Source organism: Spea bombifrons, chromosome 1 (assembly GCF_027358695.1).
Source record: "Spea bombifrons isolate aSpeBom1 chromosome 1, aSpeBom1.2.pri, whole genome shotgun sequence".
NCBI lineage: Eukaryota > Metazoa > Chordata > Amphibia > Anura > Pelobatidae > Spea > Spea bombifrons.
In genome coordinates, this window is record NC_071087.1 from 48569860 (window position 1) to 48638723 (window position 68864).

Below are 68864 nucleotides of genomic sequence, written 5' to 3' on the forward strand. Positions count from 1 at the left end.
TCCCTGCTGTACAAATTACTTCTGGGTGTGGGTGATGATTCTTTACCAACATATGTGAGCAAGTGGGAGTCAGCGCTTGATGTTCCCTCAGTACAAATTTCTCTCATGCTGGTACCGCATGCCTTCTAGGCTCAATGCAATGTTTCCTGGGTCTTTCGGATCTGTGTTGGAGGTGTGGGCTGTCGGTGGAGACAATTTTTCATATCTGGTGGGAATGTCCTCTTATTGTCCTATTTTGGAGGGCTGTCCATGACACCCTTTGGAACTTCACTGATTCCCCGCCACCTTTCGAGCCCGCGAGTTGTTTGTTACATCATACTTCCCTGCCAATTTCTGTCTATAAAAAATCGGGGGGGGGGTTAGGCACTTATTGAATGAGACTAAAGCTTTGAGTTGGTAGCCAGCTCTGATCATCTTGGTGAACGGCACAGACGGACTTGGTGCTATTGGTCCTGGTTTTTGTCAGATCTTCCCACTCACCCGCTATCGGTCTAATTGGTATTGATAGGCTGATTATTGGTGCTAGACCTCTTCATTGGGAGGCTGCTTACATGTTTGTCACTGCTATATTGTGGATTACCCTGCTGCGTCATGGTCTTGCAATGTACCTTTATGTCCATTAGCTGTCCTTTTTTTTTGTTCTTCCCTTCCACTTGTTCCCCACTGTTTTCTGTGTTTCTATGTTGTTATAAAAAACAATAAAAACTTTGATTTACAAACAAAATCATTATTTTGTATCACAACGTTAACAAAATCACTCCATTTTATCAGGAGGCTTTATATCATGCATGCTTAAAGCAGACATATCAATTAAACAAACCCCTTTAAATGCAGATACCCTAGACCAATCTGCTGCTCTAAGAACATCTCCAAGTCTAACTCCAGAGGAGAATGTCTTAGAGACCATAGCTCCACTGACTGAATGAGATTTAAAATTCAGTGTTAAAATAAGAAATAAAAAGTTGAGATTAAGAAGGGTGGTGCAATGCTGCTGTCCTATCCAAGTAATGTTACAATCATTGAACAACACAAACATAAGGACGATTAGGAAAACTAAAAGTTTTTGTTTTTCTATAAATAAAGAAACTTGACACCGTAGGATCAAAGGATTTTTTTGTGAAAATCAAGCGAATGGACATCTAAAACAGGTTTGCGCAAAATTAGACATAAAAGCATAGTAAGTTTTGCAGATAGTTGCTTTAAAGACAATGAATCATTCATTGGCCATGATAAAATTAATTGAGCAACTTTCCATGTCTGTGGATATTTAGGCATCAGAGGATTCTTAAGTATAATTCCTTTTAAACCCCTGACATATCAATTATTGTTTTCCAACAGAAAAGGAATCCACTAAAACATGCCCTGCAGAAATAACAGAACAATCCAAATAAATGATATTATAAGCCTTTCCACTATCATAGAGAGAAACCAAGAAATTTGTCACTTTCCTGAGATTTGCCTGAACCAGATCTCGTTCCAAGAAACAGTTAGACCATACCTTCCAGGCTGCTCCATTAGCAATGCTGGCACATGTTGCTCAGATATATGGTAATATATAACATAGTTGATGTAGAAAGTCCTCCTGCAAGGATTCCTGAAATCAGCCATGTGTCGGGATCCTCATCCGAGCCCCCGACAGAGTTACTCACCTGAGTACCCGCTAACCGTGGGTACCGGGTCCAGGGCCTCTTCTCCTGCTCCTTCCTCGGTCCCTTCCCGCATGGCTGCTTCTGCGCACGTGCTCCCACTCCACTTTATCCGTCCCTAAATGTAGACAGGGAGGAATGCGCACTGATGACGTCAAGCACAGGGGCGGATGTCCACTAGCGGCAAGTTTAAAAACCGGCACTGAGCATTACTCAGTGCTCAGTTATTGTGCCTTATTGAACTCTTCTCTACCTTGTGCTGCTTGTTTATTCTTGCTGCTGACCCCGGATTCCCTTTGGATTTGCTGTCTTCTCCTATCCTGACCTTGGCTAATGTTTACTGGACTACGCTGTTTTCCGTGACCCTGACCCTGGTTAACGTTTATTGGACTTCGCTGTATTTGGTGAGCCTGACCCTGACTACGCTTCCTGAACTAAGGTTATCCTGCATACTGGACTCCTTCATCTCCCAAACCTAACACCATGCCAGCAGAAAATGGGACTCGTCCAGGATTATCACATGTCTTTCTCCCAGAGGATTAAGAAGAATGTACTGGAACTATGGGATTATTTGAGGAAAGTCTGTGTTTAAATGGGATACCACAGTTGAGAATGGGATGATGGGAATCACTGTGACTCTCTGAGTTCTGACCATGGAAGTAACTCTGGAAATCATGGAGAATGACAGGAAGGCATAGTTTATTCCCTGTAACCATTCTTGGAGAAAAACATCCACTGTTAGAACTTCTGGATCTGGCCTCTATCTGAAGAACCTCAGTAACTGGAAATTCACCTGGGTCCAGTGAAACGGACCACAAATTGAAGATATTTGCTTAAAGACTGTCTTGTGGAGCTTCCAATCGCTGAAACCTTTTCGGTGTCTGGAGTTCTAATCCGCAATTGTATTTGAGAGGCCAAGCATATATTCTGTTTGGATCATAATGCCTCGATCCAAGCAGAAATGCCTGAAATTTTTCACTAAATCCGTTAATGGCTTTGATTTTGTGCCATCCAAACAATTTATGTATTGAACTGTTGATGGATTAGCAAAATGCAAATTCTGTCTTTGGAGAAAGATTTTAGTGTCAAATATCCCACCAGTAGCTCTAGACAATTGATGTGAAGATCTAATTCTTGAAAGGATCATTTTTTGCCCTTCCCTTGTGTACCTCATCACTCTCCCCAACGCTTGGCATTGTACTTGGTGATGTAAGGCTTGCATGCATGCTGCTCGGCCATGGAAACCTATTCCATGAAGATCCCGTTGCACAATTTTTGTGCTGATATTCCTGCCAGTGGAAGTTTGAACATTGGTGACTTTTATGCACCATGCACCTCAGCACACTTTGACCCCATTCTGTGACTTTACGTGGTCTTCCGCTTCTTGGCTGAGTTGTTTCTGTTCCTAAATGCTTCCACTTTCCAGTAATACCACTTACGAACTGACTTATTGTAAAGGTGGCATCCTATCACAGTACCAGGCTTGAATTCACTGAGCTCTTCAGTACGACCAATTTTATTCACAAATGTTTGTAAATGCAGACTGCATGGCTAGGTGATACATTTTATACACTTGTGGCTGGGTCTGACTGAGACACCTGAATTCAATAATTAAGAGGTATGTCCCAATCCTTTTGTCTATATATTTTTTATCTGACCCCTATCTATTTAATTACCCCCCTTTTTTTCCAATTTCTCTTCTTTCTCATTATTGCTGCCCTCTCTCACTGTATCTTTTCCTTTCTATTCATCTGTTTCTTTAAGCCTCTGTTTCAGTGCTCCCTTGCTGTGCGCGTGGCTTCAGTGTTGAGCATGAGGAGATGATGTCATATCACAAAGCACAGTGCTAGGGAGAGCTGAAGCAGAGGTCTGAAGGGACAGCCCTCATGGTCCATTATTCTTGGGACTTTTAGAAAGAGTTTCTTGATCTCCCCAACCGCCAGATACTAAGCCAGATACTCGCACCCGGCTTAGTGTGGCCCTGCAGGCACCCGCAAACGGTGATTCTAAGGGACATGTCCCGACATCACACAGACGTCCACCGGCTGCTAGCACCGCGGGGGATCTGGATCCTAACCCTACTAGGACGATAGGGCGATACGAATTGCGCATCCCTGCGATAAACCCTGATTATAGTCCGCAAATATAGAAATATCAGTTGGCCACCTCTTACTCACCTTTTCATAGAATCACCTTTAAATCATTTTAAAATTGAAAATGCTATGGTGAAGCTCTAATAGTAATATGGATCAATAATTTCAATGCACTACTAGATATGCTTTTAGAGATCTACTGAAATGAATACACAAAGTTTTAACACTGAATATTTGGGCTCCTTTAAAGTTATGGATGTTAGTTTCAGAAAAGGAGAATAAAAGAACAAATATTAGCACAGATAAAGAACATAATATCTTACGATGAAATATGATGATACATAATAGTGTATGCATTACAGAAAATGTAGCTTTTTCTGAAGATAATATTGTGAGATATTTCTCTATATAGTGAAGTCGTGTGTAGAATTTATACAGTAAACAGTAAATGCTGGAGTGTAGAGATTTCTAAAAAAAAAATGTAACAAGTTAAAAAACAAGGCATAAAACCAATCAACCATTGAAATTCTAATATCCTCATACAGGCCTACAACATTTTAATTTCATCATAATTCTGGAGAAAGTATAGCCCTCAGAGACCTCTTGCATTCTGATTCTTTTAATAATTACTGTTGCCTTTGTGGAAAGATATTTGAAGACAAAATATACATTTTAAATGAAATACAATTATATGTATACTTTATTATGAAGCTGATATACAGAAAACATTACTCTTTTTCCACTGAAAGAACCCAGCAGGATCACATTTTAGAAATATGTTATACAAGTAGAGCCTTCATTACAGTGTGCTTTCTATCATCTTTATACCATTAGTTAACCTTTCCGCCTTAAAAGTACTGGAAATCAATATATAAATACACAGAGTAGGGGCAAAACTTACCTCTTAGCAATTTGAAAGATCAGGGGATTTATAGTGTCTCTATGTAAAATAGGAGATGTGGATATTTAGAAGAAGCAGTAAGAAGTGAAGGAAGAGAGAAAAATAGGTCTGAAAAGGGAGGAAGTAACTAGTATAGAAGAGAAGAATTGAACTGAAGTGAAGGATGAATGAATAAAGGACGCACAATCTGTTGTGTTAATACTTCTAGATGGTAAGCTTGTTTGAGCAGGGCCCTTCTCTTCACTTGTTATGTCCTGACTACCCATTGTACAGTGCTACAGAATATGATGGTGCTATATATCATCTCTCTTTTGCTTTCTTTTTTCAAGAACTCTGAATAACCAGGAAAATTATGATTTCACTGTATATTGGATTTTCTCTTTAGTTTGTCAGATTTTCTAAAATGTACTGAAACAAAGACATGGAAACACTGAATGTGATGGCAGATAAGCATTTGGTCCATCTAGTCTTCCCAAGACACATAGTTCACTTATACAACATTTGTTTTCTGATGTATTATTATGTCCATTTGTAGTCACCATGTTGTGGGGGGTCATCTAATTTAACGGTGTATTTATACTTGAGAGCCAACAGGGACCTTGATCACAAAACCTTCAAACAGCATTAACAAGAAACCAGTGCAGAATAGACTAGTACACATGGGTCAAACGTAAACATTTTTCCATTCATTTTTGATCCATTCGTTTTTGGACAACTGATTTTTTTCCCTTTCAGTTGTACGAAATTTGGAGTGCTTTTCCCATTCAGAAAGAAGTTAGTTGTCACTCACCCTCATTCACTCACGCTCACATTAATGGCCACACTGTATAAATTTCTCCATTACTTATCACCACTTCAATTCAGCTGACTCTTTTCTGCATTATGTAACAGAATTAGACCCTGAAATTCTTCCACACACAATTGACATAATTTTGTTTTGTGTGAAAAGCTTTTTACGCTTGGGGCTGAGGTTAAATTTAAAAGTACAGTAGTAGAGAGAAAAACATGCTTGAAGCAGGTGATGGAAATTAAAGGGAAATTTATTTACATGTGTGTTCACACAGTGTTTCATGTAAAATCTCCCTTTATTACTGCATCAAATGAAATGTTCTTATATTAATAGCCTGCCCTTTTGCTAAATGCTTTTTCTATAAGCTATACAAATACCATTACTAGATATGACATTCTTAATCAAATGCATCAATAAATAATGATGAAGGCAGTTGTAAAAGGCAGCTGTTCAGCTGCGTTAGTTAGCATCAAAGATTAGCTCAGTCATCTTTAGAAGCCGTTGTCATGGCAACATGAATACGCTGAGAAGAATGTATTGGTCTATGTGCCCAGATATTTACAAATAGCTTTCCTTCTACTTCCTTCTATAACAGCTTTTTTTCTTGGTGTTTTTTGCTCTGCTCTATTTCTTTCTCTAGTCTCACCACACACAATACTATCCGACAGCCACTCACCGTGTACAAAACATTTAGCGTGTATTCTTAGTCATAGTGGGCAGGCGTACAGTGGAGGTCTAATAAAAGGGCAGTTTAAACATTTTCCAATTACAATTTCCATAGATAAATTAATGTAATAAAGAACTAGTTTACTTTGTACTATGGCTTCTTTATCATTATTTATTGAGGTTGCTTTCAGCACTATAACCCATAACCCTGCCTCTACCCCAGAAAACTCTGAAAGCTGGGTTCTGTGAAAGTAAATCAATGCACATATGTGTCAGTACACTGCACATTTATGTCAGTACTTGACCATCACATCTATATGAGTTTTTTGAGCATCCCATTTGAAATCTATGGGCATAAGTATGGAGTTGGCCACCCTATGAAAGGGCTTTCCACAAGATTTTGAAGTGCTTATACGGGAATTTGTGCCCATTCAGCCAAAAGAGCTTATGTAAGACGCTGATATTGCTGGAGAAAGCCTGGCTTGCAATAAACATTCCAATTCATCCCAAAGGTGTACTGTGGGTTTAAGTTCAGGGCCCTGTGTAGGCCACTGAGGTTCCTTCACATGAAACCCCTTAAACCATGTCTTTGTTGACCTTGCTTTGTGCACAGGGGTACAGTCATGCTGGACCTTCCCCAAACTGCTGCCACTAAGTTGAAAGTATACTATTGTCTAAAATGTCTTCCTAAGCTGTAGCATTAACATCAGCATTCACTGTAACTAAGGGGTTGTGTTTGGGTATGTTACAGTGTTTGTGTATGTATTAGATTTGTGCATTTGTATTCGGGAGACCATGAAAACGAACATGAATGTTGCATTTTCATTGTTCAAACCAAATATAGGCGGGTAAATGTACAAGAAGCACAATACAAAGAATCTTCGTGTTCGCCTTTGTAAATATCTCCTAGCTATTCTCCCTAGTCCCTTCCCCCCATATAAGTCACTGCCTCTAGCCTTACTTAAGTCTTCATAGCATAGCAGGGGTCAACAGGAATCCGTAGGATGGTGCCAGGAGTTAAAGGTCCGTAAGAGTGACTCTATTGGTTGCCAGTAAGGGCCTCTTATGAAGAGCAGCTTAGTCTCCCCAGGCCAAGCTGCTCTGAGGTGTACCTCAGCAATTGTCTGAGACAACCACTCTGAGCCTGGGGGGAACGGGGACTTTAGTCTCCCTGGCAAAGGGCAGGGCAAGGTACACCTCGGAGTAACTTGGCCTGAGGAGACCAATGGCTTCGGCGTCAAGGAGTTAAAGGTCTGTAAGAGTGACCCATCATTGGTTGATGCCAGAGGAGCCCCCTGCCAGCGACCAATAGAGTCGCCCTTACGAACCTTTAAAATCCTGGTGCCAAAGCTGCTGCTAAGTCTTACAGTGTTAACCCGGTATTAACCCCTGCTAGAAAACCATCAGAAAATAAAGAGAAAAATTAACACGTATATGAATATTCCCCTAAAACAAACACAGAAACGGACGAATATTCTTGGAATACAAAGGTTTTTATTTTTCCCAAAGACGAAGACTTGGCCGGCATCCAAGTCTAGAATGTATCAAGGTATGTTAGTGTGTGTGTCTATTAGTTAGAATCTGTTTGTGTTTGAGTATGTTAGTATGTATGTATGAATGTCATCAAGCATCATCAAATTAAATAGCATTTCATTTAGCCTGACTTAACATGTTGACGATACGGCTTGATTCTATTATTATATGTTTGATTTTAGGTGTTGAGATCTGGTTAAGAATATTATATACTCCCTTTGATGATTCAGCCTCTAAGAAGAGATTTAGAGGTGGTGAAAATATTGATATTCTCAGCAAAAGGGACAATGTACTTTATGCTCTGTTGATCTCAGAGCAGTTTTATTTGTAAGTGTATCTGGAATAAATATCATATTACTATTTGTATACTGTGCTTTGCAATGTTTTTTTTTTCTCTTTCCCTCATATGCAAACATCTTGGTGTCTGATTTCCTGTTTTGCAAATCCTTTCTTGGAACTCACTATATTTCCCAAATTCTTGGAATGTATGTATGATATCTATGGTTTGTTACCAAATAGAATGCCTAGATCACAATCATTTTGCAATTTTATGCAATGTATGTGATTCTTATAGACTATATGCTTAATCTGTCTAGATTGTGTTGAGTATGTGGTGACAACGGATGAATTTTTTTATGCCCCTCTTGTGCTTCTTCTTACAGTACAATGATTTCTCAAGAAATCCTCTCTCTGGCCAGAATTCTCCACGTGTCCTAATGTCCAAGGTGATGTCATCCAACCACTTCAGACAGGTAGCCTTACCAGCAATAATCTGCCTGGCCATTGTAAACTGGATACATGACAAGCCATCAATCAACCCCTTTGGGTGAAACGACTGGGCCTGCAGAAAATAAACTCTATCTGTAGGTTTATGATTCAAATCAAAATCAAATCAGCCACAACTGTAGCTCATCTTATCATCCAGAAGCACTCCAGATGGCCTGCATAATGCAGTGGATAGCAGAGAGAAGATGGCCAAAAAGGGAAAGAAGAAAAGAACAGAAGAAGGCAAGACAAGAAGCAGAGCTGCAGAAAAAGAGGTGAGGAAACAGAAGTGGTTGGAGGAGAAGGTAGGGAGACATTGACACAGATCAAGCTGTGTTTTGACAGCTGGCTTCCTGATGAACAATCACTTGTAACGGCACCCGGCGCGAGCAACTTCTTATTTCAAGAAGGTCACTGGTGTACAGGGTATCCCCTGCAGTGTCTGTCTATCTGATTGCCTACCTTACTGGCCGATCACATGCATTGCAATCAGCAATGCAGATCAATGGAGACTTGCTTGCTGATCACAGTGTGGGAAAAGAATAAGAAACAAGAAAAGTAAACAAAAATAACATAAGTCAAAAAATAAACAATACAGTTAGTTAAGTGATTGTGGCATTACTGTCATACATAGGCTGTATGAGAGACCCCTTCAGGGATTTCTCTCCATATTGCACTAACAGTGCAAAAAATGAAATAAATAAAAACACATATAATAATAATAAAAGGAAAGGCTCCTACATCTCATTGCCCTAACACAACATGTGAAAAGTATAACCCCTGCCCCAATTCACTACACCCAAACCTCTTAAGTCTATGTTAAGGATAGATGTGGCCCTCAAGAAACATTTTTGTTCCATATTTCTATGGTTTTGTAACAAATATAAGTCAATTATTAATCTCCAAGGGCAACAGCTGGCTCCCAATACAGTGGGATTCCTCTTGAGTAAACCAAGTTTCAAGGAATTACACTAGGGGCAAAACCCAAATGTCCAGGAACTCCCAATACATCAAAGAGCTATCTCTCTACCAGGTGGGAACAATAAACAGGAGATACAATCTACAATCTCCTACAACAAAAGGACTGCAGGAGATAGTATCTGGGCTGGAGACAAGCATGTGTTTCTCCTACAACAAAAGGATTGCAGGAGACAATATCAACATTCCAGACCCACCCTGAATTTGTCCTGAGGACCATCAACTTCACTGTGGGGGCAATCTAACTTCTTGGACAAGAGCGATCTCTACAGGCAGCTGGTGCAGGTACAAGATTGTGCCTTCCTAAGGATGATTGGACAAAAACTCAGAAGATGATTGGCTGGGACTGTTTGGGCATGGTGGCTATAACGGTGTTGTGTGAGCAACAGAGAGAAACAAAAAAGGAAAGAAAGAAGGATAACATCAAGGTGACAGGGATACCCTATCCTTACATGCACACATAGAGTCACTAGCATAGTGTAGTTAGAGTCATAGAGCCTTGTATTGCAGACGCTTCTCTGTATACTCATATATATATGTATTTGATATTTTAATAAACCAATTGTCTTAAGCCACTGGTGTAAGTGGAGTTTCATACGACGAGGAATCTGTAGTAGTTAAAGGAAAGCCAGACGGGTAAAGGTTATATATCCCAGGATTTAAAGGGGCTTTCCTACAGGTTTTGAATGAAAGCCCATTTTTTTCTGAAACAAGGTACACAGAAAAGGGGGAATTTTAATTAAAGCCACATATTAAAAATGTCAGAAAACATTGTTGGGGTACTATAAAAACCCAGTACTGAAGGGGTTAAAGAAGGTAAGTGGCCCTCCTAACCTAGTATATAGTGCAAGCTTTGAGATTAATCTAGAAAGTTTTTTCTAATGAATCACTGACTAACATGTTGGACCAAAATTCCATACAGCTTCCTTTGTTTGATATTATTTAAAAGATGTTAAATAATAGTAATAATAATAATTATTAAATTATAGAATACTTTCTTATGCCTAGATGCGGTTAAAGAAAATAAACAGGAAGCAATCATATAGTTCCTGAAGTTACGAGGAAATAAATTCACACGTAAACAATCCAGCAGCTGCAAAGACAATGGGACACAAAATGTTTATTTTTGCAGGACTCATAAAACTATGAAGTTTAAAACTTGGCCAACAAATCATGTTCATGTTTCTGGAAATAAACGCAAAGAAAACTTCTCTGTGCAAAGCAGAACAATTAGCTTAACAGAAATTTTAAATAAAACAAAGATTAGAAATGAGTACCTGGGAACTCTCCGAGTTTGACCCGGAGATTGCCGGATGAAGCAACGGTTCTTCGGTCCTGGGAGCGGGGTCTTGACACACCCCGTTCCCCGCCCATTTTCCTTTTAAATGGGGGTGTTTCATGCATTGATTTTGTGTGTGTGTGTGTGTGGGGGGGTGTTACATACAGGATCCACCCCAGATACCACATACTCTAGGTACGCCCCTGAACATACAGTAGATTTCACCAACCTTTAGCACTCTTTCAGCAGTGCTGTTCTGAACATGAAAACGAACACGAAGAGTGCGTTTTCGTTGTTCGTCCCGAAGAAACGAAGAAGCGAAGGTAGTGGCGGTAAAATGTACACAAAAATGAAGATTTTAAAAGTCTGTACGAGCGACCCTATTGGTCGCCAGCAGGGGCTCGTCTGGCATCAAACAATTGGTTGATGCCAGAGGAGGACCCTGCAGGCGACCAATAGGCTCACTTGCACGGCCTTTCTAACTCCTGATGGCGAACCTACAGATTTCTGCTCCCATTAACCCCTGCACTGCTGCATAGATAACGGGAGTGGAAATCCGTAGGTTCGCCTTCAGGGGTTAACTTGGCCGACTGAGACCACTGGACTCCCTGCTCCAACAGTTAAAAGTCTGTACCTTTAACTGTTGTAGCAGGGAGACCAGTGGTCTCTGCCGGCCAAGTTGCTGGACCAGGATTTTAAAAGTCTGTACGAGCGACTCTATTGGTGAATTTCATTGGTTGATGGCAGAGGAGGCCCCTGCAGGTGACCAATAGAGTTGCTCGTACAGACTTTTAAAATCGAGTCAACCTCTTCTACCAAAACCGAAAAAAAATGGCAAAAAGTAAAGAAAAAAAACGAACACGAAGAATGCACATGAATATTCGCCTGAACCGAACACAGGAACAGGCGACTATTTGCGGAATATGAAACCCCCCCCACGAAGACGAACGCGAAGATGAACACGAAGAGTTGGCGGGCGCCCCAAGTCTAGTAGAGGCTATTAAGGATTCTGGGTCTTATATACACCTCCGCTCCACAATTCTCCTATACGCTTCATCACAGTATAAAGTAAAAACTAACCTGTTAATATAAAACCTTTACTTTTAAAGCCTTGAATGGAAAATGTGAAAATACCATAGTCCATCATATTGATATTGTTTGCAATAGGATAAAGGTCTAGTGGCAAGAAAAAGTAAGTGAACCCTTTGCAAATATTAGCCTGTATGTATAAATTTGTCTTTAAATATTATCTTCATCTTACTTACAAAATATTAAACAAAACAGTCTGTATTGTTCTTGTCCATTTTGAATACATCATTCAAACATTCACAAATGAAAGGGCAGTGCAGTCCTACTGATTCAGCTTCTTGGTAAGCAATGTAGCCATGAGATATTAAATGGGGCACTTCCACATAGTGGCTAAGCAATATATGGCCATATAGTGTGATGGAATACCCCATATTTATGGCTTAGATAGGATTTAAGTGCTACTTGCTGGGTATGCGTTGAATTATTGGTATGTATAAATGAATTGAAAAATAGAATTGAAAAATAGAAAGCAAAAAATTATATCCCCCTTCTATCTCTCCTCTCTCTCCCCTATTTATTATCTTTCCCCTATATCTTTACCTAGTCAACTTTTCAGGAGTTATCCTATACCATCCACCCCTCCCCGTTCTTATTATCTCTCCCCCTTTTCCCCATTTTTCATTATTTCCGCTTCTTTATCTCCCCTTTCACTCTGGTCCAAATTATTGTTATTACTGATCCTACATCTTTGCATTTATATCTCAATTTTCTTACTATCTATTCTATCTCTCACCTTTTCCCCAATCTCTTGCCTTGGTCCTCTTGCCCGCTGCTGGAGAAACAGGGTCGCTTAGGGACAAGAACTGAGCTGACAAAAACAGTTTTTAGAGATTAACCCCTTAAAAAAGAACAATATAAAATATTGCTGGAGTTCTTTGTGGGAGTGATTGTTACCAGAGATGCCATCAATATGACCTTAACAGCTCAGAGGTTGGGCACGCTGGTTTGGAAGAGCCTAACTCACCACCATGAAGGCACTGGATCACCTTTATGTTAGCAAAAAATACAAGAAGCCCTAAGAAGCATATAAATTCACATGTCAGGGTGATATGCATACAGAACAAAGCAAAGAATCAATGCGCACCCAGCAAATACTATTTAAAAGCACCTATCTAAGGTATAAATATTAGGGATTCCATCATATTATATCACCATTTATTGTTTAACCCTCGTGTACTTTAAAGTATCCCAATGTTAAAGGTATCCTACCTAATACTAACATGACTGTATTGCTTACTATGAGAGGCATCATACTGAGCTCCTGGATATGACACCATATCCCATCACTCCACTTCTTAGAGTAGCGCAGCACCTTTTAATGCAGGCCATGGAGGCTGTGCTGAGTTGGCACAGCCGCCATAATATCAATAGACTACCGGGGGCCTAATTGCCCAAGATGGTGATCTGCTTCCCGATTACGGAGCAAGGGGACTGCTGCCCCCTAGTCCTGCCACCCTAGGCCTAATTGGCCTAGGCCAGGATTAGTCGATGAAAAGCGCTTTCTAGCAAACATACACAGATTACGCTATCTTAATGATCAGAGCATTTTCATTTCCACAAGTTATTTTTCAGATGAATAGAGATGGCAGTCTTTTGCAATTCATAAGGATTCTGTTCACCCTGTTTTACTCTATTAAAAATTGTGTAATATTTCATTAATTACTAATTAATTCATTACATTATTGTCAAAAGCTAATTTGTACAGAATGATCATGTATAGCTAAAAGCCGTATATGCAGGGAACATTTAATTCATCTCTTTCTTTGGCTTTAATATTTCTAGCAAAAAGTGAGGTCAATATTTATGTATATTAATAACATACAGCTATTTAAAGCTAAAACAACACCTGCTTCCTGACATAATAGACTTTTCAAATGCAAATTATAAAACAACAGAAACAAAACATCCTAATATACTGAATTAAAATAATTATTAGGCTTCCAAATAAAGTGCTGCATTTAAGAAAATGAAATCATTTCATGAAGCACTTTTGAGTCTGTTTTGATTCTCAGCATATTAGCTCACCCTAGATTTCTGCAGAGCCAAGTCTGTAGTATTATATAAACTGCCAACATGTTGCCTAATTACAGAAACATATTCCTGCAGTGAAAAAAATACTTTGAAAATGTATAAATACCTCATTACATATCTGGACAAAATGATTGCAATTTTATGATATTGAAAAATGGATCTATTCGCACCATCATTATTCTTTAACAAGAGCCAAATTAACACCAGAAAACATATAGGGTTTGTAAGCATTTTTACACTTTATAATGACCTGACCCTGATAGTCTTCAAATATTAACCTATTAATCCATTTAAAACATTGTATTGTACTAACTCACTAATGGTGGCAACCACATGTTTCTTATAGTAGTCCTTATAAAAACCATTACCTACCTTGGTAAAGATAAGGATTTTAGATGTGATATATCAATAAGAAAAACACAAATTGAGATGCTCACAATTTAATTAAATCAGAGTAAAGAATAAATGAGTTATCTGCAAAGTATGTACCTCAACAATTGTCCCAATTACCATTAGACCCTGACATTGGGGGTCAAACACTGAGAATACCCAGGTATACGTAAAAAATACCCAGTATAAAATGTTTTGTCCTATAAACATGGCAGGGAAGGGTTGGAACCAATGTTCCATCTAATTTTTCTTAGTTGGCGTGCGCAGAAAATTTCTCTTGTGCAAAAATTTTCACAGAGCAAAAATTTTGTGCGCACAATATCCGCGCCGTTTCAAAAAAATAATTTTTTTATTTTTTTGGGAAAAACTGTTGTGCGCACAATTTTTGGACGTGTGCGCTCACTAAAAAAGCTATGTGCGCGCGCACAAGCGCACAGCTTAGAGGGAACACTGGTTGGAACCTACTGCTTAAGGGTCAAGTACCTTACAGAACACACCATGACATCCTTATCTTGTCAGCTATTGCTGCTACTATATCAAACCTGTCCTGTTTTATGAATTTTTCCACTGGCTCAGGGTGAGGGCAGGCTCGTCTCTCCCTGCATATATGGAAATATATATCATTATATATATCATGATTTGGTAAGGTGGCTATTCTCCATGCATATACTGTAAAGGTTGTATCCTGACATGTAAACATCTTAAATGAGGTGGAGAATATAGTCACGTAAATAATTAATCAATATAGTTAAACATTTGAGTCTAAGGGGTTTAACAATCTGTTTAAAGAGATTTAATAATGAGAAACACTTGGACGGCACATCTTCATACGAAGAGATCCTAAAATCTTGCCTATAAGATGGTTTCACATTTTTCTGAACGCATACCTACTTTCCGTAATCTCATTTTTGGTGGACAACATTTAAATTTGGTAGATAATATTGGGCTTTTGCATTACTGAGCTCTGTTTCTACCAGCCCTCATATGGTTAATAAAAAAATGTTTTTATACACCAAAACACATCCGAATGCCAAATGAAAAGAACTTCCTGCTAAGAGTTGAAACAATACATCCCTCATGTCCTGAACTCCCAGCGGGAGCTTATGTATTTCCTCCAGTTCTTTATCAGTCCTAAAATAAGCAGACAGGGGCAGTACCAGCACACACCTTTTCCAGATGATAATTCAGTCATGCCCTGCAGGAAAGAAATGCACTAATGGACAATGTAAAGGTACATCTCAGAGAAACATGAAGCCCTTAGGAGCTGCCGTCCTTTTGCTAGCTGTTGTGAACCAGGCTTGGGGTAATTATACATTTCATTTGATCTTCATTTTAATTAGCCATTACTTTTCCATGTTCCCGCTATGATATTTTGATGGAAGTGTTGTGGCCTATCACCACTGATAAACCAGTTATAGTAAACCCGTGTCTAGCTGTGCAATTACAGACCATGTGGCTTTAAACAGATTTTAATTTTCAAGAGCTCCAAGATTTAAACATACAGCATGCCTACTTATATTGTTATTTATTATGCTTAGGTATGTATTGTTGTGATTCCTCTAATTTAGCTACTAGTTGTTGAAAACGGAATGTTGCATTACATGTAAATATTTGTAACTTTTGCATATTTCTTGTACTCTTCGTGACCAAAGCTGTTTTGCGGTGCTTGTGTTTAGCTGTAATTTTCTTCTTTCCCATTTAGTGTGCCCTCACAAGTTATATACTGTTTTTTGTTTTCAGAACAAGAAGGGTTGTTTTAGGATATCATTTTTTTATCATATCGTCTTATTTCCTATACCCCGGAGCAGTCACAGTGCACCCTGGGATGGGTTTTCGGTGTCACAGAATGCCTCAATATCGAGGCATTTCAGCGACACCCTTTTTAAGTTGAGGAGGCGATCGTTGATCCTTATATAAAGAGGTCTATAAAAACCCAGAAAGGAGATCTAGGTACAAATGTTTTAAAAAAAAAATCATAAAAAGTGAAAAAATAAGAAAATGTAAAAAGTATTAAAAAGTGCCCAAAGACTTTTTAGCCCTCCCGCTAAAATATAAAACAAAACTTTCACTATCCCCAAACACAAAAGTTTGAAAACAAATTAAACATACTGTACTATGTGCCAAAGCAGTTTTAATATATTTCCAACAAAAAATGTTATGTACGGTGGGTATCACTGTACTGAATGTTTCTGTAAATTGGATTTTTCTTTCTGTAGTGGCACCTAACGTGGAAGAAGTCAATCCAGAACGAAGTGGTTGAAGGATATTTAATTTGATCGCTATCAGATAAAGAAAATTTTAAAAGATATATCCAAGTTATCAAATACCATTTTATGTAGCTTCTATAGCTTATAACCACAAACAATAATAAAGGTTTATTTTACTAAAAGGTAGTAGATAAACAGCCTCCCATCAGAAGTGGTAGAGACTAATACAGTGAGGGAATTTAAACATGGGATGGGCATAGAACTATCCTGATTTAAAGACAAGACCTCAATTGGCCTATTTAGAACTTGGCCTAGGCCAGAATGTGCCAGTGCTTATGTCACTGTCCCTGTGTGTCATACTATTTCTGTAATCAGAATATTATTGATTCGAAAGTAGATTTGCAATGGTAAAAATCCATATATGTATTAACCCTAAATGTAACTCCTTTGTGATTAGACTGTTTCATTATTTCGGTGGTATTTGTGTTTAGCTGTAATTTTCTGCTTTCTCAATTTTGTACCCACACAAATTATATATAGTTTTTTTCAGGGTGAGAAGGGGTTTCTTTAGATTCTACTATTGTGATCATATCATATATAATTTATTATAAAACAAATCAAATAATAAAATATGATGGAAAAATGGAACCCCCTCACCTTTTCTGACATTTATTTAAAACATATTTTACTCATCTACAAAAACTAATGAAACAACCTGTTAAATCGTTTCTAATGTTTGTCCTGAGTACAGTTTTGCTATTTTATAAGGGCGCAAATGCATTTAAAATGCACCCTTACATTCTACACGATTTTTTCTTATTTTTGTACCTTGGAGGCAAGAAATGTTTTTTGCATTTTTTTTTACTGGATTGTTCTCCTTATGATGTCATGGTGACATCACTGGAGTCTTTATTGTTTTAAATTTTATTTTATTCTTTAACTATTTAAAAAGTTACAAGAATTTTATATTTTTTAATGTATTATATTTACAGTAGGCATGTGCAAAAGGGCCAAAAATGAAAATTCACAGGCAATGAAATTCAGGAATGAAATTTGTTACCCAGTGCCCACATTCACACTCTCATTATCTGCTGACCACTTCTGCATCTTCTCTCTGTTCTCTTCTCTTCTATCGTCAATCTTTTAGCTTCATCCACATTTCTGTGGACGTAATGCAGTGGGAACTTCCGCCAAAATGATGTCGCTTGAGGTAACAATCGGGGGAGAGGATGTTACTGAAAGTGTTGTCATTTTGCCCTCACTTGAACTTGAGGCAAAATGGTGGTGCATCCAGTAAAGTCCCCTTCCCAATCCTCTAATCAGGGTAGAGGACATTACAGTAAGCACTAGCATTTTGGTGTAAGTTCCCGCTGGCTAATGTCTGTGGAGATGTAGGCAAAGATAAAAGATGGAAGATAGCTGATTGAAGATAGAAGAGAAGACCGAATAAGAGAAGGAAGAAGATAAAAGATAGAAGAAGTAGATGTGGAAGAGGAATGCGGAAACGGGAGTTAATTTGCAATTCACACAAATCCGAATGTACAAGTCTAATTTACAGGGATCCATTGCCCCGCGTTGCTGATCACAGGAACTGTCATCAGCCTGCAGGGGGAGCTCAGAGGTCTCAGGAGGATCTGGACAGACCCTCTTGGAACCTTTTACTTTTATAGACCATGTTTGAAAGGCATACGGAAAGAGGTCATGCCTCAATATCATTTTACCAGAAGCTGTGACCGTAGCAGATACACTTTAAATATGATATATGGCACAGATATTTCATACAGCTCTGGAGTGATTTCATTTCCTAGAGGACCATGTTAATTCCTAATCTTACTGATAAGCACTCTCTACCCTGATGGACACTGTGATAGAGTCATAAGCATGGAGAAGACACTTTGTTGGAGCGTGATAGTTTTAGCAGTTTAACCCCTTAAGGACAATGGGCGGTCCCTAAACCCATTGAAAACCATGCATTTTGAGCCCGTACATGTACGGGCTTTGTCATTAAGGGGTTAAGATAGATGATATTAACTTTTCTTAAAGCCTTTAACATGCTTTTTCTACAATATTTCTTAACAATTACTTAGGTGACCATTGGGTAATTTATGTTACTGCCCAACTATTTCCATATTAGAAAAAAGGAAATTCCCTGGATACATCTGAAAGAACTGATATTCTAATGTGACTTGCATGTCTGTATTTGTCTGAGAGTTTGTATAGCCTGTGGGAACAGGATCGAGAGCAACAGGTGTCTAGTATAAGGGTTCTTTCCATTCCAAAAAAATAAAATATGACAATTCCAAAAAGGGAAACTGGAACAGACAGATCTCCCATAGTACAAAGGCACAGAACTAATTTTTAGACTGAGTGATTTATTAATACAAGGAAAAATGCTCCTGGCCTATTGTTTCTCAACCCCATGGGAACTTGAGTAGGATATAAGTGCATAAATTGCCAGAATAAACAAACACGATGTGAGCTAAACAATATGACTGTGTCTGTAACTCAGTGCAAAACACTCATTACATGCCTTAGTCTTTTTCTGATATGGGCTTATCTACAGTAACAATATTATTACTTATCTAGCGCTAGTTAGAGGGACCTGGTGATTTTGTCATGTAGGTTCCCCATCCCAAGCTCCTTGGCTTGCAGGGGATGAGTTCAGCCAAATGTATATCCTAATTAACTCACCGCTTCAATGTTGGCTTGCGTGAGATTTTCAGGGCACATATCTAAAATTCATAAAAAAGCTTTCATGCCAGCGTCTGGCTGCTTCTAGCAGTCAAAACTGGTACTAATCCAAGCGGCAGGTAAGTGTTTTTTTATTTTTAAAGAATGCCTAATATAATATGCATTCATTATTGTGATGGCTGTTTAAAACAGAGCAGACTAACATGAGCGCATTCTTTGACCATGTAAAACACCACGCCTTTCACTCATGATTTAATTTTTTAAAAAGCAGTGATGGGCAAGACCTCACAGTTTGAAAAGGCCTGATGACTGTCAGCACCAAACACTCACTCTTCTGATCCAGTGGTGCTGCAGCTTGCGGCGCACGGCAGGATATGCATGTGTCAGCGCATATGCAGTGGTTGGCCGGACCAATGGCAACCACTGGCCTAAAAAGGCCAGACCCGGCCCCTTAAACACAGTCCAGCCCAGCTTAATGTGAAATCTGAGATTGGGGAATTTTCCAATGTCCAATGTTCCATTGTCTAGTAATTTCAAATTTAAACAGCAGTTAGACAGGCAATCAGACAGATTTATTATAACAAAATATATATTTCTCTAAAATGTTCTCCAAATTAATCACATTTAGCATTTAATATGACAAAATCCCAACGGGTATGGGTTCCTGAAAACACCTAGTAAGGTTCTATAGATTTTTTAATTATAACTGCTGACTAATTAATTTGTATTTTAATTAACACTATCATTAAAGTCTGAAATTTAATGGTGCTCAAGATTTCTAATCATCCTTAGAAATAGAACCGGCTGAATGGCAGCAAAATGTAAACATTTTCAGGGCTTTAACTACGCAGCCACCCTAAATTATAAATCAAACATCCTGAAACAGGATAATGTTATATAAACAGAAATAGGAACTATGTCATTTGAAAAGCAACTGAAGATAACATACATTTCCACTAGTTATTTTTGCATTTATTTGCAAATATTTATATAGTAGCTGTTTTTTTATATTATTTCATTTTTTATAGTGTTATGTATATCCATATTCTATATTAGTTAAGCAGAATACTGTGTTTTGTGAATAGCAGAATTTTGTGTAATGTAATCTATGTAGATTTTGTTACATTTAAAGTTTTTCTGCTACCTATAAAACATGGAATATTCGGATAAGATTAAGCAAAATGTTCATAATCTTGAGCAAACTTTGTTTTAAAGTACATCAGCTAGATATCATGTGTCCCATCAAAATAAGTGATAAAGGTCAAATAAAAATGCCTGATAGGGCTAATAATAGACTGTGTGTAGGGCATGGCTCCCATCTCCAACTCTGAAAACAGACAAATAAATCACAACATACAGTTGTTCATTTCCATGAACAAATTAACTAGTTATAGAAATATTTGGTAGTGGACTCTCTCCTGAAAACAGACATATCTGGTTACCGTGGTTATAATACATGATAATTATATAATAAAAATCACAATTTTAAGTAAAAAAAATAACTTCTGTTGTTCAAGTAATTATTATTTTAAACGGAGCTACAAGAAAAAGATGTTTGATTTCCTTAAAGCAGAAGAATGTAATATTATTCCAGAAGGAATATCCCTATACATTAAATATACATTAATGTGGGCGGCAGAATAGCTATTCAGCTCTTGTCTTCATATGTGACAATATAATCTTTTTTTCCAGAATTTTATGAATTTAATTAATATTATATTAAGCATTACAGAATAGCTCATGTTGCTACCGGAATCTGATTTGCACATACATATTTATATTTTCTGTTTAATACTGTATGAGAACAGTTGTCACATTTTGTTTTTTACTTTTCATGTGAACTAAAGGATAATAGAATTCCCATTCCTACTTTCTGTTGTTTAAAAAATAATCTGTATATGGAAGCATATTTGTTGATATTTCTACTCTGTCAAATGTATACTTTTTAATGAGATTGGTTTATTTATAATAAAATAAGTATTTGCAATATTATACATCGCACTTTTTCCCACTTGTATTGTCAATGAGATTTTGACCAAATATGTACAAATTAAACTGAAAGGGATTTCACTAATTAATGGTGTACATGAAGCAGGAAACTAAATATACAGTCACAAAAAATAGGAGCATTGATGAATTAAAAGGCAGATTACTGATCACCTCAAGCGGCTATAAATATAGGAGATAATAATGTGAACAATAATATATTTGTGGCATCTTGGGGAAGAAATTGACATTTTTTTTACATGAATTAAGTGTCTGAATTGTTTTTTAAATAAACCACTGTATATGTAATAATTTCCAGCTTGCATTCTATGTAGTACACATTAGGTGTGGCAGTCAAATGCTGTGTTTCCTCTACAGTATTCCATATTGTTTAGTACTTGTTGCTTCCTGCTCACACTACTAAAACACTTGGAAAAATTGAATGACTTCTGGAACAATTTAGGTTTAGGAAAGGAAAAAAAACGTATCATTAATGACTTTAAGGATTCCAGACAAAATAGTTTATACGATATTCAACATGTAAAGACTGTAACAGTTATATTTTTATATATCTGATTTATTTTAAAAATGATCATGGTTTCATTATAATGGTAAAAACAAAATAAACCAGTTTTACAAGTACACAAAACATTTGGTGACTCGCTAGAATGTGCCAGATCACTATATATATATATATATATATATATATATATATATAATTCATTAATATAAAAATGATTTGCGCTGGTATAAGTATGGAATTTGGCAAGCATAAATGTGTTAGAATAAGCTTCTTACACAACCCATCCTTTAACATAAAAGAAAATTACTGTTCTAAAGGGAAACTAAAAGACATACACAGTGGATATAGAAATTATAGAATGCAAATTGAGAAACCTTGTGAAAAAAAGCATTGCCTATTTTTATTATTAAATAACTAGTTATTATGTTTACCCTTAAAAATAGATTTTATGTATTAATTTGCAATGCAAAAAGGAATGTAGCATTCAGGTAGAAAGAAGGCTTTGTTATTTTTCCAATTTTGTTTCTCACAATGTAGCATAGATATGTTTTATAGTGCTGTATGTAGATGAATAAAAATACCACTAGGAAAATAGAAAAATACAAGTCTACTAAAAATTGTCTTTCGAGTCTTCTTATTTATTATCTTGTTTTAATAATAAAAATAACAACAGATAGATACGCATTTCATCTAAACAGATGAATGTATTAAATATAATTTAAATGTTTTCATAGCATTATTTTGTACTAATACATTTTGATGATAGAATTCCCTTTGGATTTAGGCCAGACAATGTGGCATATTTAAGGATATTTTCTTAAACTAGACATCATAACTTTAGAATGTACATAGGTAAGCCAGTATATGATTCATTTTTGTCATAAGTTAAAATACATTTAAGGCAAGTTTCTTTTAAAGTTGAATTCTAAAGTTGATAAGATGACAGTGTTTTGTATGTCGCTGTCATTTCTGTTAGAGAGGATCTGATTTCCCCAATTAGCCTTATTGCATCTGGCTACCAAGAGTGCATAAATGTCCATCAGGGTGATGTGTTATGTGTGGCAGTAAAGAATAGATTAGTCAGTGTTGCTATGCCCTAAGATTAAATTAAATGTGAAAATTGTGTTCTATATGGATTGATTATCCATTAGGTATGAGGGGTCGTTAGGGACATCATTATTTTTTGTTGTATATATATTACCGTATATAGTTAAACATATATATCATATCCAGAAAGACATATACCCTCCTAGAGCTTATTCTTAACTTGCTGGTAGACCTCTTTTATTGAACTAGGTAAGTCTGCTACTCAGCAAACACCTGAACATCTGAAGCATAAACATTGGGGATTCTGTCACGCCATAGGGCCAAATATTGCTTAGGCAATACGTGAAAGTAACCCAATTTCGGCAAGTCCTATATAATTTTTCATGCATACGTTGCTTACCAAGGAGCTGAATCAGTGGGATTGCACTGCTTTTTAACGCACAGAGACTCTTAAGCCATGTAAAGCTCTCTCTGGACACCATAAATGAGGCACCTGTGTGGCATCCTTAACCCTAAGGATTGTTCAGAGCCAGCAAATATGCACAAAATCTATATACAGAAAGTAAAGCACACAACATAAAAATCCCTCACATTCAGATTGCTGGCTGCTGCTGCTGAAATAATAATGACCAATAAGTACACAAAACAGAGCAAGAAACCAGCGCATACCCAGGAAATAGCATTAGTGTATTACGGAATCCCCGGTATTCATGCCTCAGGTCAGACAGGTGTTTCTGAATGGTATTTGCTGGGTATCCGCTGATTTCTTGCACAAAAAAATCTCTAACAGCCTTTATTAGCACAAATATAGATCACACGCCAGATACTTTATATCTGGTATAGGTTTTACTTTTCCAATTTACAAATCTAAGAGAAGTATGTTAACATCACAGTTTAGACAGTATAGATTACAATTTGTATAATTTTTGGCCATGTTCACAGAAGTTTTGGACTCCTCTTTTGTTTCTCAAGCTCCCTATTTTCCTTTAGTACCTTCCGCTCCCGCTATTCTACATACAATGATTGGGTTATGTGCAACAAACCTAGAGGGTAATTTGCATGCTTTTTGGAAAAATAACTTCTTAATTAAATTATTAATTTCTTACAGGTAATGGCACCACAACTACAACTCTCACTACATCCAACGTTACTCATCTTACATCACTGCAAGGTAAAAAAAATACATCATATTATTGTTTCAAAGCAAAACGTTCTCAAAATATGTTTGAAAAAAATAACTGTAAAGAGAGAAACATAAAGGCTAAGACCTAAACTATTTTATTCATACAACAGAGCAGCTCAAAGCAATCTCTGCTTAACCACTTTTCATCAATCTCTGAAAAACTACTTTATTTCAGTTGCCTAAAATATAAATGTACCGGTATATGTTTAGGTTCTCTATTAACGATTCTTGCCACTGTTGCGTGAAGTAGCTAATTACTAGACTTGTGCATTCGTCTTCAGGCGAACATGAAAACGAACACGAAGAGTGCGTTTTCGTGTTCGTTCCGAAGACACGCCAAAGAGAAGACAGCGGCGGTAAAACGTAGGCGAAGACGAAGACACACACCAGAAAGATCTTCGTGATCGTCTTCGTCTACCATTCTCCCCCCCCCCTTCTAATTTACCTTGTCTTCGCGCCATCGCGGCAGTTCACGGAAGTGGAAATCCGCAGGTTCGCCGTCACGGGTTACAGGGCAGTGCGAATGAGCCTATTGGTCGCCTACAGGGTGACCCTGCAGGTGACCAATAGGCTCACTCGCACGGCCTTTGTAAGTTGTAACCCCTGACAGCGAACCTATGGATTTCCGCTCCCGTTAACCCCTTCGATGCTGCGTTAACGGGAGCGGAAATCTGTAGGTTAAAGGGCTGTGCAAGCGACCAATAGGCTCACTCGGACTGCACCTTAACCCTTTAAAACAAAGTTAACCCCTAATAAAAGTTAACCCCAATGCTGCAACTTACCCGGCAGATCCCACTGGTCTCCCTGTTCTATCAGTTAAATGTCCGTACAAGCGACTTTATTGGTCGCTAGTACGGACATTTAACTAATTGAACAGGGAGGGAGACCAGTGGGATGTGCCGGGTAAGTTGCAGCATTGAGGTTTTAAAAGTCTGTACGAGCGACCAACAGAGCAACTATTGGTCACCGGCAGGGGCCTCCTCTGCCATCAACCAATGAAGTGCACCTGCAGACGAGCCCCTTGCTGGTGACCAATAGAGTCGCTTGTACAGACCCTGGCCTATGGTGGCAGGTCCAGGGGGCAGCAGTACGCCTGGAACAAAACTGGGGGGCAGATCATCCTCTCTAGCGGTCAAGCTCCCTGTTGCTTAATGGGCTGGTTACAGGGGAGATCTTTGCTCTCACTTAACACAGCATCCATAGACTTCACTCAGATGTGCTGTGTGTCTTAAAGAAGCTGTTCTTCTTTTATTGCACCTTGAATGCCGACCACAGTGGAAAGGGCAACTGGGTATGCTGCTGTAGGTTGTGCCTAGGGCAACCTCAAAGGTAAACACATAGCTCATTTTTTATAATTGTATTAAACTATTTGGTAACCTATTTAGTTCCTTCTTGTTTTCTGAAAGTCAATGACAGGTACAACCATGACCAGAAAGGTCTCCCCTAATTGTCAGTATTCAAAAAGTTCTAGTTCATCTGCTTCCTATGTGTTATTTATACCTGTGGTTATTTTATCATCCAAGGGCAAAGACCACTGTTAGCATTTTCTTCCAAGACAATTAAAATATTGATAGTTTTTCACTTGGGAAATTAGTATGTTTCATATTTTTTCTGTTGACATTTATTGTCTAAAATTAAATCCGTAGAAGCATTTTCCTTAACATTAACCTTACTTAGCAAATCATTTAGTATCCAAAGGCTTATTAGCAAACTCTGATTATGTATTTGGAAGCTTTAAATAAATGAGAAAGAGAAACCAAGATTTACTGTTTACATCATATCTGAAAAACCCTTAGAGCAAGGATTGCTATTTAGTTTGTGAGTGAATTTCTAACCATATACATCTAAGTGCAATATTACATATACAGAGCACTATGCTATATGTGATTTTTTCTCTTCCATATATTCACTATATACAGTATGAAGATTTATGATGCATGACAACATAATTATTCGAGTACACATTTTATGTAATTTATCACTGTGTATAATAGACATGGCATGATTTCAGAATTTATTTCCATTAGGTATCAATCTAGATGTGCCTAGGGGCCCTAGAACACAAACATGATATTTAGCAATCAAAATGAAAATACCTAAGCATAAACACATTTTGGGTTAGATGCATAGATATCGTGTTCAGACTAATTATAAGCTGCAGTACATAGTCTGTGTTTTCAAGGGATTCAACTGCTTTTACAACCTAAATTAAGCAATTAGCAATAAATGTTTCTAGCAGATATGATGCTAGTTTTCTAACTGCACAGCAAATGATCACACTACGATAACCCAATACTTATCTAATTAATGAAACAACCTATTTCTCAAGATTAAACACCTGTTTACTATCGCACAAATCATATTATCATATGCCATAGAGGCCAATTTTTTCTATTGCCATATATTTAGGATTATAAACTAGTAGATTCTGGCCATCCAAAACCAACACATGAAAACTGAACTAATTAAAAGAAGCTGTTTGCTACAACATATCATGAAGTTATTGAATTAAGTTTGTAATCAAGATTGTAAGCTTGCGAGCCGGGCTCTCTCCACCTAATGTATCGGTTTGTCTTAGTCTGTCAATTCTCGTCTTGTCATACCCCTTGAATATATGTATTGTATTAAGCGCTGCGTAAACTGTTGGCGCTATATACATATAAATAAAAGATAATAATAATAATATTATTGGTGCCTTTGTGCAACTAAAGTACAGGGAGATGCTTCCTACTCCTCTTTGGTACTTTCACGTCAATAAAAAGATGAGTATCACAATTTAGTGAATAGAAAAAACCTTTCCTCTACAACATCACAGGATATACACCACATACACCAGTCTGCTGGTGATATGTGGGGACAGATTTTATGTGGCTAAGGTTTATCTTTGACCTCTTTTTTTCTACTATAGGTACCACTGTTACAGTTATACCAACAATCAACAGATCAACGACCTCTAGCACATCGTTAAAAGGTAAAGGCAAAAAGAAAATTATGGTCCACAATTAAACCATAACCAAAATGTGATATAATAATCCCCTTAAGCTTAAAACTGCTAAACTAGAGTACATAAAAAATGTTTTTAAAAAATCCAAAGAAATGTAAAAATCTAATGGTAAGTCATCTATTGGGAAATACTGATTGAGATTCCAAGACAAGCTTCCTGAGTTAGGAAATAAAATGACAGGTTGTTAAGTATAGACCACAAGATACAAAAAAATGTTCTAGCACCCTATAAAAAAACAAAGATTTAAATGTGGGGTTATGCATAAATAGTTTAAAAAGTGGTCTTACTTCCAGAGAAACCAATAGCAATCAATGAAAAGCAAGAAAGATTCTCAACGGGCAAGGGCTCTTATTGCTTCTACTAAGTTTTATTACCCAGAATTTCAGGGTATCAAATCATACAAATATCACAGGTAACAATGTTGAATAGGTAGATAAGATCTTCTTTTTTCTATAAAATGAAAACGCTATAAAAGAAGAATCAGGAAGCATTGGCTATATTTAATTATATTAATTGTAACAATTTATTGTAAATGTGTATGGGCCATATCACTCCATTGCTGATTCTTAAAACCCAGGTAAGATTAGGCTTAGCCGTATCTCTTAGATCTTCCACTTATTCAATATAAGGAAAAAACCCTATTGTTTTTTGGTACACTTAAAAGTATGTGTTTTTTATCCATTGTCATACACTTTTTTCAGTCCATTTGTACCTTTCTTGTACCTAATATATTTACCTCCTCTCTCCAGTTGATTTGGACTCTTTTCTCACAAACCCAGCCCTGGTCTTTAACGTCACTCTCATTTGCCCCTTATTTCCACTCTCTGTCCTCTAGTATTTCACTTTCATATTTTTTCCTACTCTTTAATGTCACTACCTTTTTCCCTTAGTTTACATAATTCTTTTTTCCTATTGCGTCCATCTCTTGCTGGTTGATTTGCATTACGTATTAACAGATTACGGCTCATCTGGTACCATAAAAATGCATGCTGTGGGAAGCATTACTGGATTTTGAAGTAAGCCTATTAGTTCAACATTTGAAATAGAAGCATACAGTGATATTGTTTTAAATCACTATTTTTTAAACAGATGAGCTGAAACAAATGTTAGAAGAAAATAACCCAATAAGTCATTTAAGTAATGATATTCTTTTTCGAAGGCACACAATATGTAGCCTAAGCCTACTGCATTGTCCTTACACTCCAGATCAATATGACCTTAAAAGAATAGCATAAGCCTGTAGGAAATAAACCTGATTTTTAAATTGCGTATACATACAATGTCTAATAGATAGCATTCATTTTAACACAAATTAACTATTTATGCGAAACATAGGATTAATTTAAACTAAACCCAGGTTAAATAATACACCAGATTAATTTATAGTAATTAATTATAATAATTACTATAAATCTTTATATAATTTAACAAGCATAGAACTAGATCAACCTCAGGATTATTTTCTCAATAAAAGATTTCCTAAAATCTCAGAAAAACAATTAAAAATTATTAATAGATCTATTGATATAGTAGAGGTTAAAAAGGTGATATCGGAATTACAATCTAATAAGGCGCCCGGACCAGATGGGTTCAGCAACAAATTTTATAAAATCTATAAGGATCTCTTGGCAGATAAACTCGCTAAAACTTTTAATGAAGCAATTGATAAGGGGAGTTTTCCTTCGGATATGTTGAGGACTAATATAATTCCAATTCTTAAACCTAATAAAGATCCGGAGATCCTATCCAACTATAGGCCAATTTCGTTACTAAACGGGGATATTAAAATATATGCGGCTATAATAGCAAGAAGGCTAAAAGCAGTAATAGGAGACCTAATTGAGAGAGATCAAACAGGCTTTATCCCTGGTAGATCATCTAAATATAATATTAGGAGAGTTATTGATGTTATAGATATTTCTCAGCGGTTGAATACCCCCCTTCTGACCCTGTCATTAGACGCCGAGAAGGCTTTTGACAGGGTCAGATGGGATTTCCTAGGGCATACACTGCAGGCATTTGGAATTACAGGCAATATATATCGAGCAATTATGGCCCTATATACTTGCCCTTTAGCTAGGACAATTGGCCCAGGAATAGATGCGGAATGGTTCGAAATTAAGAATGGCACGAGACAGGGATGTCCCCTTTCCCCATTGCTTTATATATTGACGGTTGAGCCCCTCGCGTATGACATCAGAGAAAATCAGGATATACATGGCTTCAGAATAAAAACACTGGAAACTAAAATTAGCCTCTATGCTGATGACATCTTGGTGATTTTAGAAGAACCTAGAAAATCATTACCGGAATTAATGAGAGTAATCGACGCTTATTCAAAACATTCAGATTATAAATTGAATGTTAATAAAACCACTCTGCTTGCGTGTAATATGAACCAGAAGGATATAAGTTCTTTGAAGGCTAATTTTGATTTCATTTGGGCTGAGGATAGTATGGAATATCTGGGTATCAAGATTACGAAGGACCCGAAAAAAGTAATGGAGAAAAACTTTTTGCCCCTTTTGAAAGCTACAAATAAATTATTAAACGATTGGAAAAAAAAAAGAAATCTCTTGGACTGGTAGGATCAACACTATAAGATCATATATACTGCCTAAATGGACCTATCTGCTTCAAATGCTACCGCTAAAGGCCCCTAAAGCTTGGTTAGGATTGATACAGATGGCGTTTAATAAGTTTATATGGCAGGGCAAAAAGCCTAGATTGGGTCTGACATTGTTATCGAGGAAGGTAAACAATGGGGGCCTTGGATTACCAAACATCATAGACTATTATGAGGCCTGTATGGCTGCACATCTGATGCTAACTCAGATTAATGAAGCGAAAATGGAAGTATGGTTTCAAATTGAGGCAATAGCAACAGGTTTGGAAGGCTTATCTGTTCTCCCGTGGATGACAATAGCCCTAGATAGAGTTGGCCAGGGGAAATTGGGATCTTTGGTTGTGAAAGATATTTTAGATTCATGGAAAAACACTATGAAGAAATTAGCCCTGTCAAATTGTGTGGTAGATTTCCTCCCATTGGAAGTACTTGAGATCAGTATAGAGGATATCCGACTACAAACATGGAAACGGGTAGGAATTTTGACTATTCAGGATATTTGCTCTGATAAGGGAATTAAATCTTTTTCTCAGATTCAGGAGGAATTTCTACTTCCTTCTAAGGAAGTATTTTCCTATCTTAGAATTAAAGGATTCCTTTCGAAATATGATATATTAAATACGGGAGAAAAATGGTCCCTCCTAAACTCTCTGCATAATATGACACAGACTAAGGGAATGATTACTAAATGCCTAACTCTCATTAAATCGAGATGTAAACATATGCCTGTAAAAGCAATCAAGACGTGGGAGAGGGAATTGAATCGATCTATCTCTTGGGATATTTGGATATCTACAATACAAGCAGTTAATAATGAGATCCATTGCTTAAATTTGAGAGAGAATTTTTTCAAGATGTGTTATAGATGGTACCTTGTTCCCACAAGGTTGGTAAAAATGTATGCACACAGTGAGGTAAATTGTTGGAGATGTGGAAACGAAATTGGAAGTTTCTTACATATCTGGTGGACCTGCCAATATTTATCTAACCTTTGGAGAAAGGTATCCCAACAGATAAAGCAAATTACAAATGTTTCCTTACCTTATACACCAGATTGTTTCTTATTACATCTAGATTGGCCAAAAATGCCTAACTTTCATAGAAGCTTGATAACCCATATTTTTGCTTCTACTAAGCTATTGATACCAAAGAATTGGAAAAGTAAAAAACTGCCTAATTGGGAGGAGATAAAATCTAGTACAATCTACCATTGTAAAATGGAACTGGGCATCATTAAATTAAACGGATTTAACGTAATCAAAATTAGGAAATGGGAAAAAATTTTAAATCTATTGGAAATTGGAGTCTAATTGGCTCTGGATTTTCCTTCCTTTGATCCTTCCTTTGATGCATCTCAAAATGTTTTTTTTTTTTTTTCTTTTTTTTTTTTCTCTTGTATTTTTTTTTTTTTGTATTGTTTAATGTTGTTCGGCGAATATTTATTATACTCTAGAGAGATGTATTACATTTCTGGACCGGTATATATGTCTTCTCTTCTTGTATTTTTGTGTATGTCTTAGTAATGCTTATGTATAGCTATGTTATATAGGCATTTCTTTGTGATGTTATAAAAGAATAAAAATATATATATAAAAAAAAAAAATAATACACCAGATTACCTACACATCAGGTTTAAATATTACATTTTTTTGCAGCAAATATTCATGATCCATTGTTAATAGCTGTATTTAACTAAATAAATGTGTTACAGATTCTAATTTGTATTTTTCGAATACATTCTTTAGAAGTGCCAGAAGTGCGTTAAATAAATTATTCCCAAGGGGGAAAAAAATATTAAATGATTTCTTTAATGTTTCAAAATCTTTAATTCTTGGCTAAATTTAATGTAGGCGATGTCTAAAATGCAAGTCTGTCACAGTAGTGTTTTTAAGTACCGCAGCAGCAACAGCAGCATTGAAAGGTTGTTGCCATGACTACCAAAAGACCATGTGAAATCTGTAACTCTGCACTTGGCTTCATTACAGAATAAAGTTGCCATGTCTGACAATAGATCTGAGTAACTTGGTAATGTAAAAGTGTAACAGAAATAGGACCTCAGATATATGCCATAAAAATTCATTTGTACTCATTTAAAAGGGTTATAAAAACTGTCGGTTCATAGACTTTTACATTTGCAGTTACAAATGCAGTGTAAAAGATATACATTTAAATCAACAAAATTAATTTTGGGAAATAAATCAATGCTGAATTTTCATTAAGATCTAGAAATGTCAGTTTCAACCTGAGCTCTATCAATATCTATCTATCAATATCTATCTATCTATCTATCTATCTATCTATCTATCTATCTATCTGCCCATTTTGTATCTATATCTAGATAAAAATTCAAGAAAATACCCTAGGAAGGCTGTAAAAGAAAACGTATATCCTTATTGTTGGCTTATTGTCCATTTAATATTTGGTACATGTGTGTAAGCCTTAATTTTCATGATTGCCTTGTGTTTTAAGTGCCATTTATCAAAAATCTACCACAAAGGAAGAAACATCAACTTTAGTGTTTGTTACCTTACATACTTTTGTGTCCACGCATTGAAACCTAGATTTCAGAGACTTCTAAATTGAACTAGTAAATACAATTTAAAAGAAACAAAAAGATAAAACTGTAATACACTTGTATTACTGTAATGCACTTGCAGCTGTCTGCTTGGAGAAGTCTATATATGCCTTTAATTATACATAATCATCTTTGGCAGCATCATGTTACTTTCTGAAGTTATCCAACACAATAGTTTGTGTTACAGTTCTAATTTCTGTATATTATGTTTTTAGAGCCATTTGTATGTGTTCTAGCTCTGTTATCTTAGCCCAATCTACTAGACAAACACCTGGACTGCTTGAACTCCCTTGTGGTACAGAATGACTCAGCCCTAATCACTCAGCTGGCACACTCATTGGCATACCTGGGAACTTTTGAGCTTCGGCTACCCGGATCCTTCCCTTGCGGGATGCAGCCAGGCAGGGGCATAACTAGAAACCTCAGGGCCCCGGTGCGAGAATCTGTTAAGGGAATCCAACCCAACCAACCCCCAACCCATCTATCTCTTTCTCACGATCTACCCTCTCCCTCCCTACCCCCCTCTCACGATCTACCCTCTCCCTCACTACCCCCCTTCTTACGATCTACCCACTCCCTCCCTACCCCCTTCTTCTCACGATCTACCCACTCCCTCCCTACCCCCCTTCTCACGATCTACCCACTCCCTCCCTACCCCCCTTCTCACGATCTACCCACTCCCTCCCTACCCCCCTTCTCACGATCTACCCACTCCCTCCCTACCCCCCCTTCTCACGATCTACCCACTTTGTAGGTCACTTACCGTCGCCGCTGCTGCTGCCGCCGCCTGCCTTAGCGCTGCCCAGAGTGCTGTGTTGGGAGCGTGAGGCGTTTGTCTCAGGTGCCGGCGCTTCCCGCTGAGCGCCGGCACCTGAGACAAACGCCTCACGCTCCCAACACTGCACTCTTGGCAGCGCTGAGGCAGGCGGCGGCGGCGACGGCAGCAGCAGCAGCGGCATCCTGGATTTCTGTCAGTCAGGGGGGCCCAAGAGTTGCCGAGCGGTCGTTTTCAGCAACCGCTTGGCACCCCTTGGGCCCCCGACTGGCAGAACTCGAGGGCCCGGTCGCAGTTGCGACCCCGGTAGTTCCGCCACTGCAGCCAGGACTGTCCACTGATGTCATGGGGTGGTCCCGTGTCATCAGTGGGAGTTCCCACTGATGTCAGTGGGAGGTCCCCTGACATCAGTGGGATGTCCCGCCGACATCAGCTGACGTCGGTGTCAGGATTACACCCTACCAGCCCGGACCATGCAATATTTATTTTGCTGTCATGTTTGTCTGTACACACTAGTGGCCGCTCTTCCCACTCTGGAGCACCCGTTATTGATTACTTGGGACACCTGAGCCTGATGACCTTCAGTCAGGGCCTTTGCATTAATGTGTTTGGACTGCTTTGCTCTGGCCCTGTACCTGACCCTGTATTGTTCCTGCCGTCTGCCCTGCCAGTGGGCTTCCTGCCAAGAGACTTACCACCTGTACTTATTGTTCCTGCCAACTTCTTCAATACAGTCCACTGCAAAGTATTCTGCCTGTGGTGTGTTTCTTTGCGCCTGTCTGTATCCATAGCCATAGCCATAGCCATAATGCATCGTGGGGGACAGAACCCCTTGTATCCCCTGCGACTGGGCTCCTACCCGACCTGCTTAGCCAGTTCATGACTGGGGTGTTCCCCATGACGTCGATGGGAGTTCCAGCTGACGTCGGTGGTGTTCCGGCTGACGGCAGCGGGAAACACCCCCATTTAAAGGGGAAATGGGCGGGGAGTGGGGCATGTCAAGACCCCGCTCCCGCGATCCGGAGGAAGCTGTGCTTTGCCCGGCAATCTCTGGGTCAAACCCGGAGAGATCCCAGGTATGCTCATTGGACAAGCAAGACATATTTCGCATTGCCATAAAGAATCAACTGAATGTGACCTTTGCACACGGAAAGCCACCCTAAATATCATATGAATAAAAACAGTGGTAGCCCATGGTCTGTAGAAAAAGGAAGTATATCGTAACAAAATTAAAAAAGCCATGTTTTCTTCAATGCTACATTTCTCTATACAGCACACCAAAGGTGTTAGATGGGGTTGAGGTCAGGGCTGTGGGCGGCCAGTCAAGTTCTTCCATACCACCCTCATCCAACCATTGTCTTTATAGACCTTGATTTGTGTACTGGGGCACAGTCATGCTGGAATAGAAAAGGGCCTTCCCCAAACTGTTCCCATAAAGTTGGAAGCATAGCATTGTCCAAATGTCTTGGTATGTACCCTTCTGCATACTAAGACATTTTGGACTATACTATGCTTCAAACAAATGTTTTATTTTAATCAAAACATGGGGAAACATTTTAATACATGTATACATTTTTATATATATTATTTTATGTGTAAAACAAACTAGTTCAGCAAAAACTAGTAAAGCTGTAACACCTACTCCTCTTGCTTCTGGAAACCCTGCCCCTGTATGATACAGAACACTGTCCAATTCTATTAGGTATGTGTATTTATACAATATATAGTTCAACAGGGACTGCTCATTACAGCCATGCCCTAATGTGCCTTACATAGGCAGTGGGAAGCTACTTCTTAACAGTACCATATTTGTGCCCAAACAGCTTGTTTCTGCCATCTCTGTTTCTAAACAGCTTCCCAGTGCCATCTTTCCTTCCCTCACTTACCCCATTACCACAACTTTCTCTCTGACTGTGAGCAGCATTGTATTTAACCACTCTGTCACTTATCCTTACGTGATCCCGCTACGTTGGGCGCAGTCAGTCCCAGGTGCCACTCATCGGGGGGTGCCCCATTAGCTTACAGTTGTGGGCTGCCCCCAGGCCTGTCAAAAATTGTTCATGATGGGCTGGTCCGAAGTGAAACGGAAGTGCACCAAGTGGTAAGATGTGATTGCTGAAATACTATGTTAGGACATTTATTTACAAGAAGGTTCATACATGTACCTTCACTGAAACCCTTCTTCCCTTTTTAAAGACATACAACAGTTATTTTGCAGAAATTGTTTCCAATAAAAAGATCTACAAATGCTTCCAAACTTCTTCCACTAGAGTTTTGATGTTCTTTTATGTCAAAAAGTGTGTACACTTTACAACTGTGCTTCCATGGTTTCTCCTTAATGCAACTTTGAGAATATGACAAACTGCGTAGCTGCTTGATGAAAAGCCTACTAGGATATGGATAATGAAAACAGTGATTGAGGTGCCAGGAGGAATATATGATAATATTTCTTTAATGAACCCTTAAGACTTTACTAAGGGTTATTCTATCTAAGATTTAATGTAATCTTTACCCTGCTATATACTCAGTTTTACATATTGTTCCATATGCTTCCATGATTTTTCATATAATTGTTAAATATCAAAAAGTTATGTTAGTTCAGAGATGTTAATGCCAGAAAGTATATTCTACTATTGTGTAGGATACACTCATATATAATGCATGTATCTATTATATAGACACAAAACTTGAGATTTTTTGCTTAAAAAAAGTGTTCCTATAATGTGTATACAGTGGCAAGTAAAAAGCCCTTTGGGGTTACCTGGTTTTCTGCATTAAATGTCAATACAATGTGATCTACAGCTAAGTCACAAGCATAGACAAAGACTTAATAACACATAAACAATGATAATCTTTCACATCTTTATGTGAAAGATTGTCCAAATGTCTTGGTATGTACCCTTCCGCATACTAAGACATTTTGGACTATACTATGCTTCAAACTTTGCAAATGTTTTATTTTAATCAAAACATGGGGAAACATTTTAATACATATATATTTGTAGATATTATTTTATGTGTAAAGATATTATTTTATCTTTGGAAAAAGTAAGTGAACCCTTGAATTTAATAACTGATTGAACCTTCTTTGGCAATAACAACCTTAAAACAAGCGCCTCCGGCACGAAGTTCAAGAGAATTTTTGCTTAAGCTCAGCTGTAGTCTTAGGATGTCTGGTGTGAACAGTTCTCTTGAGGTCATTCCATAGCATCTCTAAGGGGTCCTTACTGAGCCACTACAAAAGACAGATTTTTCTGTAGTAGATTTACTGTATGATATCTTGATAAACTTGAGAATTCATTGTCCCCTCAATGATGGCAAGCTGTCCAGACCCTGAGGAAGCAAAATCAGCCTTACATTTTGATGCTTCCTTCACTCTACTTCACTGTATTCAATGTATTTTTGTGCCTAGACTGTGATTCTTTGGTATAATTAGTGCATGTAACCACCATTTTATGAGTGTCTATCTTGTGGTATGTTGTGCACTCATACCTACATGGGTTTTGTGTGCAATTTACATGTGCAATCAAAATATTTTTTATATATTGTATCATTATATTGTGTGACGAGAGGCATGGTTAGCATATATTATAAACATGTATGAAGGTAGTGTGTACCGTGCTCTAACACCCAACCACCAATATAACCCCCAAAACAGACCACAGCTCACTTTATTAAAAACACCATATCTTAACTGTGTTGGCCTAAAAATGATTACATAACTTCCACATAAATACATAGATATACAATAAACAACCTGCATGTAGTAACAAATAAATAACAAATAAACAAATACATACAAATTCATTAAACTCATCAACATGTCCAACACAGTAACAGAACTTAACCCCGTCCTTCTCGGGCCACTCACCAACAAACAGTCCAAAGCACAGGTACTCGCCTTCCCCCCTTGTCCAAACAACGACGACAGCTAACTTCCACTATCCCAAACCAATGCTAACCACCAGCCGAACATAACCTTGGTGGGCACGTCCATAAACACATCGGATTTCAGGGGAGGATTGAGCGCAACTCACCTTCCTTCTTAGAGAGGCATCCATATAACCACTTAAGGGTTTTAAAGCTGCTTGAGAAAGTGGTCCCTTTGCATTGTACAATGTTACTAGTGACTCAATATCAGACCTTATTAAATACCTGTTATTCTGACTCCGATTGTTGTGATAGTGATCTATCCCTTGTAAGACCTCTATGCCTGGCCTTAATAAGCAGATATAACCACTGCGGACAATCCTTATCAGATAGCTGAACTCACCAATACCAGTTTTCATCCAAGACCTGGTTTATTCTGTACAACAAACAACGGAATACAGCAGAATGAATGGATCAATGTATTATGTGGTCAAAAGATGATGCTTTTCTAGCTTAGCATGCAGAATACATGTGTCCCTGTTACATGTGGCAGATACAAGCAGCCATGATACAGGAAGTGCATCACTAGAGAGCAGGGGTGTGGTTTACATACAAAGGAAATGTGTGATAAGTGCATTACCAAAATAAGCAAATAAGTAACCATAGAGAAATCCACAGTAAATGGATTAAAGAATAAACTATGTAATTCCCATTTACAATAATGAGAATGTTAACTGTGTAACAGCATACCTGTTATATGTAAAGAATTAGCAAATTAAAACCCTTACTATTACTAAAAGCACACTTTAAATCAAATATTTTTTTAAATATAGTAGATTCCTCAGTTTCATGAAAATATATAATAGTGTATAGGTATACATAATATATATTGAATATATCAATAGCAGTATTAACAGCTCTAAATGTTTATTAATAATGTATGTTTTTTATTTACAGAAATTACATCTCGTCCTTCTCGTGGGACAACAACCCTTACCCAAACATTTTCCACAACTGAAGGTATGGATAATCTGTATTTTCTTTCTTTAATGCTTTCAAATAATTATGGAATGTAACTATTGAATAGCTTAACTTGTCAGGGCCCTGACATATCAGCGGATGATGTCCAGAACAAAACAAAGTGATATCCTGCAGTCACCCTGCAGCAGGCATGAAACATAGCACAACAGAGAAATGAGCAGGATGCTGCAGGCTGGGAGTAGGGAAGCTTAGCAGAGTAACAGTAGAACATGGAGGACAGAACAAGGAATAGGGAGGCAAGCAAGAAACATAACCAGACAAGACGTACATGGTACATTAAATCTATACACAGAACAGAGAAGGGTATACCTTTAGACTGCAGACTGAGACAAACATAACAAATGGGTGGAGCACACCTTATAAAGGAAACAGGAGCTGAAGCTAAGAGCAGGACTGGAATCAAAGAAACAGAAGTACAGGACAGAGCATAAGGAAATCCAGGAATGGATTACAGCAAAGGGGGAACAGTAGCGAGACATGGAAACTGTAGCGAGACAGGGGAACTCTAGCGAGACAGGGAAAACCAGAGATATGCAGCTCTGCAGCCTGGATGGGGCATGATATATATATATATATATGTCATGAGAGTGTTTTATATATATATAAAGTGTTTTCACTTTCCTATTAAAACGTGTCTGTCACATCATTAAATGTCTTTATTTTAGCTATCTAATAAACCATTTTCATCTGAAAGAAGTCAAAGGTGACACCGTTTAGTGGGCCGACATATATTGTCACATAAATTTTCAGGACCTCATAGGTCTCTTTCTCAGATGCAATGGCAGAATTTAAATCTACCTGCTACAGTCAGTTTTTTTATCTATTGCAACAAGGATTAAAAATAATGGAGTTTACTTTTAATATTGAAGGCAATATCTAGACATTGTAAAAGTTGTAATCTTATATGGCATACTTCTATTGGATGGACAGCATAAAGCTATATTACTCTATACTCACAGTAATAACATGGTTGTCAATCTTCTCTAACCTAAAAAATGCAATTTTGTTTGTTTCAGGCGGTAATCACCCAACAAATTTTACCAATCTCAATGTAACAGCGACAAGTTTTGTCACTCAACCTACTGGTGAGACACATCATTTTGTGTTTATAAATTTTAATTCCCAATATATAAATTCCATGTGAAGACTGATGCCTTGTCTTAACATTAATATAATTGTCAAATAAAAAAGTAAGAAACATAAAAAACAAGTTGTGATGAAAAGAGTATTAAAAGATGGAACATTTGGAAAAGTTTTATTGAAATGTGTCACCGAACCTAGCCAATAAACATCTTGGATAAGATCTGAAAACTCTTTTTTTTAAATTGTAAGGTTTTCTATGGTCACATAAATCATAAGGTATTACACGGTATATACAAAAAATACAAATAAAATTCCCCTTAGCAATTAGTTATACATCATTTGTTATATACATTTAATTAACAAATTGATTCTATTGAGTGGGTATTATTTATTATTGTGTTAATTTTTTAATAAAGATTTACATATTCACGTGGAGGTCTGTCCATATACACCAATCAGCCATAACATTATGACCACTGACAGGTGAAGTGAATAAAACTGATTTATCTTGTTATCATGGCACCTGTCACTGGGTGGGGTACTCAAAGTTAATGTGTTAGACGCAGGAAAAATGGGCAAGCATAAGCATCTGACTTTAAGAAGGGTCAAATTGTGATGGCTAGACGACTTGGTCAGAGCATCTATAAAACTGCAGCTCTTGTGGGGTGTTCCCGGTCTGCAGTGGTCAGTACCTATCAAAAGTGGCCCAAGGAAGGAAAAGCAGTGAACAGGGTCATGGGCAGCCAAGGCACAGCCTGAAAGAAAGGTGTCAGATCACACAGTGCATCACAGTTTGTTGCGTATGGGGTTGCATAGCCGCAGACCAGTCAGGGTGCCCATGCTGACCCCAGGCCACTGCCGAAAGTGCCTATAATGGCATGTGAGCATAAGAACTAGACCACCGAGCAATGGAAGAAGGTGGCCTGGTCTGATGAGTCACATATTCTTTTACATCACGTGGATAATCGGGTGCGTCGCTTACCTAGAGTACCAGGGCGCTATGGGAAGAAGGCAAGCCGGCAAGGGCAGTGTGATGCTTTGGGCAATGTTCTGCTGGGAAACCTTGGGCCCTGCCATTCATGTGGATCTTATTTTGACGCGTACCACCTACCTAAGAATTGTTGCAGACCATGTACACCCTTTCATTTCCTGATGGCATTGGCTTCTTTCTGCAGGATAATACGCCCTGCCATAAAGCAATAATGGTTTAGGAATGCTTTGAGGAACGCAACAATGAGTTCAAGGTGTTGACCTTGAACTCATTGTTGACCCAAGTGTTGACCCAAATTTCCTAGATCTCAATACAATCGAGCATCTGTCGGATGTGTTCATGGAGGCCCCACCTCGCAACCTACAGGATCTGCTGCTAACTTTTTGTGCCAGATTCCACAGCACACCTTCAGAGGTCTAGTGGAGTCCATGCCTCGACTGGTCAGGGTTGTTTTAACGGCAAAAGGGAGACCTACACAGTATTAGGCGGGTGGTCATAATGTTATGGCTGATCGGTGTATATTTCATTACTTCAATTTGTTGCATAATTGATTTTGATGGAAAGGGGATTCATATATTATTTCATACACATTTCTATACTTTACATAGAAATATACAAAAGTTGAAAAAGCTCTATCCTTCCCTGATGCATTTATGATATATTTTAAGATGCTCTACAATTTGTTTTATTTGTAAATTATTTTTGTTTGAGTTAGAATCTTACCTTTAATGTAGGCAAACACATCATAAAAGTCTTCCTGTTTTATTGTAGCATTATTTAAAATATTTTAGCAGAAAATGTGAAATATGACATCTGTACTCACACAAATTAAAAATTTGCAAGAAAATACAAAATTGAAGCCCTTGTAAATGTTCAAGCACACGAGCCATTGCAAATGTCATCTTTCTTGCTCAGATTTTATACCTGAAACATTTATGTAACTGTTGCTTTATCTTACTGTATTTTACTTGAACATCTGCAATATTTCACTTCTCAAAATAACAAACCTCAACTTTCTTTTTAGGCAACAAAACTCTTCCAACAACTGTCAACACTACAGTGTCAATCTCAACAGATGCAACCAGACATGTTTCATCAACCTTATCTTCTGGTAGTTTTTCTAAGACACAGTCTGCAGGTAAAAAACCAACACCGTCTATCTATGTTGATAGTTAAAAGGTAAAACTAGATTCATCTAAACACATTTAACATAAACATATAAATCCTTTTATTAAAAGAAGAGATTTAATATATGTAACTATTTTATTGTTAGTGTAGTTTGTGTACTTCATATGCATATAATGTAATAATTTCTACTACTATTAACAATAATGATAACAATTAGGGGACATTAGAGAAAAATAAATATAAGAATCTCCAATTTACATTAGTGCCAGAATTACAAGGATTATTTTTAAAAAACCTTTACTGTGTCAGTAAGAAGATTGGCATGAACCTCCGACAAGTGAATCATTGTAAATTGGATAAATTGGAGCAAGTTGCTGTCAAACATCCCAGAAATGTAATTAAACAATTTAGTCACCTTTGACTTGTATGTATTTTGGTTTGTATCAAGGGGATCTGGACACATTTTTATGGCAAGTGTAGATTAATTTAATCTAATTGTTTGATAACATTTATCCTAAATGGTTGCAAAAAGGTTAGCCTTGATCTGTTTTGAAGACAGATCAAGGTTTTTTTAAAGTTGAAACTAGCATGCATTGTGAGGTTTTACTAAGATACATGCGCTATGTGTGTATATATGATTGAACACTTAGCACATGCTAGTTGATTATGTACCCTATACGTCAAATTGCTGATTACTTTGTTACATTTAGTGCTCATTCTTTTCCTGCAATAGTTGAGAAACTAGACAGTCCAATTTTAATGAACAATATGAGAAATAAAAGAGCAACAATTCTTATATAGATATATAGATAATGTATATTGAACATTTCTAAATGAAAGGAACAGATTATTGATGCCACCCAAATACAATGTCCAAAATGCAAAAACACACCAAAAAAGCAGCCAAAAAATCCAGTCTCTGGCAAGCACTATTTTGGCTTACAAAATAAATATTTTCACTTCAATAATGACAAGATTTAAAAAAAAAAAAATTGAATAGCATTTCAAGTTTATCTCAGTAAGAAGATTGTCAGTGGAACCCCTTTTTCCAAGGAATATATTTGCTGCCCAGAAATTAGTGGTCCTGAGACAAATGAAATAATTTTCCTTGTGGTGGTCAGTGGTCAGGGGCGTACCTAGAGTAATTGGCACCTGGGGCGGATCCTGTATGTGGCAACACCCCCCCCCCACAAACACTTCAAAACTGCATAGCTTCTATCATTTTATACTGGTGCAGACATTGAAGGTGGTACAGCATTACCGTTATCATTATATACTGAGGCAGACATTGATGGTGTTACAGCATAACACCTACCACTATATACTGAGGCAGACATTGACGGTGGTACAGCATTACACCTATCACTATATACTGAGGCAGATATTGATGGGGGTACAGCATGACACCTATCACTATATACTGAGGCCGACATTGACGGGGGTACAGCATAACACCTAACACTATATACTCAGGCAGACATTGACGGTGGTACAGCGTAATCCCTATCACTATACATTGAGCCAGAAACTGATAATAGTGCAGCATAACTCCTATCACTATATACTAACCCAAACATTGATGTGGTGTAGGCCTACCACTTCATTGTCTGGGTTAGGGACGCACCGAAACGAAAATTCTGGACTGAAACCGAAAATCCAGCATGTACCTGTTCGAAACCAAATATGAGCCCCCACCATAAAAAAAATCTCACACTTTTATTTAAAGTAAGTAACACAGAAAAATAGGACAAAAAATTCAATAACAATATTAATATATTTTATATATATATATATATATATATGATTGTTAACATCAATCACATTCCTATCATGCCCAGGCATACCCAGAATCCAGCATGTACTAGCTGACTTGGCATGATAGGAGTGTGATTGCTGTTGGCAATTTTATATTATATATATATATATATATATATATATATATATATATATATATAAATATTGTTATTATTATTGTTCACATGTGAACTCAGCACTGGAGGCATAGAATCAGACATACAAATCCTATATTTGCAGATATACAATAATAATGTATGGAAACACAGCAAGAGATAAAACTACGGGCATAGATGATAGGTTGCACAACCCAAAGCCAGCTCTGGCGTCCACACTGCCCACATAGAACCTGACCAGCTGCCAGATTACACATAGGATTTACCATCTTTGTCCCCAAACGGCCCAACATGAGTCAACTTTGTCCCCAAACAGCCCGGCCTGTGCCATCTTTGTCCCATAAACACCCTGCCTGTGTCATCTTGGTCCCCAAGGCTCAAACATCCTGCTTGTGCCATCTTTGCCTTTCCACAAATCAATTATACATCTATCATACACACAAACACTTTAACGGTCACTCACTAATTCACACTTTCATTCACATAATTAATTCACACAATCATTTATTCTCTCTCATTCATACAAATTTACACATTCATTAATGCATTCTCACAAACTCATTATTTATCTCCCTCATTCAGACAATTCATCCACACATTGATTCTCTCCATCATTCTCACTATCTACCTTTCCCCCTTTTCTACCCCTTCTCACTAACTACCCCACCTCTTCCTCCCTTCTCACTATCTACCCCTTCTCTTCTCACTATCTACCACCCTCTCTTCTCACTATCTACCCCCCCTTCTCACTATCTATCCCCTCCCTCCTCACTATCTACCCCCCTCCCTCCCTCCTCACTATCTACCCCCCTCCTTCCTCACTATCTACCCCCTCCCTCCTCACTATCTACCCCCTCCTTCCTCACTATCTACCCCCCTCCTTCCTCACTATCTACCCCCCTCTCCCCCTCCCTCCTCACTATCTACCCCCCCTCTCCCCCCTCCCTCCTCACTATCTACCCCCCTCTCCCCCCTCCCTCCTCACTATCTACCCGGATATGGATCCATGGTGTTCTTCAGCCTAATCCAGTAAAAGCACTCCAGCCTTATTCACACGCCAAATTGTCATTTTCGGCCTCCTTCTGGTTGCCTTTACTGAAAACCAAAAAGCTTACTTAAGTATGCTTTTTGCTCAGTAGCTATTGCACTCAATTGGAGTTTCCACTGAAACCAAAGAGAATATTGGTTGCTGAACCCTGGTATTTATATGACTGGTTGCTACAACTCCCATTGATTTAAATGAGAGCCCAGCTCCCATTGGACTTCAATGAGAGTGCTACAGAGCATGTGATTACACTTTCTGGTTTTAGTAGAGACAGACAGGGACATTAGTCAGCATGGCAATTTGTAGCACAAAAAGTGAAGAAATGACATATTTCCATTGACAAAGCAAAACAGTTTCAAGTGACTGCTTGTGCACATGGTTTGCAAGTCTATTACCCAACCTCAAAGACTCCTGTATGTTGTATTAATTTAAAGAACACTTTATTCCCTATACTCCTAAATTTCAATTCCAATTCCAATCTGCAGAAACATTGAGTATACAACAATCACTTTACTTAATAACCTAGTAGATTTTTCATCTGCTAAACCTAGGCACAGAAAATCATAGTAACAAAAAACGTATTAAACTGAATCTCTGTTTGACATCCATTCGTTAGAAGCCCTTTGTTTAACAAAAAAGCCAAAGCCTCCCTCCTCACTATCTACCCCCTCCCTCCTTCCTATCTACCCCCTCCCTCTCTTCTTCCCTCCTCAATCCCTCCTCACTATCTACCCCCTCCCTCCTTCCCTCCCCCTCTCCCCCTCCTATCTTCCCCCTCTCCCCCTCCCTCCTATCTACCCCCTCTCCCTCCTATCTACCCCCCTCTCCCCTTCCCTCCTATCTACCCCCTCTCCCCCTTTGTAGTTAAAGGTTTTGGACTTATAATCCAGAAGTCCTGCGGTGGGAGCACGACGCCTCCGTCTTCCTGCTCTGCCGCTGCTTCCTGCTCTGGCGCTGCGCTGCTTCACTGCTGAGCGCCGAAATATGACGTCATATTTCGGCGCTCAGCATGACATGCCGGCACCACAACGGCGTTAGAGGCCTCGCGAAGGTGTCTGAGGGGCATTGAGAGGTTGCCGGCAATCCGGGACATGTGGTCACCCTAGCTCGTGGCACCCCCTTGACGAGCGGGATCTAGGGCGGACCGTCCCCCGCTAGGTACGCTACTGGGAGTGGTGACACCAAAATAGAGCGTTATGGTCACAACCATAAGCGCTCTGTTTTGAGAGGGGTCAACAAGGCCTGTAGTGAAAAGAATACCATCCCCACTGGCATCCCCACATGGTGGTGGCTCACTGATGGTTTTTTTTGGGGGGGGTGAGCTCAAAGGCTCAGGGACTCTGAAAACTGATGTCAAGATGAATGCAGCATGTTATCAGAAAGTACTGGCATACAATTTTTCTGCAGAGAAGCTGTGTATGGGATGCTCTTGGACTTTCCAAAACGACAATGACCGTAAGCACAAGGCCAAGTTGACCCTCCAGTGGTTACAGCAGAAAAAGGTGAAGGTTCTGGAGTGGCCATCACAGTCTCCTGACCATAATATCATCAAGCCACCAAAGACACTGCAGGACCTGGAGGCGTCGATCGCGCAGACCTTCCCCGACTTTCAGAGAGAACTCTGATCTCTGACAGGCGGGGAAGGTCTGCGCGATGGACGCAGAAACTCTCGCTGCTAACCGCACCTCCTTCCGGCTGCAGCGGAAGTTGTCTTTGCGAATCGTGTAGACGTCTATACATTGCTCCGGCTACATAACCGGGGAGTCAGAAGCACCAGTAAGTTTGGGGGGTGCTAAATGGGGGCCATAAGACAGGAGGATCCAGGTCCCATGCAGCGCTGCAGGGGATCTGGATCTTAGCATTTGCTCTGAAAAAAACCTCATCTTATAATCGAGCAAATACGGTATGTATTGTTAGGTTAACCAGTGTTTATTGAGCATGTTGGGCTAAACTGTGTGAAAGATGCACTTTTGGGTTGTCTTTGTTGCTGGTCATTTGGCAGAGCGTACCTACTTGCCTGGCATAGATAATCATATCTGGAAACTTCCCAGCACTGCCTGGGGCTCCCTATCTATTGTGTTTCTGCAATCAGGGGACAAGGTTAGTCATGCATATGGGCAAGGTTTAATTATTAGGGATTTCATCACACTATGTGGTCATATTTTGCATAGCTCACCACTATGTCAAAGTACCCCAACTTTAGTAAGTGTTATATAACATGGCTATATTGGGGAACATTAATGTAGTGGCAGGCTTAGCAATATATGGCGATATAGTGTCACGGAATCCTAAATAATTGTGCCTCATAGATGCTTTTATATAATATTTGCTGATTGTGCCCAAAATATGACTTCTAATTATTAGCCTAATTGGACGCAATTGCAAAAAACAAGACGTCTCCAAAATATATCCATTTAACAAACATGAATGTTTCATTATTTCCTGTTCACTGAAGACATGGCTTGTTAACAACTGGCTGATAAATAGCTTTTACACACATTACTCATCAAAAAGCAATTAAGCTATTCAGAGCAGCTCATTTCTTTTTAGATAATACCAGTAAGTAGTAAAGCCTCCCATGTTATTGATAGGGACTCTTTTCAGCACAAGTAATGATATTTTATTGTCACATAATAATAATATATAAGTCCTTAAAACTATCTATATTTTCATTTAATTAAGTGAACCAACTAATTAGGAATTTAGGAATAAAATAACATTGACCTGTACCGTAACATTGTTATCTAGCAACTACTACTCTAACCTAATGTAGAAAACACAACTTTTTACAGAGAGCCTTTCACATGATCTTTCTTCTGCCAGCTAACATTCGTTGTACAAGTCGGTAACTTTTTTATTAAAAGGGCTCCAAAAACTAAAAGACAATCCAAGACTGGCGCTGAATGTTTGTGAGGACAAAAGTTGTAGCACATAAAATGGACTTGTAAGTGTGTCTACAACTCTGCCTACTCTTCCCTATGCCCATTTCACTCCCCACTTACTAAAGTTGGCCTGTGACTAGCCCCACCAGTATATGCAGCAAGACTTATCCCTTCATAAAGCAATTCACCAGAAAAGGGAGAGGTCCATGTAGCCTAACCTGGGATGTTTTGAGGTGTGCTAATTTATATAAATATAATCTATAGCAAACAGGTTACAATCCCTATATAGTTTGGATAGGGTAATACCAAGTGTAAATCACGACTTATGTTTTCCAGATAATATGCCCCTTTATGGGCTGTGTGCTGTCATGGCATTTCAATAGGAATCTTCAGCATGCTGTGAGGCAGTCATATATACACTCACTGGCCACTTCATTAGGTACGACCCATTTGAAAGCATCTTTAAACGGTTTTCTTTTCTCTTTTTATTATTATATTTTAATATTGTAGATTCAGTAAAGCAAAACATACTGGAGATGTGCAAATAAAACTCAAAACGGACCACCAACCCCAAAATGTACAATAAGGCTGCAAATAAATAAATAAACTCTACAAGAAGTACCAACGTATATTTCAATAACATATGAAATAACTGTGCTAGATCAATTGAAGGCGCTGCACTTGTAAGGAATCCACAAAACGAGACTGATTTGCTTTTCTGTAAATTATCTCTTAAGTGAATAAACCCCAGTGTCTCTTGGACTCAGATTACAGATTCATTGTTATAGTTTTTGAAATTAAACATATTCCCGTAACATTTTTTTATTTAATTTGCCAATTACAGGAAATGTTGACAATGTTTTTGTGGAAACTGAATCAGAATTTTGCTTTCTGAACCAAAGGAACTTTTTCTCTGTGAATTGCATGATGATCTACGGTGTGGTTTAGCTGGTAACCCAGATGGTCTGTGCTTCCAAAGCACCTTGATCTCTTTGGATGCTGCATTTTTCAGAGAGAAAAGATGTAGGGTATAACACCAAAGCCTATTTTTCCAGTATTTTGTACTACCTAATGTAGGGGTATTCCAGAGGTTGCAGAGCTGCTAAGCACAAAATTAAATGAGAATTGAGAAATTCCCAGATGCAACTGCAACGTGTGAACTTCTATAGTTGTTCTGCTTTCTAGAGCATTGTACTGATATCTGCTGTTAATGCTATATATCTACAAAATGATATATTCTTGTAAAAAAAAAGTCTAATCATCTTTACCAACAATAAAAGAACAAAAATATATTTAATTCCTGTATCAAAATGTATTCACACATCGTCAGTGAATTAGCTTTAGTTAAAAAGATTGTTTTTCTTTTTAACGCCTACTCTTTAACAGTCAAATGCTGCTTTTCTAGTTCAAAAATAAAATTGTTGTGCTATGCCCAAGGTTATTGGGAAAAATAGCTGTCCCAACTGCACAGATTGTACACAATGTTTTTATAATTGCATCACACTTGATGAAATTGTTTCTCCTTTTTCATGTCAAAAGATAATGATGTCTATTTAGAAAGGGTGTTTATGTATTTTTATAAAGTTGCAGATCTCTTTACAAAGCAGAATTGTGTTTAATTGCTACTTCTAGCCTAACATAGTTACTACTGAGTCATCGTTATTTTATGCCAGTTTTTTTTTTCATGGGAGCATAAAAACAGTCAAATATATGAACATTTGGTCAATTAATTTTGCTTTTGTCTTTATTGCGTGATTTTCACAAAACCTAACATACTATATCAAGCAATTTGGAGAAATGTAGTTGTTTATTCAGAATATTTAAATTTAGGCATTTAAAGACATTCAAGGAGATCAATAACATTTCTCTTATATTCTGGAGTAGAGACCGTGCTAAATGATCAACCAGGCTTTTTATGTGTCTAAGTCTGGACATTTATCAGCAGCTATCTAATGAGAAAATTTCTAGCCCAGCAAAGTAATTATTGCAGAAGAAATGCACACAATGGCAATAAATGTGACTATGTCACTCTGAAATGTCCATCTGTCTGAAAATCTTTTTTTCAAGGTCTAGGATTTCTCCCACCTCAAAATGGATATATTTTAGCACAGTTTACTTTCATCATGTCCTGAAAAAGCTAAGAAAAATCTTAAAACTTTTTTACAGTAACCTATGGGGGGGGGTATAATAATTTAATAAATTTTTTTGCCTTTTCAAAAAATATAAGAAACCTAATGTGTTCCTCTTAGTAGTTACACAGAATATGCAGAATATGGAAATGTTTCCATTTTAGTCTATCCTAATTTTGTTATCAAGTTCTTCCCAAGCCAAGCCCCATTTGCCTTTTCCTTCATGTAATGCGTCATGCCACACTGTTTATCAGCATACCTGGTAACACTCCGGGTTTGACCCGGAGATTGCCAGGTGAGCACTGCTTCTCCGGTTCTCCTGGTCAAGACCCGAATCCTCCGGGTCGCGGGAGCTAATTAGCGACAGAGAACAGGCCTCCACCAATCTGGCTAAAGAGTGCTGTCCTAGGTGCCTGTCCCCTGTTCCGAATCGGAGGTTCCTCAGAAGACTTCAGCTGTGTTCCCAGCCACAGCACCTTGTCAAGAGACTTTCCAACTTGTGTGTTAGCTACAGCCTGGATCCTATTCGTGCCTTGTTCTGCTGTATAAACAAGTCATGTTTGTATTACCTGTTTAGCCAGCAAACTCCAATATAGTCTGTTTCCTAAATATGCAGCCTTTTGTGTGTGTTTTCTCTTACCCTGTCTGAACCTTTCTGTCCGATACCATGCAACGTGGGGTACAGACAGAACCCCAGGTATCCTATGCAATTGGGCTCCTACCCAAGTCCTGACATGATGTTTGTAGGCCCTGGTTTCCTCTTTGGACAGGACATCTTTAGATTTAAGAAAATAACCAGACCTTGTCATTGTTTTTTTTTTAAGAGGGTTCGTTCAGTCTATCCAGAGCTTTCCATCCAAAATCAAATGATCTGGGTCTTTTTTGATGTGTAAGACTTGACAAAAAGCAGTCCAGAATTTTGATCTGTGTGCCTCTGTCAGATACTATGGTCTCAAGTAATCCGTGTAATCTGAAAACATGTTGAATAAACAAGGAGGCTCTGGTGGAGGCTGCGGGTAGTTTTTCAGTTGGTATGAAATAAGCAATTTTGGTGAGGCAATCAACTACCACCATAGTTGTATACTGCTTGAGAGGAGGTAGATCAACAATGAAATGCATGGATCAGGCTGACCATGGTCAAGAAGGGATCGAAACCTGGTGGTTCAACTCTAGGTACCTTAGAGCAAGCACATATGGAACAGACCTTTCTATAATGTTCTATGTCAAATAGCAGAGAGTGCCACCAGAATGTTCTTGAAATTATATCAACAGTCTTTTTATATCCACAGCGCCTTACTAGAGTCGTGGGGATCTTGTATTATCTTCTGATGGACGGCAAGAGGAGCGTATATTTTATCCTTACATAGAAGCATTCCATCATGTGGTACCAAAGAAATGGAGGGAGGCTAAGCCTCTTGTTTAGTCTGGTGTTTTAGGTTACTTGAAAATTCAGCAGCAGTGGCTATGTTAGGTAAAAGGATATGAGAGGAACTGGGTAATTCGGAAATGGCATCTTCATGGATGAGATATAATTTTTGTTACCTGGCATATGGAAGCAACAAAAAAAGCCCATCTGGCTTGTCAGGGGCTAAGGTGTTTAGCAGACTGAAGGTATTCCAGGTTCTGATGATCAGTATATATATAATTTTAGGGTATTTAGCTCCCTCTATGAGATGTTGCCACTCCTCCATAGTCTGTTTTATTGTCAGTTATTCTTTTTCACTAACATTGACATTTCTTTCTGATGGTGTTAGTCTTTTAAAGTAAAACACCACAGGATGGAGTTGTTTAATCCCTGCTCTTTGCTGCTGTGTTGTCTACCTCAACTACATAATGTTTTTCAGAATCCAGTAGGGTGAGAATGGGAGCCATAGTAAAGAGGAGTTTGTCAAAAGGCATGTTGGGCTTCTATCAACCACTTTCTGTCTGTCTGGTTATACAGGTTAGAGGCAGGATGGAAAAGTCTCCTATGATTTTTTTGTTTTGTTTGTGGATGGCAGCAACTTTATAGGGGTCCATTTGTAGACTGTGAGATGTTATGATGTATCCTAGGAAGTCGATTGAATCAATGTCAAATACACACTTTTCCAGTTTTGCGTATAGTCAATGCTGGGGTGCAGGTTGCCGGGCCTAGATTTGATTATAGACTTGGATCTGCCCGGCTTGCAGATCCTGGATGGATTAATTAAGGGCCGTTGTGTGAGTGCGGCAAGGATGACGAGTAGCCCTCCAGGCTCCATGTAGTGGCTTAGGCATTTTGTAATGGCGGAGTCTCTTACCTCATGTGATAATGTCCAGAAGCAGGAGAGGTAGCCGCACACAAGAGCAAACAAAAACACTGTTCCAAGCAGTTGGATATAGAAATTGTGGAGGCAGTGAATTAGTTTGGTAGTAAAGACGCAGTGCAAAAGGGAGAGCCAAAAGATTTATCCAAATCGTAGCAAAGGTAAGGACTGGCGGCTGTGGTTCTAGGTTGAGGAAACAGGCTGGAGGTCAAAGCACAAATACTGTATAATATCAACAGCAAACAGGAGCTTCAGGAAACAGGTACATTGAAGGTAGCTTAATAACAAAGCAAGGAAAGGAATAAGGTGTGACTATAATATAGGCATCATGGCAGGTATTGCATACCTGAAGATGATCTCTTTAATTGATTATTTGCTGCATAGCTACGGTGTCTCCGTAGCAAAGCTAATGCCCTGTATAGCAGCCAGGGCAAGATCTCCAAAGAACATTCTTAATAACTTAATCTATTGCTTAGCATATTAATTTTTACAATATTAAAATAAACTAAATTACCACTTTATTATGATGTTTTATATTTGTTTCCTTAGTGACCCGGCCTTCAAGCACAGACTTAGCGACACAAAGCACAATTGAGTCAGAGCGTGGTGATAGTGGGAAAACAGGTAAGACAATCACAAACTCAAATTTTGGTCACCATTTTGTTACAGATTTACAAAATACTCTTAATAAGGTGTTGTCATTGCATGGCTTTTTACTATTTGGTCATCTTTTCTTTAGAAACTATTTTCTATTTGGACAAAGTCTGTACTGTAAAAAAAACATTCCTTAAACCTTTTGAGGGCGTCAATCTACTATTCCATGTACTATCGATTAAATGTTCCTGCTAATCAATTTGTGGGACAGAAGATGTGTGCCTTTATTGCGTTTCTTCTGCTAGTCTAGAAAAAAAAAGCGATAACACCATACAAATCTTTACTGAGAAAATATGTGACTGTAAGAATGTAGTTTGGATACCCACATAATATAAGCTCCCATGTCTTTGTTTTAGACCCTTCATTTAATCCTGAAAAAGAACTCAAACCAGAGGAATCGCCAACTTTAAATCGCAAGGGTAAGTAAAGTCAATTTCAGGGGTGTAACTAGAAACAACAGTTACACCTGAGGCCCCCAACTTCACCAATAAACATGTCCGACAGTGCCACATTTGCCCCAAACAACTTGTGAGTTCCTTTGCCCCAAACAACTGATTTGTGCCTTCATTGCCCTCAAATAGCTAGTCTTTGCCATCATTGCCTTCAAACAGCTTATCTGTGCCATCATTGCCCCCAAACAATTGTCTGTGCCTTCTTTGCCCCTTGCCGCCTTCCAACATACACTTTGGCACACATATGTAAACACACTTTTCATACACTTACTCATACTCACTAACACACGGGTACATATTCATTCTAACATGGACTCAATCTCACCCCACTTACACATACATGTTCACACACACACAATTACACATCCATGCTCATATACATAAATATATATACAAACATACATACAAACGCAGTTTGTTGTGTATGGGGCTGCATAGCCGCAGATCAGTCAGGGTGCCCATGCTGCCCCATGCCCTTCTGAAAAACACAGTGTACATTTCCTCCTGGTAGCAAATTAGGAAGCGGTTTTAAGGCAGTACAATTTATCTTTTGTCTGCAGGACTATTGATAGGAGTGGGATGTGTTGTGGCTGTAATCATTTTTGTCGTCTTGATATTTCTTTACAAGATATGTCAGAAAAAGCCCCAAGGTAAGAAGATTTTTTTCTGTGATTTAAAAAACTAATTACTGTAAATTAATGCATAGTGTTGTCCCTATAAATAATTATTAGAGAGCAAAAGTCATCAGCTTTCGTTGCTGGGGTATCTGTTTAGATCACAGGGCTTGTTGAGATATCAGGAGTTTGATAGGAAGATTCAGCCGAAAATGTCAGGAATAGAAGGTCAGAATTAAAAAACTATGGAGTAAAGAAGTAGAAGCGGGAAATGAAGATGAAAGAGTTGTTTGACATGATAAGTATGATGAGTGATGAACATCAACTTAACAACGGTGCCCAGATCCTGGTACACATTGGCATCACAGAGAAATGGAGAAGGGGCATACCCTAGATTTAAGTACTTCAGTACTAAACAAAACCACACACTAGAACAGATTTAAACAGTTCCAGGCTCCCTCCCTCTAGTCCAGAAGACATTGTCTTGTGGACCATGCACTTACCCACCAGGGCACTAAGGACAAATAGGGGGAGGAGACTATGTGGCAGGAGGTCAAGAATAGTTTCAGGTTTAGAACCTGTGTAGCTTTGAAAGTTCTAATTGTGTACAAAAGGCATGTGCATTTAACATGGAAATAAGAGTTGGAGTCATAAATTAGGTGATAATAGAAACTATTGAGTAATTATGCCAAAAATATAAAAATACTATTTTTGGAGACTAGACTACTCCTTTAATATTATCACCCAGACACTTTTTATTTTTACAATGCTAATGTCTGATGATGTATCTTGTTTTAGAGCCAGAGAACACTGGGGCTAAAGTGTAAGTATACATTATTTTTCTTTAAAATATATATATATATATATATATATATATATATGTATATATATATAAACAGAACTTAAAGAATCAAAGAAACACTATTTTAAAGATGAGAAATAGCTTCCCAAATAATATATATATATATATATATATATATATATAAAAATAATAATAATAATAAAAAAATATATATATATATATACACACACATATATATATAATATATATATTTATAAGTGAAAATGTGTTTTTGTACTTTACCATTTAACTGTCATATAAGATACAAGTAATTTTTTACAGCTTAATCACAAATTCTTACCTTAGAGCAACATTAATTAGAAATGCATTGTTTGTCTTGAGAATCGTTTATTCTGCAATAATCCCTTTCTCTTTAATACAACAGAGCTACCCAAAATAAGGAGAGTGTTAAACTACTTTCTGTTAAAACATCAGCTGCTGATTCTGGTAAGTATTTGCCATATAAAAGCAGTTTGTCGTACCACATTAGTATCACAGCAGCTTGTGATATATCAATAGAATTTACACGAGATGCTGAATTTGGCTTGACACGGCTTTTCCTGGTGAGGTTGTGTAATGGAAAGGAACGTGAGTAAGGCAGTGTAAGGAAGGGGATCTGATAGCATTATACAAATACAAACAGGGACAATACCCACTGCTTTCTTGTGACCTGTTTATTAATAGGACTGTGAAGGAGAGATCATCCATTCAGACTTGAAGAAATTATTTTTTACTTAAAGCAGTAAAAAGAGTTCTCTACAATAAGAACAATAAAGATATGGTATTCACTACCTAAATTCAATATATACAGTATCTCACAAAAGTGAGTACACCCCCTCACATTTTTGTAAATATTTTATTATATCTTTTCATGTGACAACACTGAAGAAATGACACTCTGCTACAATGTAAAGTAGTGAATGTACAGCCTGTATTTACTGGGCATTTCCCCAGTATGCCCAGTCTGTGCAGTATACAGAGACATTACAACTGATTAGCAAAGGATACTAATTCTTAGACCATCTGCACTAGGACAATGATATTCATTGTTTTCTAGAGCTTCCTATATAAAATTGTTGGATAACTGGCATCACATGCTGATTTCATGTCATTCACGGTTGTTTAGAAAAGGTATGGCCATAACCTTCAATTAAAACATGACTTTTATTGTGCCAGTAAGACAGGCACGCTTCGACACAAAAGCACCTTTATCACGCCTCTTATCTTATGCAATGACAGCCAAGGATTTTCCCTTGTGGCCTTGATGCATTATTTTGCTTAAATTGAAATTAAAAATACAAAGATATTATAGCTTATATAACAGGACAAAGCCTTAAAGGGACACTTCAGCCACCATATGTACTTTAATACATATGATACAGTAGCTGAGAAGCCTCTTTAAATGTATGTGGTATCCCCTTTGCAAATGCACAGGGAGGATTCTGCAGAATCCTGTCATATGCATTTGCCCCTTTTCCCCAGCTCGCTGTTTGCGTACTGTTGTAGCCAGTCACTTCTTGTGCTGCCTTGGTGAAAATGCCCCTATTCATGTGGAGAAAGCACTCAGATTTCTTTTAGTAATGACCAAAATAGCAGCTTCTATGAAACCTGTCAAACTTATCTTCTATTTTTTTTTTTTTTTTTTATAGATTTGAAAGGAACAAATTCACCTCATCACACAGACTATATCGTTGAATTCTGAAAAACAAACCTCCAGATATTAAGACCTTCTCAACAGGGGTTGACGTTTATCTGCAACTCATACCTCACCTCATTCAGCCCCAAATATTGTCCTCTATTCTGCCTAGTTTGATTGGACTTGAGGATCCGTGTCGAAATGATACCTGGATTCCCTACATTCCATGTCCAATACACCTCTCTATGTGTCTGCCAAAAGCATCACAGTGAAAATATAGAAACCCTGATCGACTCTCTTAGTTGCAGTTTCCAATAAACATTTCATCTTCATGTTTTATTACCCTCCATTTTATTATATTTCAACAACATATTAAGGCTAGCTATACAACATAATTGGGGATACGTATATGCCTTTTTAATAAGTTTTTTATAGTTGTAAATCACTTAGTACTAAATTCAGCCCAAAGCATTTTAATAGAGTTGGATGATACTGGATAAAATACATTACCAAAATGAAAAATACTCAGAGTGCTACATCCTAGGAGTGCAGTTGTCGAGGAAGAAGCAGAAAATAAATGGATTGTTATTGTCTTCCAATTAATTAACAGATTTTTTATTGTTAAAGTAGATGGGGATGGTGGGGAATTGTAGCTGAGATGGGATAGATTAACACTAAAGCAAAAATATAATCTTAAAAGCAGATTTTACAAGAAGAATTATCATTTTTTGCAATCCAGGGGATAAATCTGCAAACTTCCTGGATCTTTAGGTATGTGCTTTAAAGCAATAATGTCTAACTTAAGTAGTTTACCAACAGAACCCCATAAGCGAACACTTTATTGCGTTTAAGCTGAAACACCCTGGCCAAACTTCGGACATCTTCAATCCTTTATAAATAAAATAAAAATGACGTTGTTGGTGGGATGTAAAAGAGCAACATCTTGAGTAATCCTGTAAGGGTCCTGCAAAAAAGGCTGGCCTCATGTGGCTAGCCCAACCCCCCATTAATTTATCCTCCCCCCCAGGTCTCATATGGAAAGAAACATAGGGGTCTTGGGACCAAGTGCCTATGTAAGCTGATGGGACAACCTTGTGTTTGCCATGCGTTTAATTATGAATATCATGTCACTGCACATTGCATTTCTAGTGTAATCCGTTGTAGTTTATCATAATGCTTTGTCCAATAGAATATACTTAATTCATAGCTATTTGCCCACTGTTAAACCATGTGGTTGGAAACACAATACTGTCGTCTCCTGTATAAAGACTCATTAAACCTAACGGTATGATATTAAGTTTGCTTTATTAATAAATGAAATTTTTTTTACATTGGATTGTGTCCACTATTTTTCTACTGCAGTTAACTGACTGGCTAGCAACATACATCTCTTCTGGCTCACACATAATGTTCTCCAACACACAAGGTAGATTTACTATACAATAAGTTGTACAAGAGCTAAAGTGAGACGTAAAATATAATTTTACCATATTACTTTTTTATAAAGATGGGTCTTTGCAGTAAGAGGCTGATCTTTCCCTGCATAACACACTGACATACTTAACAAGAAAATAAGTGTTTTCTATATGTTCAACAGAAATTATAGTTACATGGATCAGTTTCACAACTATTGTAAAATTACAATACTAAGTTTAAGTGCTTTTGTGGTGGATTTTCTTCACCATAACAACACTTCTTCCTCTTAAGCTTTTTTGTACTCAAAAAAATAAAAAAGAAATTGATTATTAATTAGACCCATTACCTGTAATCAGCTAATGCAGAATGATTATTTAGGCAGAAGATTGTGGATTTAATTTAGGTATACGCTATCTGGACAAAAACTGATTGAGCATAGCTGAGTCGTAATATTTTAATACACCATTTATAAATGTAATTATCCAGCATCTCCAAAGTAATAGACAAATGAAATGGACAACTTTAGAGCATTCTTGATCTTTTATCTCATAGTTTTAGTAATACATGATGCTAGAATTCATAATCAGCCATCAGGTAGAACTAACAAATTGTTCATGTAGAACTGCACTTTGGTTTGTGTTGAGTAGGGGTTTTTACCCTCTGCTTAAGTACAATTGTCACAACCGTGAACAACACCTGACAAAGCTCTTGTGACTTGCAATATATTCCAAATGAGTAGGTTTTGGAATGAAGTTGGAGGTGATTGAGATATCGAGAGTGCTTATAATGAGCATCTTTAATTTGTTCTACTGCTGTTGAAGAAGCTAGGGCTACTTTCATTATGTATGCTTAATGTTTAAAAAGCAGCTTGGCTTTTGAAGTTACAAGCTTTTTATTACAGACTGTCACTCAGAGAGCTGGCAATGGAAGCAGGACAACAGTTCTGCTCTGGCCAGACTTTCTACGGGAAGACAATGAGAGCAAGACAAACATTGTTCCCTGAGCTAGCTTGCCTTGGGCCGGAAGTAGGACAACTGTTGTCCTCTGGGTTGAGTCCAGACAAAAGGAGCTGGACACTGTTTTCCTGGGCTAGGTTGTCTTGGACCAGTACTGTAAAAAAAATATCAAAATAAAGGAATTTTGGCATACACAATTGAAACCAAAATCGAAATTCTTTCCACTTAACGGAAAAAGTGAACACATAGAGGTGTTTACTGACCTTGTACTTAAAGATTTTGAAAAATTTGAATTAAAAATAAGTATTTTAACCTATGTAAACAGGAACAAATATCATTAACCCCTTAACGTCCATTGCCGGGTCAGGCACGTCATGCAAAACGGTCACTTAACTACCTATGACGTGCCTGACACGTCATGAGACTTAAACAAGCTTAGAAAGTGATCAACGATCACTTTCTAAGCTTAAACAGTGTTGCTGTAATGCCTCGATGCCGAGGCATTCAGCAACACCGAGATCGGCATGATGGGCCATGTCTGGCCCCTCCCCGGGGCGTCAACATCCGCCATACAGTGTATGGCGGCGGACACCCGTTTTAAAAGCGTTTAGGAGGCGATCAACGATCACCTCCTAAACTTCAATGATGTCGCTGGAATGCCTCGATCAGGAGGCATCCAGCGACACCAAATACTTCAACCATACAAGTCAATCATACAAGTCAATGGAGCCCAGCTTTCTAATCACTATGTGATTAGTAAAATATTTAAAAAAATAAAATAAAAAAAAAATTAAAGGAAAAAAAAGAAAAAGCTTAAAAAAACATGGTAACATTTAAAAATTATTATGCTTTAGAGGAACTATCCAGTTCCAGCAAAATGTAAAAAAAAAGTCCAAAAAGAGTAAAATAAATAAAATGAAAAAATAAAGTTTATTATTATGAGCAAGTGCTAAAATTAGAGTTGTATCTTCCCAAAAATCCTGACATGGAAAAATTGAAATAAAAGCATTTCATATACCCAATGGGTGTCTAATTTAAAAAAATGAATGATTTGATGGGGTAAGTTGGAGTGGCCGGGCTCAAAGATAGGGCATAGGCACAGACTGACCGAAATGGGGGGAAAAAAAGCGCACTTCCAAAATGTGGCATTTTAACCCCAAACACCAGACAAACCCATACATGTGGGGTATGACTGAACTCGGGAGATGTTCCTGAACACATATTAGGGTGTTGTTTGATAGTGACGTATACCTGGAGCTATAAATTTATACCCAAAGTACAATTTGTGTGAAAAAAATACAAAAAAAAATACTACCACAAAGTGTGGCAAAGGCTGGTGGTAGAGTCTGATGCATGGAAAGGGTTAAATACTACCATTTTAAGTACCTTGGGTGTGTCTAGTTTTCAAAAATATATGGTTTTATGAGGTAAATTGTAGTGGCCAGGCTCAAAGATAGGGCATAGGCACAGACTGACCAAAATAGGGAAAAAAAAGCGCACTTCCCAAATGTGGCCTTTTAACCCCAAACAGCAGTCAAACCCATGAATGGGTGGTATCACTGTACTCGAGAGATGTTGTTGAACACATATTAGGGTGTTGTTTGATAGTGACGTATACCTGGAGCTATAAATGTATACCCAAAGTACAATTTGTGTAAAAAAAAAATACTAACACAAAGTGTGGCAAAGGCTGGTGGTAGAATCTCATGCATGGAAAGGGTTAAAATACTAGCATTTGAAATACCTTGGGGTGTCTAGTTTTCAAAAATATGTGGTTTGATGGGGTAAATTGAATTAGCCGGCTTCAAAGATGGTCCTATTAGGACATGGGGGCAGAATGACCAGATGTAAAAGTTCCAAGTTAAAAAATGTGCACTTCCTAAATATGGCGTTTTACCTCCCAAACAACCCCACAAGCCCATGCATGGGGGGTATGACTGTACTCGGGAGATGTTGCTGAACACATATTAGGTTGTTGTTTGAAAGTGATGTATACCAGGAGCTGTAAATCCATACCTGAAGAGCAATTTTAGCGATAAAAAACACAAAATAAATTACTACCACAAAGTTTGACAAAGACTGGTGGTAGAATTAGTGCATGGAAAGAGTTAAAATTCTAGCATTTGAAATACCTTGGGGTGTCTGGTTTTCAAAAATATATGATTTGATGGGGTAAATTGCATTGGCAGGCTTCAAAGATACCCGAAATAGCACATGGGGGGAAGAATTACCAGATTTGGAAAAAATGGTTTTGAAATAGCAAAACGCTATTTGTACTTAATGCTCCATAACGTGCAGAAAAAAGCAAAAAAACATAAAAACATTGGGTATTTCTAAACTCAGGACAAATAGTAGAATATATTTAGTAGGTTTTTTCATTAGCTTTTTTGGATGAGTAAAAGATTTTTGGGGTAAAAGTCAGAAAATGTGGGGTTTTTTTTACATTTTTCATCATATTTTATTATTTTTTTTATGGGAAATTAGATAATATGATTAAAACATATTAAGAAGAAAGCCCTTCTTGTCCTGAAAAAAACAACATATAATTTGTGTAGGTTCACTAAATGAGTGAAGAGAAAATTACATCTAAACATGTTAAAACAGCCTCGGTCCCAATGGTACAAAAGGTAAAACACAGCCTGGTCCTTAAGGGGTTAAATGAGTTGAAAATGAACCATGATCTGGTTGTTAAACCTGCAGATAAAGGAGGAGCGATAGTAATTTTAAGTCGCACCTACTATATCAAAGAAGCAAACAGAATCATGGGAGATACAGGTACATATAAAAAAAAACAAGGCGATAATCCCACAAAGGAATATGGTATCCTACTACATAAAAAACTGCAGGGACTTCCGGGAGGCGGGCCCTTAAGAAGGCTGCTTTTTAATTGCCGTCCTCATCTTCAGCCTAAATCCCCATCCATCTAATCGTTTGATGGCATAATTTTGGTCAATATTTACCTTCTTCTAAACATCTACTTGTCTGGTATACGTTTTGGCCTTTTATTTTTTTACTAATTTATTTGGAGCTGCATAGTCCACACAACGTGTTGTGGCCCGGGAGTTGAGGCCTCGTTAGAAGCCACAGGCCTGGTGTGGGGACTATACCACCTTGTCGCCACATATTTATCGCTGACACTAGACCATCTTTCTGCCGGGATTCGACTATCTGCCTGCTCCGGTCTGCTTCTATCTGCAGAAGCCTAGCACTTACCCTGCTTCATTCTGCTGCTCTGCTGCTGTGGCCTTGCCGGGCTGCCGCGCAGTCAGTGTTTCATTGAGGGGACGCGGAGCTGGATCGGCAATCCTGGTTGGAGGTCGGAGGTCCGGTACCTGGCTCTACTCACTCTTCTTCGGGTGTGACGCTGAGGGCTGCAGGACTGGCGGAGTTTGCTGGTGGCGGGCTTCGCTAGGAGGTGTCCGTGTGGATCGTGGTGAGGCCAGAGTCTGTCCTGTCTTTGAGGTGCCGTGTGGGTGAGGCTGTCTTGGAGTGGTCTGCCCCACTTTGTTTCACGCTGCTGTGACCTTCCTCTATACTACAGTCCTTGGTGGATCGAGCGGGCGGTGAGGTAAGGCCCGTTAACGTGTTTGGCGGGCTTCCTCTATTAACCCTTGCATTCATCCCCTGCCCTGTATTTGACTTTTCATTTCTCCTACGTTTTTTTCCCCCTTTTTTTTGGACAGGGCTGACCTCTGCCATTAGGTAGATAAAGGGTACGAGAGGGTTTTAGATAGGTTAGATGGTTGGGTCTGGGTTTTGGGTCCTTATTGTTTAGTGTTTCTTTTTTTTCAAGTTTTTTTGCGCATTCAGTTGCGCCCTTTTTATTTTTTGCTTGCTCTCTCTTTAGTTAGGTACGGGTTCAGGGTGGGTTATAGTTAGGTTGGGTGGTTGGGCTGGGATTTGCTCCCTGTTGCACGTTTCATTTGTTCTTTGGTTTTCCCGGGGAGCCTTGTCACCAAACATCGTAGTTTTCCAGAAGTGGGACTCCATCTTTAAGGCATAACATGAGTTTGTTTGCCCATCTCTTCCTGCTTTACCAACTACAGGCTCACATATTCTGTGTACTTTGCTGTGACTTTGCATTAGTTAGGTAAGGGTGCGTTGTAGTTAGCTTGGGTGGTTGGGCTGGGACTGGAATTTAATTTTCTTTATCTTTATTATTGTTTCTTTTTGTTATTATTTGGGTACTAACTTGCTGTCCTTGCCTGCTTTTTCAGCTACTCAGTGTTTGGTTTTATTAACTTTTCTTTACTCCACCTGTTGGCCTACGTTGCTATTCTGGTTTAGTCAGTGGGGAGTGGGTGGGTCATAGTCAGGTTGGGAGGACTGGGCAGGGTTTGGGTTTGATTGTTGCAAGGGGAGAGTGTGGTCAGCATTACACACACACACACACACACACACACAGACACACATATATATATATATATATATATATATATATATATATATGTATGTGTGTGTGTGTGTTTACGTGTAGATATATATGTATATTTCCTCTGTTTTATTTTGCTAGCACAAATACCGTTTTCTCTCTCCTCTCTACCTTCTCTCGTGTCTTCTTCTTTAATTGGCTGGGGAGGGGTCATCCTATCCACTGCTCCTCTACCCATGGATAAATTTATGGATCCCCCAACCAAGTCATCCACTAGGCAAGGCAAGACTAGAGACAAATCTAACACAGCCACAAAGATAATTGCCTCGTCCGTAGCGCCGGATGTCAGCTCTGTTTCAGAAATTCCATCCAAAGATCATTTGACAGCTCAGGATCTCATCACTATAATCTCCCCTCTCTTGGATTCCAAATTGGATAAGTTGTCAACGTCTATTAATTCTGTTCTGGCAGAACTGGTTTCTCAAGGTCAAAGAGTTACAGCTCTAGAGTCAAGGGTGTCTGATATTGAAGATGAAAGGCTATCAGTAACTGCCACGATTCAGTCTCAGGAGGCCTTGATCTCGAATCTCTAGGAGCGATTGGATGACCTGGAAAACGACAGACGCCGCAAAAAAAACTCCAGAACTGCATAATTTGGTTAGGGATTGGCTCCCCAAGACCCTGGGGGTCGTGTGTTCTCAAGGCCATCTGGTAATTGAACGAGTCCACTGTGTGGGGCGAGAATTGGCCTCCTCCACCACACGCCCTAGAGCTGTGATTTTTCGTGTGCTGAATTATACTGACAAAGTGAAAATGTTAGAGGCGTACATGAAATACCTCTTCCCTCCATTATAAAAACCATAAACTTCTGCTTTTCCAAGATTTTTCAGCTGCAGGCGTCAGTACTCTTTGACGATAATCTGCTCTGAGTTGCACAACAAAAGGTGGAAGTTTGCTCTCCTTTATCCGGCAAGGTTCAAGATTTTTCACGAAGGGAAGCCTTTTTTTTTAACAATCCAACAGAGGCGTCTGATTTTCTGTGTGGCACTGCTGTACCTTCTATTTCCCAGGTTGAGGAAGTCCTGGAACCCCTCCCCTGCCTCTCCCTGCTCCCCGCTCACTTGCAGGGCACACGGCAGGTTGCCCACTTGCAGGGCACATGGCAGGTTGCCCACTTGCAGGGCACTCAACCAGGGAGCCCACTTGCAGGGCACTCGACTTGGGACTCCGGATGCAGGGCACTCGACTTGGGACTCCGGATGCAGGGCACTCGACATGGGAGTCCACTAGTGGGGCGCTGGCCGCAACTCAGGAACAATACAGGAACCAAAACAGGAACAGATCAGGAATCAAAACAGGAGCAGATCAGGAATCAAAACAGGAACAGATCAGGAACTGATCAGGAATCAAAACAGGAACAGATCAGGAATCAGAACAGGAACAGATCAGGAATCAAAACAGGAACAGATCAGGAACAGATCAGGAACAGATCAGAAACAGATCAGGAACAGATCAGGAACAGATCAGGAACAGATCAGGAACAGATCAGGAACAGATCAGGAACAGATCAGGAACAGATCAGGAAGAGGATCTACTGTTAATGTCAAGGCCCAGACTGAAGGGCTGGGCAGGTTTATAAAGGCTGTAATAACCATGAAACAAGGTGCACCTGGACATGGCAATCAGGTCTGAGTGCAGCTGGACATGATAATCACTCAGAGTGGTTCAGAGTGACAAGGGTGGCCACTAGTGGTTGGTAATGAAAATGAGCAGCACAAAGTTTAAACAAGTCCAGACAGCGAAGGGTGAAACGTTACAATTGCAATGTGTCATATATATGTGCATTGGTATGTGGGTACCGCGGGGGGCTCGCTAGGACTCCCCTGGGCCACTAGTTCTAGGCTGGTTGCTAGCTTCTTGAATTTTATGGGGCATCGGTTGAGAGCCCATTTCATGTCACTTTGTTCACATGACACAACCTAGTTGTAGCAACCGTTCTATCTTTTTTACGCCTCTTGTCATGGAATGTAGAGGGCTTAAATACTCCAGTTAAGAGGAAGAAGCATTTATGTTATATACCTCCAAGAGACGCATCGTCTTAAAAGGCCCTGTTGTCTGGACAACTTGTTTTTTTGACTATGGACTATGGTCTATGGACTTTTACTGGGAATGTCTCCTCCATATATTATCTTGGGGGTGATTTCAATTTAGTGACAAATTCTACCTTGGATATCTCTGGGACATCTGCTCGTTCAACTGAGTTGTCCTCCCTGCCTATGTTGGAACACTTTTCTTTAGAGGGATGGGTGGAGGTATTTTCATCCGATTGACAGACAGTATACCTTCTACTCTCACCCCCAGGACTCGTTTTCCAGAATTGACTGTTTTCTTTTTTAGTTTTATAGCGAAATGCTTCTGAAAATTCTGCATAAGGCCTATGTCACCCCCAAACTTCAGTTTTCTATATGCTTTGCTGAACACGGTGGATGTTGCCTCTCTGTATACAGCCATTAGACATGATCAGGGAATAGAAGCGATGAATAAAACACTCACACAAGACAAAAATATGACCAGAATACAAAAAACTTTATTTTAGACCGCATTGATTTTATTCTTAAATATAATTATTTTTGGTTTGAGAACAGTTTTTATTTGAAACTATGTGGTATGGCTATGGGCACCAGGTTCGCACCTAGTAATGCAAATGTATTCGTAGCAGAGTGGGAGAACAAATTCATATGGAGGAATAACCCGTTTGGTGTGGACCTGGCCCTATGGAAGCGCTATATAGATTATGCTGTCATTATATGGAGAGGGACTCCAGATAATTTAAACTTATTTATAAACTATATAAACAAGAATCAATATAATCTTAAATTTACTTCCAACATACAGGAAGAATGTATAGAATTTTTTGATGTGGAATTGTTCATAGATAATAACAAAATATGCTCAAGGAACTACACAAAACCCACTTGGTTAGAACTCACCTGTATATGGTGAGATATATAAACTAACACAAACGTTACTACGTAGAGGAGATGGAGGTACGAGTGACGCGTACAGAAGTCCCACATAAGGACCAGATAAAAGGGAGGAAGAATGGAGCGAACAACCTACCTCCTGATGAAGCCACTATAGACCATTGGGTCTAGGCGAAACGCGTTGAGGATTTGCAAGAGAGGACTTATTTCTTTTGGGACTTTATTATTTATGTATTTATTTATTTTGTTTATTTATTAGTTCTGTATCTATCCATCTATTTTTATAAACACAATCAGATTTTAAATACCTTTTAGGGATATGTCCCCAGTAAATGGGATAAACCACTGAAGCATTTTTTTATGGAAACCAATACCACCTGAGGATTGTTTTGATTCAATCAAGATCACTCAGAAGCCTTGGAAGCCGTCTGATCCACAGCCTGATCTAAAGCTCATTAGCATACAGTTAAGTGTGCTTAAGATCTTGTAAGAGAAACCTTATTTTCATACTATTATACTGGTGAAAAATACTGGTCTGTTTTTCTTTTGTTACTTTACTCAGATCTAAAGATATTGAGAAGAGTCTGAATATCACAGAATAACTGTAAGTGCAATATTCACCACACGTAAAGATACACATTTGTTGTTACTGGCTACACTATTGTTGTTTTTTTTTTTTCTTTTTTCCTTTTTCTCCATTAAACATGAGCGCCCCTAAGTGGAAGTGGTTTTTGTTACCAACATCTGGAGAATGTTGTTCTAGGTTTGCAGCTGTGAACAAGACAAGGGGAAGTATTGATTTGATAGATCTGTCACGTTCACTACACTTATTACAACACTATATTGTTGACACTGATACCCTTATTACTTCTTTTTTTTTTTTTTAAAAACATATGAAATTAAATCCTGTGGATAGTAAACATTTCCTCAGCAAAAAAAATTGCAAAGTAAATTGCTTTCCTTTACAAAAACACAAGCTGTTGCTTAGACAAAATTGAAAGCAAAAAGTGAGATATGGATATATTATTTACATTGTATAAATGTCATCAAGTTATGATCATCATCATATTCACAAAAAAAGAAAAAGAACATTGTGTTCTGTGAGTTGCCGTCATTTCTATAACATCTGTAGGAAATAGGTACTTTGCTCCCACTTCAACAAGAACAATAAACAGAAGAGTTAGCTGAAGGTTTCCTCCTCCGGAATCCTACGGTAAGCATTTTAGATAATTTAACAACATCATTCAAGCACGTCAATTACTGTAGAAAATGCGTAACAATGTTTATTGCAGCATCAGGATGACTTCAATATTCTACTAGAAGGAATCATGTATTGCTCTAAAGCAATCAAATCCCAAAAATGAAAGTAAAGAGGCGGGGCTATCCATCAATAACATAGAATTGTAAATTAGTGATGGGGTATTGGTCAGGGAGTAGGCATGACCAACTCCACCCTTGCACCCCAGACAAATAGCAAAGCAACTACGTAAATTTGTGTCTCTATTGTATATACATACTTGGTGTTTTTTTAAAATTATTTATAAATAAAGAATACAATTTTCTGTATTCTACAACTTTTATTATATTAAAAGATGATTTTAGTTATTAACAAATGAATACACTTCAGATTTACAGTATACAGTTGTACACACTCTTTGAATTCTATGGTTTTACATACACCGATAACATTATGACCACCTGCCTAATATTGTGTAGGTCCCCCTTTTGCCATCAAAACAGCCCTGACCTGACGAGGCATGGACTCCTCTAGACCTCTGAAGGTTTGCTGTGGTATCTGACACCAAGTCAGATCGTTTAAGTCATGTAGGTTGCGAGGTGGGGCCTCCATGGATGCATCCTGGTGCTCTGTGTTCTCCAGGTAAGTGGCGCGCACACACACCTGGCAATCCACGTGATGTAAAAGAAAACGATATTCATCAGACCAGCCCATCTCATTACATTGCTCTGTGGTCCATTGTAGGCACTTTTGGCAGTGGACAGGGGTCAGGATGGGGACCCTGACTGGTCTGCGGCTATGCAGCCTCATACACAACAAATTGTGATGATTCTATCAGAACTAGCATTAAAGTTTTCAGCAATTTCAGCTACAGTAGCTCGTCTGTTAGATTTGACCACATGGGCCAGCCTTCACACCCCATGTGCATCAATAAGCCTTGGCCGCCCATGACCCTGTTACCGATTCATTGCTTTTTCTTCCTTGAACAAATGCAGACCGGGAACACCCCACAAGAACTGCAGATTTGGAGGTGGTCTGACCCAGTCATCTAGCCATCACAATTTAGCCCTTGTCAAAGATGCTCAGATCCATACGCTTGCCCATTTTTCCTACTCAACCTTGAGTACAAATTGTTCACTTGCTGCGTAATATATACCACCCAATGACAGGTGTCATTATAACAACATTATCTGTATGATTTACCTGTTCGTGGTCATAATGTTATGGCTGATCGGTCAGGACATTATAACAATGATCTGTTCCATAACAGGTAAAAAAATTGGTTAAATACAATCTGAGATGATCAACAACACATAACATATTACACTGTGTCATGATTTATTCAACAATAGTAAAGCCAAAATGGAGAAGCCATGTGCGGAAAACTAAGTACACCTTATGATTCAACAGCTTGTACAACCACCTTTAGCAGCAATAACTTGAAGTAATCGTTTTCTGTATGACTTTATCAGTCTCTCACATTGTTGTGTAAGGAATTTTGTTTCACTCTTCTTTACAATGTTGCTTCTGTTCATTGAGGTTTGCAGGCGTTTGTTTATGCACAGGTCCCGTCAAAGCATTTCAATCAGGTGGAGGTCTAGACTTTGACTGGACCATTGCAACACCTTGACAATTTTCTTTTTCAGCCATTCTGTTGTAGATTTGCTGGTGTGCTTGGGATCATTGTCCTGTAGCATGATCCAATTACGGCCATTGACTCTAGAATACTTTGGTATTGAGTTCATAGTCGACTCAATGACTTCAAGGTTCCCAGGTCCTGTGGCTGCAAAATACGCCCAAACCATCGCCCCTTGACCTCCCTGCTTGACAGTTGGTATGAGGTGTTGATGTGGTGCTGATATGCTGTGTTTGGTGGGGCGCAGTGCATTATATCCAAACATCCTACTTTTGGTCTTGTCTGTCTAAAGGACATTGTTCCAGAAGCCTTGTGGTTTGATCAGACCCAACTTTGCAAACCTAAGCCATGTTCTTTTTTTGTACTGTCATCAACTTTAAGATTTAACATGCTGTATAGTCTCAGATGTAACTGGAGTATTGCATGGTCTGATGTTGGTGTGGATTTGCTGGGACGTCCACTCATGGGACGATTGGCCACTGTCTTGAATGTGTGACACTTTTAAATAATCTTTCTCACTGTAGAATGATGAACTTGGCCTTATAACCCTTCCCAGATTGATAAGAAGCAAAAATTGCTTCTCTAAGATCATTGATGATGTCTTTCTTCCTTGGCAAACTGATAAGTGGTCACACTTGCTGATGATCAATGAATCAAGGGCATTTGATTAGCATTTACATTTGATTAACTTGTCTGCTACTTAGCATCTTAATTCCTATGGAATCATAAAGTATACTTAGTTTTTCACACATGGCTTCTTCAAAAATTCAAAGGGTGTGTACTTTATTTTTCACATCACTATATACTTTACCATCACTCACAATATCAACTTCAACTACTTGAAGCAGACAATTGGCAAGAAAGCACTCTAATTAAAATCAATGATAGTGCTTTATGTGCATACATAGGGGGGGCTGAATAGCC

General features: G+C 38.3%; 1 protein-coding gene across 2 annotated transcripts; it reads left to right on the plus strand.

The window, feature by feature from the left end:
* Positions 1 to 15342: 15342 nt before the first annotated feature.
* Positions 15343 to 55905, plus strand: EMCN (endomucin). Of its 2 annotated transcripts, XM_053461551.1 has the most exons (12): positions 15343 to 15464; positions 23724 to 23786; positions 26707 to 26769; positions 37606 to 37668; positions 38706 to 38774; positions 40788 to 40901; positions 51692 to 51766; positions 52153 to 52215; positions 52809 to 52898; positions 53661 to 53685; positions 54089 to 54150; positions 55353 to 55905. In XM_053461551.1, the coding sequence occupies exons 1-12, from the start codon at positions 15410 to 15412 to the stop codon at positions 55403 to 55405; spliced, it is 795 nt and encodes a 264-aa protein (XP_053317526.1). In that variant the 5' UTR covers positions 15343 to 15409; the 3' UTR covers positions 55406 to 55905. The 2 variants fall into 2 exon arrangements, with proteins under 2 accessions (XP_053317526.1, XP_053317527.1); XM_053461552.1 differs by lacking the exon at positions 38706 to 38774.
* Positions 55906 to 68864: the final 12959 nt, after the last annotated feature.

Bases quoted from the DNA above. Each gene is read 5' to 3' on its own strand.
- EMCN (XM_053461551.1), top strand. From the start codon at position 15,410: ATGAAGCCCTTAGGAGCTGCCGTCCTTTTGCTAGCTGTTGTGAACCAG. The intron at 26,770-37,605 runs GTAAAGGCAAAA...TTTTATTTACAG, and splicing joins CTCTAGCACATCGTTAAAAG to AAATTACATCTCGTCCTTCT. The intron at 37,669-38,705 runs GTATGGATAATC...TGTTTGTTTCAG, and splicing joins AACATTTTCCACAACTGAAG to GCGGTAATCACCCAACAAAT.